This window comes from Schistocerca cancellata, chromosome 6 (assembly GCF_023864275.1).
Source record: "Schistocerca cancellata isolate TAMUIC-IGC-003103 chromosome 6, iqSchCanc2.1, whole genome shotgun sequence".
Lineage (NCBI taxonomy): Eukaryota > Metazoa > Arthropoda > Insecta > Orthoptera > Acrididae > Schistocerca > Schistocerca cancellata.
The window spans coordinates 481,249,785-481,321,873 of record NC_064631.1 but is presented as its reverse complement, the minus strand read 5'-3'; the positions used below and the strand labels follow the sequence as shown (position 1 = coordinate 481,321,873).

Sequence of the window (72,089 nt, the reverse complement as noted above, 5' to 3'; positions counted from 1 at the left end):
GTGTCTTCCATGTGCTGTACATTTTTGTGAAGCAGTGTGGTGTTAATTTAGATTGAGTTGTATAGAAATGGCGACAGCTGGGTTGCAAGTCTACAAAGAGAAATTAAACACACAGTCGAACTGATTCTGATATCATGGAAAGTGCTGTACTCGTAACAGAAATCCACAACAATCTCACAAAAGATACAAGCATTCGAAAAGATTTGAAGTCGCAGTAGAATGTACGAAAATCATCTTTGAACATACTCATTTACCTTTGTTTAATACTTTCTGCTTGAATCTTTTTTTCTTTCTTGATTATATTCTAACCGTTGTATTTCTGAAACCAACGAAAACCGGACATTTATATATGAAATGTTTAAAAATATCTATTATTCTTCCTAAAACACCTGTGAATTAGTTCATTCTACTTTACCCGGCTCCAGAACATGCCTCAGCGTCCTCTGCAGATCCAATGTTGTTGTGAGGTACTCGTATTTGCATAAAGCGGGCTTATTTGAGATGGTCTCCTTATCAATACCGTAGCTTTTACTGCAAAGAAATTAAACTGCGTTCCACTGAACTATTTATTTTCTTTCCATTCCATTTTCCCAAATTTATGTCTGTGTAATACAGGGCTATTACAAATGATTGAAGCGATTTCATAAATTCACTGTAGCTCCATTCATTGACATATGGTCACGACACACTACAGATACATAGATGACAAAGTTTTGTTCGGCTGAAGCCGCACTTCAGGTTTCTGCCGCCAGAGCGCTCGAGAGCGCAGTGAGACAAAATGGCGACAGGAGCCGAGAAAGCGTACGTCGTGCTTGAAATGCACTCACATCAGTCAGTCATAACAGTGCAACGACACTTCAGGACGAAGTTCAACAAAGATCCACCAACTGCTAACTCCATTCGGCGATGGTATGCGCAGTTTAAAGCTTCTGGATGCCTCTGTAAGGGGAAATCAACGGCTGCAGTGAGCGAAGAAACGGTTGAACGCGTGCGGGCAAGTTTCACGCGTAGCCTGTGGAAGTCGACGAATAAAGCAAGCAGGGAGCTAAACGTACCACAGCCGACGGTTTGGAAAATCTTACGGAAAAGGCTAAAGCAGAAGCCTTACCGTTTACAATTGCTACAAGCCCTGACACCCGATGACAAAGTCGAACGCTTTGAATTTTCGGCGCGGTTGCAACAGCTCATGGAGGAGGATGCGTTCAGTGATGAAGCAACATTTTTTCTTAATGGTGAAGTGAACAGACACAATATGCGAATCTGGGCGGTAGAGAATCCTCACACATTCGTGCAGCAAATTCGCAATTCACCAAAAGTTAATGTGTTTTGTGCAATCACACGGTTTAAAGTTTACGGCCTCTTTTTCTTCTGTGAAAAAAACGTTACAGGACACGTGTATCTGGACATGCTGGAAAATTGGCTCATGCCACAACTGGAGACCGACAGCGCCGACTTCATCTTTCAACAGGATGGTGCTCCAACGCAACTTCTATCATGATGTTCGGCATTTCTTAAACAGGAGATTGGAAAACCGATGGATCGGTCGTGGTGGAGATCATGATCAGCAATTCATGTCATGGCCTCCACGCTCTCCCGACTTAACCCCATGCGATTTCTTTCTGTGGGGTTATATGAAAGATTCAGTGTTTAAACCTCCTCTACCAAGAAACGTGCCAGAACTGCGAGCTCGCATCAACGATGCTTTCGAACTCATTGATGGGGACATGCTGCGCCGAGTGTGGGAGGAACTTGATTATCGGCTTGATGTCTGCCGAATCACTAAAGGGGCACATATCGAACATTTGTGAATGCATAAAAAAACTTTTTGAGCTTTTGTATGTGTGTGCAAAGCATTGTGAAAATATCTCAAATAATAAAGTTATTGTAGAGCTGTGAAATCGCTTCAGTCATTTGTAATAACCCTGTATTTTATTGTATGGTAAAACATCTACGAGAAGCGGCATCACAAAAGGTCCAAACAGAAAGAATCACATTCGGTCTAACGAACAGCTTTCATGTCTCCTCTGGCTGAACATCAGTTTTTGTGAATTAAGTGACAGAGAGCACAAGATTACAGGTCAGCCGAGTAAAAAATTGTCAACAGATAATACAGTAGGCGTACCATAGATGTATGTCTAAGATTGAACAAAAAATAGAAATTTAGGTGAGTCATTGTTAACAGTATATATATACAAAGAAGAGGAAAATTGATTAACTGTTTAACGTGGAACGACGGGAAGGAAAGAAGGGAGGAGTCATCTGGTACAGTTTACCACAGAACAGTGTTTAATTTGTGCTAATACTTGGTTTAAGAATCGTGAATTTTGGCTCTAGATGTAAACACATCTGGAGATACCATAAGTTTTCATGTAAATTATATAATGGTAAAACGAAGATTCTGAAATTGGATTTGGATAATTTGAAACTATGTTCAAGATTTATTGACTATAAAATGCATGTTTAAGCTGAAAGTGTTAAAGACAAACAGAAAATTAATAAGATAGGACCTGGATGATTTGAAATATCAAGAGGTTATTGAGATTTTTCACAGAAACAAGACTACAGTTATAAGAGCCAATGAACATTAAAGGGAGGCAGTAATAGAAAAATGGGTGAGACAGGGTTGAAGCCGATCCCTACACAGAGAGCAAGCTGTACAACAACCAAACAGAAGTTGTAAAAATGGGTTTAAATTTATGGAGAGTACTTCACAACTATAAGGTCTGCTGGCGACTATGTAATTCTGCCAATGACAGCCAAGGTCTTGGAAGATAGCTGAACTGAGTGGACAGTGTCTTGAAAAGAGGTTATAAGAAGGAAACAAATAACACTAAGACAAAGTTAATGAGATCTTGTGGCATTAGGTTAGGCGATGCTGAGAGAATTACATTAGATAATGGAATAATAGAGCAGTAGATGCATTTTTGAGTTTGGACAGCAAAATAACTCAGTTGCCGAAATAGAGATGACAGACCTATATAAAATGCAGGCTTGCAATAAAAAGAAACAGTTTTCTGAAAAAGAGAAACTTGTTAACAATCCATATAAATGTAAGTTTTTAGCCGAGCGGTCTAACGCACGGCTTTCCGGAGTGGGAAGTTGCGCCTGGTCCCCGGCACGAATCCGCCCGGCGGTCTTGTGTCGAGGTCTGGTGAACCGGCCAGTCTGTGCATGGCTTTTAGGCGGTTTTCCATCTGCCTTGGCGAATGCAGGCTGGTTCCCCCTATTCCGCCTCAGCTACACTATGTTGGCGATTGCTGCGCAAACAAGTTCTCGACGTACGCGTACACCATTATTACTCTACCACGTGTACGTACTCTACTCTACGTGTGGGGCGGTGGAGGGGTGAAGCGGACTGCAGTAGTCGTCGTGGGGTTATGGACCACTGCTGCTGCGGCGAGGTCGGAGCCTCTCCGTCGTTTCTCTGGTTAACATACAATACAATGTAAGTTTTTTTCTGAAGGCATTTGTCTTGAATGTAGCAACGTGCAGATGTAAGCGTGAAGGATAAACTGTTCGAGGAAAAAGAGGTTAGGAGTTTTTGAAATATAGTGCTGGAGAAGAATGTTCATGATTGATGGGAATATCGCATAACTAATTACGAAACGTATGGGATGACTTGACTAAAAGAAGGGGTAGATTGATAAGACATCCTACAGAACCAAAGATTTGAAAGCATTGTCAGATTGGTAACTGAGGACAGGGCGAGGTAGAAGATGCGGAGGGTGGAGGGGGCACAGGGAAAAAGTTGCAGAAGACGAAGGCTTGATTATAGTAAACAGATAAAAGTAGATGTGGGGTGCACGAACTACGCAGAGATGAAGAGGCATGTATAGGGTAGACAAGCGTCGCGAGCTGTACCAATTTAGTCTTCAGACTGAAGATCACAAACCAATCTGGCATAATTCAGAAGTGAAGGAATGTTTCATTGTCTTTTGAGAACTGTAGTGAGTAAGCGGGTGTACATGATGATTGGGCAGTGTCGCGTACCCCGTGCACTTTGATTTTATATACAGTTTATGTTGCCTAGCACTTTAAGTAAGCTACATGTTGATTATTGGATTATTGTTGCGGACACAAAAGATTAAATAAGGTTCTCGCTACTAATTTCTGTAGTTGAAAATTTTAACTTTGTGCCCTCTGATCTATTATGTGGGGATACGCACAGCACTAAAAGATTTCCTGCTGTGAATGTATGATCTTTAATTTGCACGACTATGTTCTCATAACTCTGATCTGGGTTGTTAGAAACGGAACACTGTATCATCACTGTAACTAATTACGAAATAAAACATGTGTTTCTCTACTTTCGTCTATAAAATGCACTGAAAATTACTGTTATTATACACATGGAAGTTACAGTATGCAGAGTTTTCCAAACATAGAAGCTGCAGTGGATTTTTTAATATTTGAACATTATTGATTGCCACGGCTAACACGAGAGCATGAAACTAAAAATGAAAATTGATTTTAATATTACTAGCCAGACCAGATTTCAACACAACAGTCTTTGACGTCACACAAGTAAGGTTTTAACGCTCTCATTTACGTAAATTATTTACGTCACTGATATTATACTAGCAGTTGCCCATGTCCATCTGAAAATAACGTAATAAAATCTACAATTCTTCTCTGGGGTCTCCGCGAAGCTGTAAGAAATAATTTTAATGTACCATTACCTGCCCGCCTAGTTGCGGGAAAATTGCTTTCATTCGCAGACGTTATTTGCAAAATGGTCATACACAATATTACACAAACATAAAAATGAAAAATAATTATTTCCTTTTTTACAGTATCCACATAATCGATAACTGTTCATACAGAAATGAAATATAATAACAAAGATAAATGTTCCTTTTTCACATATATTACACGGATTTTACAAATGTCTTGCCAGGAGACGTCACAGCAGTAAGGTCTCGTATCGCATGCTGGTAAGAGACAGGGTATCCATATCAGGTGCCAAGTTGCACCCCATATGAATAAAAATAGACTTGGAAATGTACAACGGATGACATTTCGGAACAGACGAAATTATCCAAGAAGAAAGAAAAGGAAAATTGGATTTCTGAGGCAGTTGCTTTAGATTCATGGACTGTGAAGAGTTATTGAAGAACACGATTGTTACAGCTGACAACAGGAACGAAGAGGAAACTTCAGTGGAATAATGTGCACGTTTACTTTTCATGATTTACACTGCATTAAAATAACACGAAAGAGAATATAAGCAGGTAAGACATAAATCGCAAATTAAAAAATAATAGACCATAATGAGTACCATAACTGATATGCTATCCCAATAGTGTATTTTTCTTGACAGTAAATAGCGTACAAAGCACGTTTGGTTGACATTTCTTCGGGTATTTCAAATCCCATAATAGAGTCATCAGACATCGTGATGTCATGTTTCGAAGTCTCCATTCATGAGTGTTGTGACACATTTAGAGGAATATATTATGAATGGCAACTAGTTAGTGGATTTCCGGATTTCAATACAGTTATAAATACTGACATGTTTTGAAATAAAAATGTAGATAAATATATAAGTTTGCCAGAGGTTTCAGATCTCTCATGGATTACATTATTATCAACAAAAACATAGAGGGAGAACCATGACGACTTGGAGGATATGAAGTTGCATCACATTATTACTTGGTAAATGTATACTAGAGGAACAGACAGAGTGATCTCAAGCGTGAAGCACAAAAAGACGTTTGAAACGTTTATTTATTCACTGAAGACAGCTGCTCTAGTAGAGACCAGACAACACATGAGTATGAATATGAAAAACAGGCGATGTTGATGAAAAATAAATAAACATAGAAATATCAGTCAAACGGAAACAGTTAAGAATTAAAGAGGGTTTTAAATTTTGGAATAAAGCAATAATATAGCTTACTTGGTGAATTTTGTCTTAAAAATCTCAGTATTTCGTAAGGGACCCCTACACTCATAAACAGAATATAAATGAGTCTAAGAAAATAGAAAGATAACCAGCGTAAACTTGAGAATACATTCGAAACTGACGCCACCACAAATCCGTGAATCATTTATCCAAGAATGTCACTTCGAAAAATTAGGCTCTCGCTTGGATGTTATTTTTTTACTCTTTAGGGGAATTGCGATGAACACTAGTATACTGAGAGCCAGACCGTGACACGAAGAAGGATTTATTTCTTTGGGGGGGGGGGGGACGCGGGGGGGGGGGGGGGGACGCGCTACCAGTTGCGATATCCGAGTAAATCTTAGGAACAAAACCAGGGCTCCATTTCTCTGTTATTTCTAATATCTTCTAAATTACGCAAAGTTTGTGCTTGTCAACAGGCTACCGATACATATTTCTGTTTCCGCGCTTTAATGTTTCTACTAGTATAAAATTCCAGATTTAATTTTAAGGAAAAAATTCAGACTGTGCGTTTTGAAATATGCGTGTTGAAAATTCGGGGGGGGGGGGCTTCCAAGATAAGGAATGAGGAGAGTCTCCACAGAAGCAGTGAAGAAATTAACGCATGGAAAACACTAACAAAGAAGAAGGAACGTGGTGAAAGAACACGTGTTACGAGAACAGGGAATAATTTCCACGGAACTAGAGGGAGTTGTGGAGGGTAAACACTGTAGGGGAAGACAGTGATTGGAATACGTCCAATGAATAAATAAGGGCTTTTGCATCGCCTTGATCCGATCTTGCTACATTTAGTTCGAGTGCTACTACCGTGGATATTACTTAAATAGAGGATATGACTAGAATCTAGACAGTCGTCATTTATAATGAAATTAGCATTTGTTAACTGTAAAGAATGCTTCTGAGATTATAGAAACAAAAAAGGGAGTTTAGTAGAATGAGAGTGGAGTAGACACGCTGGTCAGTGGGTTTTGTTTTCTTTGTGTTTGTCGTTTGTTTAATTTTAACAAGTAACCAAGACAAATATTTGCCATATATCATGGGCCTTGGTGTTGGAATACACTGTATGTCCTAATGAAAATATTTCTCCCACAGAAAGCAGGTCTGGTGGAATGGAGAGCTACATAAAGTACAGTTACTTTTAAAATTAAAACTAAAGTATTAATGTAAATAAGAACATCTACCTTAAAAGTCACTGTCTTCCATCCTCAATAGACAATCAATGTAATGTACGATGTTTATCTATACTTTAAAATCCATACACAAGGTATCGATGATTTAGACTGCGTGCATGGGTGGGTGCAGGTATTAAGGTGACCGAAACTATTGTGGCGAGCTGCTCGGGCTAACACTGGACAAAAGGAGTCAGCTGCTGGGGTGGCCGAACTGCTGGTGTGGACGCAAATGGTAAAACCGCTCCTGGCGAGCGTATCAAGGACAAAAGGTGACGGCACAGCGGACAGACGCCGCCAGGTATCAATTGGGCCCGCGCAGCTCGCTAATGACCTACAGACTTGTGGCATGTTCAACAAGGCTTCGACAGCAGATGACATGGCAGATAAACTGATAGGATCACAGGCGCCAGAGGCAGGCCTTACAAAGATGAGGTTTGTGTACTGCAGAAGAAGCCGTTATCGCTACTTTGTAGCATCATCAAAGCTTAAAGAGTGACATGCATGACGAACCCAATAGTTTCGTGTCTTCTGACAGCATCCAGCAGCAACCGACGCAACTACAAAAGCTCACGTTCGAAGCAAAACCTAAACCAATCCTAAAAGTCAAATTAACCTATAACGATCTATGTTCCTTCCTAATAACAATACTTTACAAGAGACAGAAGATCACGAAGCAAGAAGATTAGGAACAGTAAAATTAATGACTGAAGCTGAAATACATGGAGAGTGAAATGTTGACAGCTACACATACTCTTAGTCAACGGAGAAGAAGTATAGGTTTCCTAATATCCATTGCCTGCACCACTTAAAACCTGTGTACCTTCCTATCGAACAATTATTTGTCTCCGTGAAGAACACCAGATGAGACTGCCCATCAATCACTCTACCTTGCTGCGCACCTTGTGAACAGACATGCCATACACCAACGTCACTGTACCTCGGCGATCAGTGCCAATCGACGAGAAAGCTGAGCTCCCATGGATCTTATTGAAAACGCACTAGAGTTAATTCACACCAGAGACACGCACCAGTTCACAGCACATACCACCACACACAGATTACAGTGTTCTCCTGTAAATGAACTATCATCAATAGAGTCAGTGAAGTGTCAATCAGTGGACAATGTTAGGATCATACAACCAGTAGTGCCACATCTGATAGACTCTTATCAACACCCACAGACGTAATTAATCGATGCCTTTCTGAAACATTTTTTTTGTAAACTGAATCAATTTAAATGTATCATACTAATCTTGTTTCTACATATTTCTCGTCAGCGAACACACTGAATATCTGTGCGTTTCCCTTTGTTACTCTAACATCGGAAGGTAGATTCGAAAACGAACATTTGTAATTCTCTTTTAAATGCAGATCGTAAAAGTAAGCAATATGATTACAACCATGCCTCTAATGAATTTACAGGATGTACATTAAAAGTAAGCACTGGACTTACCCAGACCATTTATAAATTATGTAAAGCTAACTGACTCAGTCACTAGGGACAGAAACACTTCCAGATACAGTTACACCACAAAATTGTCATATGTAACGAATATTAATTTGTTAAAATGATAAAGTGACGAAGTCCTATTTCTTGAAATGATAAAGACGAAACTCCCATCTTCTAATATAAGAAATTTGAATGTTGGACGACCATATGTACCAAATATGTTTTTTTTAAAAATATGTTGTATTACTATACATTCATTTAGGGAATGACGAGAGATTGCATGAAAGGAGCTTAAATTAAACAGAGCGACTACAGTTTGTCATAATTAAGTAGATAAATTATATTGTTTCTTTACATTTTTCTTTGACTGACGGGCGTTATTTTGCACATGAACATAAAAATAAATTAAAGTTGGTTGCATCCCAGGAGAGAATGTTGGGTGAATGGATAAAGGCATATTGGTGTTTATCTGTCCCTCTGCTCTCGATAGATATGATAAATTGATAAGGGCATAATATAAGATGCCACTACAAAAGTCATCCCATACTAGTAAAAAATTGCTGGGAACGGGTGGGTGTTGTAAGGCGGCGTTATATTACAAGTTAGAAACTGTACTTACATCCAATACGACTATGTAAGCCGATTCAATGATAGAAAAGACAGGTTTGTGCCCGTTCCTCAAAAATATGTATGTGCCTGCCATTATCTAGTACACTTTATTTATTGTATAATATCTGTATGTTGGGTGACTGGGGAACAAGCAGAGCTGAGAAACCCGTGGTAGAACGGAAGGACGCAGGAAGTTCACACATTTCTTCGGACAACAGGACAGCACAGTTTCTTCCGGCTCGAATCCCGGGACCCGCCCGTGAACTGGACCACCTGTAAAAAGGGAACGCGTGTCCGCGTGTCCGGCGGGAAGGCGTGAGAAGGCGGCCTGGTCGGCCAAAAACACATGGCAGCGGGTATTCGCGTCCTTACCTACAGACATAGAAAGAACTTGCAGAAACTTCGATCTGGATTCTAAACTGCGACTGGTAGGCGTTCAGAAACTAGCGCCTTCCGGAAAGATGATTCGCCACCCAAATTTAAGCGGGAGAGAAGACTTTGAGCAGCGAAAAGAGGAGAGAAGAAAAAAAGAGAGAGTCGATGGAGGGTCGTGGAGCAGGAGGGTCGTCTTGGAGTTCCACGGCAGTCGACGAACGTCTTCGACTGTAATTTTGGCGAAGTACAGTTTTGCTATTGTCTCGCTGAGACGAGAAGTCCTGCGGTTAGAGCTTCTCATCATTACGGTGATCTTGGTTATGCACCGGCGTGTGGGAAAGTGAATTTACATTGGTGAAGCATGTGTTCTTCTCCGTTCTGCACTGAGGTTTCACACTGCTCATTGAGATAGTAGTTCCTTCTTGCTATTTAGTACACGGGGGATTTCAGTTACTCTGCACCTAATCACAGATCGCGGGTACATTTTACGGCAGAGTCAGACAGTTTAAGGGCCAGTATTAATACAGGGAGAACCTGAGATTTGTAATACTTACTTAGTTTCTTTCAATTGTTTTTTATGATGAATAAATGTATTAAAATCACGGCATTTATCCTACAGCACATAGTATTTTCCTGTCTGCATAGTATTTTGTTGTCTCTTGTGAAAATTTTATAACTTATTCGTTAAAGGGGGACTGGATTTTGTCGGCTTATCCTGACATTCTAGCGTATCCACAGGATAAGGTTACGAAACGGGTAAGTTATCACATGACAATTTACATAATTGATGAGAATAACGTACTCCTGCTGGGGGACGTGTAAGTGGCAGGGCGACTTCAGTAGCGTTAAAATATCCAATGCGCAAATTATCACTTGTATGTACTCATGGCAAGCCTCCGTGCTCAATAGCCAGTAAAAGAAGTGGAGGTACGTTAGAAGTTTTCCATATTTTCCAGCGACAGATATTTCTGTATTTTCATTCTTCAAAACGAATAGGAAATTGAAAAATAAAGCTGATATAATGGTGTAAATTTCACCAAAATGATGAATTTCAGTACCCATTTTCTAGTCGTATATTTCAATGTAAGCTTGGTCAATAAGCAAATGCAAAGATGATTTTGCTGAGCTTCAAGTGGTGGCTAAAATTACTTGCGTTATTAGATTCTATTTTCTTTAATAGTTTCCGTCAGGGAAGGTTTGCACTATACGCAGGAAGTGGCTGCTAGGGTAACAGAGTACGTGTGGCGTTCACATATTTTAACCTCCATTTCTCCATATTTCATACTGATTTCACTTACATAAATATCTTCGCAACTGTTTGTTATGTAAGTTGTTCTCGATGTATACTGTGCACTGAAAATAGTGAGTGATGTTTCACTCTGCGCGAATGGACCGTAAGAAAAGTTAAAGTTAACTAAACAAAGCAGAATCTCACACATCGAAAACATTACTCAAAAATAGCATAGTACAAAGAAATACACACTTGAAAATGGGAATCACTTCCCGCAACGTCTCGTGTAAGATATGAATAAAAGAAAATCGTGACTGGTAGCACAAAAGTTATATATAAACAAATCCCTTGTTTTCACAGTCACAGACTTTCGAAAAAACCACTTGTAATGGACAAAATTAGATTATAACTGCAGTATTAGCAGGAGCATCCATGAAAAAGTCGCAGAACTATTGTACTCGCTTCTAAACGCCAAATGCCCCCATAGAACGAGGAACAGAAAGCTGGCAGAGAAAAGATGTAAATTGCAGTGAAATTCGAATTCTTGTTAGAATGTATGTCGCAAGCATGTACTGACTGCCAGTGTTAGAGATGTGATTACAGCTACAAAAATACGATAACATCTAGTGAGGTTAGTGCGCATTTCGAATGCGAAATACACTCCTGGAAATTGAAATAAGAACACCGTGAATTCATTGTCCCAGGAAGGGGAAACTTTATTGACACATTCCTGGGGTCAGATACATCACATGATCACACTGACAGAACCACAGGCACATAGACACAGGCAACAGAGCATGCACAATGTCGGCACTAGTACAGTGTATATCCACCTTTCGCAGCAATGCAGGCTGCTATTCTCCCATGGAGACGATCGTAGAGATGCTGGATGTAGTCCTGTGGAACGGCTTGCCATGCCATTTCCACCTGGCGCCTCAGTTGGACCAGCGTTCGTGCTGGACGTGCAGACCGCGTGAGACGACGCTTCATCCAGTCCCAAACATGCTCAATGGGGGACAGATCCGGAGATCTTGCTGGCCAGGGTAGTTGACTTACACCTTCTAGAGCACGTTGGGTGGCACGGGATACATGCGGACGTGCATTGTCCTGTTGGAACAGCAAGTTCCCTTGCCGGTCTAGGAATGGTAGAACGATGGGTTCGATGACGGTTTGGATGTACCGTGCACTATTCAGTGTCCCCTCGACGATCACCAGTGGTGTACGGCCAGTGTAGGAGATCGCTCCCCACACCATGATGCCGGGTGTTGGCCCTGTGTGCCTCGGTCGTATGCAGTCCTGATTGTGGCGCTCACCTGCACGGCGCCAAACACGCATACGACCATCATTGGCACCAAGGCAGAAGCGACTCTCATCGCTGAAGACGACACGTCTCCATTCGTCCCTCCATTCACGCCTGTCGCGACACCACTGGAGGCGGGCTGCACGATGTTGGGGCGTGAGCGGAAGACGGCCTAACGGTGTGCGGGACCGTAGCCCAGCTTCATGGAGACGGTTGCGAATGGTCCTCGCCGATACCCCAGGAGCAACAGTGTCCCTAATTTGCTGGGAAGTGGCGGTGCGGTCCCCTACGGCACTGCGTAGGATCCTACGGTCTTGGCGTGCATCCGTGCGTCGCTGCGGTCCGGTCCCAGGTCGACGGGCACGTGCACCTTCCGCCGACCACTGGCGACAACATCGATGTACTGTGGAGACCTCACGCCCCACGTGTTGAGCAATTCGGCGATACGTCCACCCGGCCTCCCGCATGCCCACTATACGCCCTCGCTCAAAGTCCGTCAACTGCACATACGGTTCACGTCCACGCTGTCGCGGCATGCTACCAGTGTTAAAGACTGCGATGGAGCTCCGTATGCCACGGCAAGCTGGCTGACACTGACGGCGGCGGTGCACAAATGCTGCGCAGCTAGCGCCATTCGACGGCCAACACCGCGGTTCCTGGTGTGTCCGCTGTGCCGTGCGTGTGATCATTGCTTGTACAGCCCTCTCGCAGTGTCCGGAGCAAGTATGGTGGGTCTGACACACCGGTGTCAATGTGTTCTTTTTTCCATTTCCAGGAGTGTAATTTGAGTGGAGTGTAAAACGAGGAGCAAACATGGTCATCGCATGCTTTTATAAGCCCCATGCCTCAGGAGCAGTAGCGCCAGAACATTCGAGGGAAAACTTGGACAAGGTTTCGCGTGAACTTCCTGGTCTGCTATAGTAATAGTTGGAGATTTAAGCTTCCCAGCTATAGACTGGCATAATCATATGTTTAAGGCACGTAGTACGGACAGTAGATTATGTGAAATTGTTTTAAATGCTTTATCTGAAAATTGCGTTGACCAGATAATCACTAGGAGTGACTCGTGAATTCGACTTACACTATGTAATCAAAAGTATCCGGACACCCCCAAAAACATACGTATTCCAGTGATCATAAGGCTTATATACCATCACAGAATACGGTTCTACATAGGAGTGTAAAGAAGAGTCCGAAGATATTTCTACTTTACAAGAACAATGAAAAACAGATTTTACTAACAAGGAACCCCTTGAGTGCTCTTCAACAGTGGGAAGCAAGAAGGTGCTCAAAACATTAATGTAGGCCTGTGCTGTGACAGTGCCTCGCAAAACAACAAGGGGTGCGAGCCCCCTCAATGCAAAACACGACCACACCATAACACCACAGTCTCCGAATTTTACTTTTGGCACTACACACACTGGTAGATGACGTTCACCGGGTATTCGCCTTACCCACATCCTGCTATCGGATCACCATATTGCGTACCGTGATTCGTCACTCCACACGACGTTTTACCACTGTTCAATCGTCCAATGTTTACGCTCCTTACACCAAGTGAGGCGTCGTTTGGCATTTACCGGGGTGATGTGTGGCTTATGAGCAACCACTCGACCACGAAATCCAAATTTTCTGACCTCCCGCCCAACTGTCATAGTACTTGCAGTGGATCCTTATGCAGTGTGATGGTCTGGATTGATGTCTAGCTATTACACATTACGACCCTCTTCGACTGTCGGCCTTCTCTGTCAGTCAACAGACGAGATCGGCTTTGTGCTGTACGTTTACACTTCAGTATCACATCGGAAACAGTGGACCTAGGGATGTTTAGGAGTGTGGAAATCTCGCGTACAGACGTATGACACAAGTGACACCCAATCACCTGACCACGTTCGAAGTCCGTGAGTTTCGCGGAGCGCCCCATTCTGCCCTTTGACGATGTCTACCTACTACTGAGGTCGCTGATATGGAGTACGTGGCAGCAGGTGGCAGAACGATGCACCTAATATGAAAAACGTATGTTTTGGGGGGTGTCTGGATACTTTTGATCACATAGAATATTAGATCTCCTGGTTATCAACAGGCCAGAACTCAGCGTCAGTAAACGTAGGAAAGAGAATCAGTGATCATAAGGCTAATATACCATCACAAAATACGGCTGTCCATAGGAGTGTAAAGAAGGGTCCGAAGATATTTCTACTTTACAAGAACGAAAAAAACAGATTTTACTAACAAGAAACCCCTTGAGTGCGTGGTCGCAAGTTCAATCTTTTGTAGGTATCATTTGAAAGTGTTCACAATTATGACAGGAAAAATATTTGTTGCTAATGACTGACCATGTTCATCAGAGGGTAACAGAAAATAAGTGTCCGGGAGTTGCAGAGCTCAACCTTTTGTAGGATGTGTGTATTACACTTCGCAACATAGTCATTTAGGATGCATTCTAAACAAACCATTAACTTGTGCCATGAACACCCGATGAAATACCGAACGGTTGCAGCTACATAATTTTCCACACAAACAATTGATGATGTCTGGAGTAGCATTGATCGTTAGCATGACGTTTATTGTTGGAAGCTTTTCTTGACTCGTGAACGTGGAGAGGTGCACCAGCAGTGGTTGGTACAACGGCAGTGGTGGTTACATCATCTCTTCAGTCGAGTCTTGGTTCTGTGTATAACATCACGACACACGTATACGTGTGTGTAGGCTCCAAAAAGAATAATCGTTACCAGACTGCATACATCATCGTCAGACTAGTCCAGCACTTGATTTAATGATATGGGTTTACCGTTGGGTACAAAGCACGATCACCTGTGATTGGCTTGGCCAATAAATTGGACAGCAGGCTTTACATTTGTGACGTGTTAATGTTGTGTTCTGTCTTTGAGATCTCCTTGAATTTTCGCACGACAGTGGAAACTGCATGTTTCCCGTGCTGTCCTGACCTACATCAATGCCGAGGGTGTTAGGTAGTTGCCCTGGCCAGTCTGTTTTTTTTCTTTTTTAATCCTTCCTGGTGTTGGAAATTAATGACCAGCATTGTTCTGTGAAGTGTACTTTGACCTCGACCAAACAAACTACGCTGAAATGACACTGTGTACTAGAGGAGAATCGTGCTCTGCACATAGACTTAAATATCACCATAAAGATAACTGTTCGCGCTTATTGTGACAGGTAGCTGCTCCACTCATGCGATCACAGTCACGTGTTTACCTGAAGTTGGTAAGAGGTGAACATATAGCGTGGGCAGACTAATGTCCGATTTTCTTTCAGAAAGATGTTGATTTAGGATTAGGTACTCTTTCATTCATGAATTGCTCGAATATTGAAGATGCCTACGTGCCCGTGTCCTTGGGTACGAGCAAGCAAGTTAATACAGACGACGCTAGTGGCAGGTTACATGCGTATACTAACACAGAAATTTATTCTATCCTAACAGCAGTTTCATGCATGTTTGTTTAGATATTTATGCTTTCCATACAACTTTTCTTAATGTTTGAGTGATGGTCCGACTGAAAATTAAGGTGAAGTATGTAGAAGCCCCATAACAACTGGTCCACAAGGGAAGTCATGGTCGTCCTTAAGATGAATGTAGTAGTTGATGCTGCTCTGAAGAAGGATTTTGGGCCGTTTTCCTTAGACGGCTGCTCAAATTCTGGGGCTGAAGGCAATAAAACGCCGACTGACGAGACATGTTTATACTACCTCGTCATTGTAACGTGCTGTGGAAAGAAGAAGAAAAATGAAAAATGATAATCGCTATTTTAAGCCGTAAATCCAAAAATTTTCAGAGCTAGAGTAATAAAAAATAAAGAAAAGTTAAGATGGTGACTTTAATGCTCCAGGTATTCTACATTGTCACCTCCCCCCCCCCTTACACACACACACACACACACACACACACACACACACACACATACACACACAGCACAGAACGTTCTATAACCATGTGCAGCTGTAGGAAAAGTCCTGCTTCGGGACGTCGCTCAATTTATTCGACGCCTTCGCACTTTCCTGGTCCTACCAAACCATCAGAGACCCTTTCTGCGCTTTGTCGTTTCCTGTCAGGTTCCTACTAGTAAGACCAAATCTCGTCATCTGTAACGATTTTTCCACAGAATAACAGCCCGCATGTATTATTTAAATCAAATAGCGACAGGCGACCGCGTGTTCAGAAGTAAAGGTGTGCAGGAAAACTTTGCACACACTTTTCTCTTCTACAAAAATTCTGTAGAATTTGAAGATCACCTTTGCGATTTGTGGCACAACAACGTTGACACTATACGGCTGCAAGTCAATTACATGTTCATAACTGACTGGTCGAATGTACAGCTGTTGTTTACAGTTGTTAATTCAAGTTGCTGCCATAGCTACTGCGCTGATATCGCTCGTACGCCAGGAATAAAATATCTCTCGAAACATTCTGGACGCACGGTGTATGTTGAGGTATGTTGCTGGAAAATTATGTAGTCCTTACACATGTATTTATAACTATCCATTTATTTCTCAGCTTTATATGTACACAGTAACTGGAATACACTTACGCAGAATCATCAGTAGTCAGACTGTTGTATTGTAAAGAATCATAACTGGTGAAATGGAAACAAAATAAAATGATTTAATGTATTTGAGCAACACCATCCTTAGTAAGATTTAAGTATTGTACTGAGTCATGTTTTCTGGAAAGAATTTTTTCACAGATAAGATATAATGTAATAAACTAACATAGAGCCATAATAAGTAACCGACCGATTCCTACTTCCTTACAATGTATATTGCCACTGACTATAAAACTAACCTTTGTTTAGGTTCGTGGGATGTAACACTGCCATGGCCTGTTTCTGGTAAAGGATATTCTCTTTTATTATTATATCGCTGGTTTTACATCATTTACCACCTCCTAAGCGAAACACCAAAAGCTAAAAGTGGCTTCACTTGATGATGTTTGCTCCTTGAGAGAAGAATGCGGACAAGTTATCCTGATGGGACGCTAATGTGCTATATTGTGAAGTGTATTTAAAGCACAAATAAACACAATTTAAGTAAAGTTTATGTAGTAGTGTGTTCCACTTTTATTTCAACAAATAATCGATATCGAGTTTCGTTATCGTTCGATGCTACATGGGTTCAGAAATATACCAATCGGAAGTTCCAGTGATTTCAGTAATCTTGTGAGACTTATTTTACTCGCGAAATATTTGTGACAAGGAAGAATATGAATGCTATTGCTCGTCGTTTCACTCTCAGGAATTTAAGCTGTCCTCTTAGTTTCCTGCCTAACCACACACTCAGAAATCACCTCATATTCGGTAATAAACAGCCAAATATTTACTTATTCCGTTCTCTTATCAGAGGCAACCGTTAAATAACATCGAATATTGCAGAACATGCCCGTATTTCATTCATAAATAAGTCCCGCTATGTATTAATAACACTAAAATGAAATAAATAAATAAACTAAAATAAAATTAGGATGTAGCATCCTGGAACTCCACAAGTCACGACATTATCCATTACGATAGCGTAATGATGTGTTTGTTATGTATTTTCAATGGACCGTTACCATGCAACGGCATACTGCGAGTTATAATGCCAAGTATACCAAAATGTATACGGCGCCTGCAGCATCGATTGTCATTGTTGCGTGTGACGTCAAAATTATGTCACGTTTTCAGGAAGTCTTGTGAGAGGAGTGTTATCCAGTCGTAACAAACAAGGTAAACGGATTTAGTCAAGGAATATTATTATCACTGATTTTATTGTCTTCCGATAATATGTCCCAGTTATCCTCCTTTTTCCCTGTAATGGAAAACAAAGTATTATATTTGTATCTGAGTGTCATGGAGCTTTGCCTCTGGCATTATTTGTTTCCAGTCCAAAGGTGATGAAGGAATGCCAAAGATAAGACTTATTGGTTGTACTGCTATCCCCACTGGAAGTGAGTGCAAATTACAGGACTTGCTGATTGCAATGACCAGCGTACTAAGCCTACTAAGCACACGTTATAGACTGACAGAAAACTTCAGAAAATTGAAAGGTACAGAAATTAAATTTCTGACCAATTTAAAAACGAAACTGGATGCCATGTAGCAGACGAAGAGAAGGAATTCTTCTTTCTCAGAAGCTAAATAATAGAACATTATTCAACGAAATATGTCTACTAATAGCAAAAATAGGCCTGAATTTGAGACATAATTTATGAGAATATATGAGGTGGTTCGTATAAGCTATCACCTTTGATATTTCCTCAACTGTTTTAGATATAGGAATTATGTTTTCACCCAGATGAATGGAGATAAAGGTCTCATTAAACTACACTCCTGGAAATGGAAAAAAGAACACATTGACACCGGTGTGTCAGACCCACCATACTTGCTCCGGACACTGCGAGAGGGCTGTACAAGCAATGATCACACGCACGGCACAGCGGACACACCAGGAACCGCGGTGTTGGCCGTCGAATGGCGCTAGCTGCGCAGCATTTGTGCACCGCCGCCGTCAGTGTCAGCCAGTTTGCCGTGGCATACGGAGCTCCATCGCAGTCTTTAACACTGGTAGCATGCCGCGACAGCGTGGACGTGAACCGTATGTGCAGTTGACGGACTTTGAGCGAGGGCGTATAGTGGGCATGCGGGAGGCCGGGTGGACGTACCGCCGAATTGCTCAACACGTGGGGCGTGAGGTCTCCACAGTACATCGATGTTGTCGCCAGTGGTCGGCGGAAGGTGCACGTGCCCGTCGACCTGGGACCGGACCGCAGCGACGCACGGATGCACGCCAAGACCGTAGGATCCTACGCAGTGCCGTAGGGGACCGCACCGCCACTTCCCAGCAAATTACGGACACTGTTGCTCCTGGGGTATCGGCGAGGACCATTCGCAACCGTCTCCATGAAGCTGGGCTACGGTCCCGCACACCGTTAGGCCGTCTTCCGCTCACGCCCCAACATCGTGCAGCCCGCCTCCAGTGGTGTCGCGACAGGCGTGAATGGAGGGACGAATGGAGACGTGTCGTCTTCAGCGATGAGAGTCGCTTCTGCCTTGGTGCCAATGATGGTCGTATGCGTGTTTGGCGCCGTGCAGGTGAGCGCCACAATCAGGACTGCATACGACCGAGGCACAGAGGGCCAACACCCGGCATCATGGTGTGGGGAGCGATCTCCTACACTGGCCGTACACCACTGGTGATCGTCGAGGGGACACTGAATAGTGCACGGTACATCCAAACCGTCATCGAACCCATCGTTCTACCATTCCTAGACCGGCAAGGGAACTTGCTGTTCCAACAGGACAATGCACGTCCGCATGTATCCCGTGCCACCCAACGTGCTCTAGAAGGTGTAAGTCAACTACCCTGGCCAGGAGTGTATATATAACCTCTTTTCATAGATACACTCCTGGAAATTGAAATAAGAACACCGTGAATTCATTGTCCCAGGAAGGGGAAACTTTATTGACACATTCCTGGGGTCAGATACATCACATGATCACACTGACAGAACCACAGGCACATAGACACAGGCAACAGAGCATGCCCAATTTCGGCACTAGTACAGTGTATATCCACCTTTCGCAGCAATGCAGGCTGCTATTCTCCCATGGAGACGATCGTAGATATGCTGGATGTAGTCCTGTGGAACGGCTTGCCATGCCATTTCCACCTGGCGCCTCAGTTGGACCAGCGTTCGTGCTGGACGTGCAGACCGCGTGAGACGACGCTTCATCCAGTCCCAAACATGCTCAATGGGGGACAGATCCGGAGATCTTGCTGGCCAGGGTAGTTGACTTACACCTTCTAGAGAACGTTGGGTGGCACGGGATACATGCGGACGTGCATTGTCCTGTTGGAACAGCAAGTTCCCTTGCCGGTCTAGGAATGGTAGAACGATGGGTTCAATGACGGTTTGGATGTACCGTGCACTATTCAGTGTCCCCTCGACGATCACCAGTGGTGTACGGCCAGTGTAGGAGATCACTCCCCACACCATGATGCCGGGTGTTGGCCATGTGTGCCTCGGTCGTATGCAGTCCTGATTGTGGCGCTCACCTGCATGGCGCTAAACACGCATACGACCATGATTGGCACCAAGGCAGAAGCGACTCTCATCGCTGAAGACGACACGTCTCCATTCGTCCCTCCATTCACGCCTGTCGCGACACCATTGGAGGCGGGCTGCACGATGTTGGGGCGTGAGCGGAAGACGGCCTAACGGTGTGCGGGACCGTAGCCCAGCTTCATGGAGACGGTTGCGAATGGTCCTCGCCGATACCCCAGGAGCAACAGTGTCCGTAATTTGCTGGGAAGTGGCGGTGCGGTCCCCTACGGCACTGCGTAGGATCCTACGGTCTTGGCGTGCATCCGTGCGTCGCTGCGGATCGGTCCCAGGTCGACGGGCACGTGCACCTTCCGCCGACCACTGGCGACAACATCGATGTACTGTGGAGACCTCACGCCCCACGTGTTGAGCAATTCGGCGGTACGTCCACCCGGCCTCCCGCATGCCCACTATACGCCCTCGCTCAAAGTCCGTCAACTGCACATACGGTTCACGTCCACGCTGTCGCGGCATGCTACCAGTGTTAAAGACTGCGATGGAGCTCCGTATGCCAGGGCAAACTGGCTGACACTGACGGCGGCGGTGCACAAATGCTGCGCAGCTAGCGCCATTCGACGGCCAACACCGCGGTTCCTGGTGTGTCCGCTGTGCCGTGCGTGTGATCATTGCTTGTACAGCCCTCTCGCAGTGTCCGGAGCAAGTATGGTGGGTGTTACACACCGGTGTCAATGTGTTCTTTTTTCCATTTCCAGGAGTGTATATTAATTACAGAGATGTCGGTATCAACTTTCCTTTTCAAATGGAACCACAGTAATTTTTGCTGAAAGTAGTGTAGTATCGGAAGGGACATATTTTTCAAGATCCGATTACTAGTTCCGTATAAGTTTGAATATTTAGAACTTAGGATTTATCTGTTCTGAATGTTAAACTGATTGCTGTGTTATAAGGAAGTTCATGTTATTGTACACAACTGTTGGCGTCAGGATGTCGCGGTGCTTCAACTTGGGGGATCTACTTAGAAACCTGGTACAGCCGAGAAACGTTTCACGTATAAACTGATACTACTCACACTTGTATACATGTCTTTGGACCAACACGTCAACCGAATGGAATTCGGCATGAACTCTAAGAACGATTGACCATTACAACACGGTAATAGCTCTTCTCTTGCTTCTGTTACACACTTTGAAGAAATGTGCATGTTAAAAGTTGAATAGATTTGAAAACAGGAGAACTGAAGTGTAAATATTATTAAATAGTAACTTCATGTCATGAGTTTGTCATAATGCGCTGTAACATTACAATATTATATCAGAAAGGGAAACAAAACGGAAACCATAAAAGAATGTGTTGTGGTTGTTAGCACTTTGTTAACATTCCGTTTGTGTCAGCAAATGTTCTAAATCCCCACTGTCTGCTACATCACACAGTTGCTGTCGCTGGTGTTAGGACTTCGAGACAGATTTCGTCGACATGATTGCGCATCTTCTTTGGTGTTCAGAATTCGTGCACAGACTTTATCTTTGACTTTACACCGGAGAAAAAAGATCGGTGGTGTGAAATCAGGCGAACGTCCTACCTAGAGACGAGGGAACAGCTTGGTGAGTGCTTTCCTAGCTACAAGCGAGTAGTGAGCTAGCCATCTATCATGCTGTTACCACATACATCTATGTATTTCAAGTAATACTTCCTCTACGAGAGCTGGTTGCATGAGAATAAAAAATTCTGCATGTATTCTGACCATTGAGGTTTCTCCAATGAAGAAAGGACCAATCACATAGACTCCGATAATCTCAAACCAAACTTTCTCACGTCACAGCCTCAGCTGTTCTATCTGATTCAGCCACTGCAGATTCTCAACAGCCCAATAATGCATTTTTTTAAAATTCACCCTTCCATGATTTGTAATGGTAGTTTCATGGGTAAAGAGAATTTCTTGAAGAGAGACCCTTTTGTCCTGATGTCACATCAGAACCAAGCATCGGTACTACATGTGTCTGCTACCGTCTCGCTGGTTAATTTGCTAATGAAGTGATATAAGATGAGGATGGAAGCAGTTTGCACGTAAAATGCAGACAATACCGGCCCGATTCGTTCCAGAGGCACTCGCAGTTTATCTGGAGCTAACATGTGGATAACGAGCGGCAGCTATCTGATCATCTACTTCGTTCACAGAACTCGTCGGAGACTTGCCCCTTACTCACTCCATATTATTCGACTGCTGTTCTAATAAAATTTTTTTGTACATTCGCTAGAGTGCTGTTCCTGCTGGACACCATCTTTGGGATACCGTTGTATAAACAACTAAATTATTTTCTTTCCTTTAATTCTGCATTCTCTGTAAAGAAATGGCATATGTAGTTTCTCTTGGTTTGTGACAGCCATTTATTTGTTCAGACTGACTGTAATACAATTTTTTTTTGTCAAACTGTTTGAATTTCTGTATGATCTGATCAGATTGCAAGAGAAATTCTTAGTGAATGATTCTGCGATATGTAGTATTTACCTGTACGTGAGCACTGACTCCCGTAGTTCATGTGTTAAAACTGTGTTGTGAACCGTTCAAATGGCTCTGAGCACTATGGGACTTAACGTCTGTAGTCATCAGTCCCCTAGAACTTAGAACTACTTAAACCTAACTAACCTAAGGACGTCACACCACACCCAGTCATCACGTTGTGAACCGTCCTCTACGCTTGTGGAGATGGATTCCAGCACATATGTATAACGTACTTCGTTTTACTTTCACGATTGGTGCCAGCCCTGGCTCAAGACATTGTTTCTTGTGTGAGACATTTAGTGGAAAAAGTAATCAAAGGAAAGAAGGAACACACAGTTATTCCTTTTTGAGTTGTAAATTCTTATTTTTAACTTTGTTTGGCTGCACTAACTATTAATACATATAACGAGAAACCATTGTAACACTTTGATTAATTTCGTGAGACACTTTATCAAATAAAATTATTCCTGAATCTCACTTGTAATACTCGCCTCTTTTTTGCACCCTCGAATTTCCATCCAAAAAGTTACTTATGTCAGTATTTGTGCGCACATCTCCACGTCACCCGTCGCCGATACCTTCGCTGCTATGGTCCGTCTCACACTGAGTTGGCATCGCTTCCCTCGGGTGCGCCAGCCTGCGTCGCACACCGTAATCATATGAACAACCCACAGGAGTTGACAGTGACGTAGCAACAAAACAAATGTCTTTCACGCGATCGTCACAGGAGCGAAACGATAAAATACCTGACGGCTTACCAGAGAGGACATTATCATCGTTGATAAAGAACGTCCGTCCTCAGAGACCAAAAACAGGAAAAGTTAACGTAATATTGGTAAACTGCAGGAGTATCCAGGGCAAGGTTCCTGAATTAGTATCTCTTATTGAAGGAAATAGTGCGCATATAGTATTAGGAACGGAAAGTTGGTTAAAACCGGAAGTGAACAGTAACGAAATCCTAGACACAGAATGGAATATATACCGCAAGGATAGGATAAACGCCAATGGTGGAGGAGTATTTATAGCAGTAAAGAATTCAATAATATCCAGTGAAGTTATTAGCGAATGCGAATGTGAAATAATCTGGGTTAAGCTAAGTATCAAAGGTGGGTCAGATATGATAGTCGGATGCTTCTATAGACCACCTGCATCAGCAACCGTAGTAGTTGAGCGCCTCAGAGAGAACCTGCAGAACGTCGTGAAGAAGTTTCGTGATCATACTATTGTAATAGGGGGAGACTTCAATCTACCAGGTATAGAATGGGATAGTCACACAATCAGAACTGGAGCCAGGGACAGAGACTCTTGTGACATTATCCTGACTGCCTTGTCCGAGAATTACTTCGAGCAGATAGTTAGAGAACCAACTCGTGAAGCTAACGTTTTAGACCTCATAGCAACAAATAGACCGGAACTTTTCGACTCCGTGAATGTAGAAGAGGGTATCAGTGATCATAAGTCAGTGGTTGCATCAATGACTACAAGTGTAATAAGAAATACCAAGAAAGGAAGGAAAATATATTTGCTTAACAAGAGTGATAGGGCACAAATCGCAGAATATCTGAGTGACCACCATCAAACGTTCATTTCTGAGGAAGAGGATGTGGAGCAAAAATGGAAAAAATTCAGAAACATCGTCCAGTACGCCTTAGATAAGTTCGTACCGACTAAGGTCCAAAGCGAGGGGAAAGATCCACCGTGGTATAACAATCATGTACGAAAGGTACTACGGAAACAAAGAAAGCTTCATCATAGGTTTAAGAGTAGTCGAATCATAGCTGATAAGGAAAAGCTGAACGAAGCGAAAAAGAGCGTAAAGAGAGCAATGAGAGAAGCATTCAACGAATTCGAACATAAAACATTGGCAAACAATCTAAACAAGAACCCTAAAAAGTTTTGGTCATATGTAAAATCGGTAAGCGGATCTAAATCCCCTATTCAGTCACTCGTTGACCACGATGGCACCGAAACAGAGAACGACCGAAGAAAGGCAGAAATACTGAATTCAGTGTTCCGAAACTGTTTCACTGCGGAAAATCGTAACACGGTCCCTGACTTCAGCCGTCGCACGGACGCCAAAATGGAAAATATTGAATAAACGATATCGGAATTGAAAAACAACTGCTATCACTTAGTAGCGGAAAAGCATCCGGACCAGACGAGATACCCCTAAGATTCTACAGTGATTATGCTAAAGAACTTGCCCCCTTTCTATCAGCAATTTATCGTAGATCGCTGGAAGAACGTAAAGTACCTAGCGACTGGAAGAAAGCGCAGGTCGTTCCCATTTTCAAGAAGGGTCATAAATCAGATGCGAATAATTATAGGCCTATTTCGCTTACGTCAATCTGTTGTAGAATAATGGAACATGTTTTGTGTTCTCGTATTATGACGTTCTTAGATAATACAAATCTCCTTCATCATAACCAACATGGATTCCGCAAACAGAGATCATGTGAAACTCAGCTCGCCCTATTTGCCCAAGAAATTCACAGTGCCTTAGACACTGGTGAGCAGATTGATGCCGTATTCCTGGACTTCAGGAAGGCATTTGATACGGTTCCGCACTTACGTTTAGTGAAAAAAATACGAGCTTACGGAATATCGGACCAGGTTTGTGATTGGATTCAGGATTTCCTAGAAGAAAGAACACAACATGTCATTCTTAACGGTTCAAAATCTGCAGATGTAGAGGTAATTTCGGGAGTACCGCAAGGAAGCGTGATAGGACCTTTATTGTTTACAATATACATAAATGACTTAGTTGACAACATCGGTAGCTCCGTGAGGCTATTTGCAGATGACACGGTTGTCTACAAGAAAGTAGCAACATCAGAAGACTCGTACGTACTCCAGGAAGACCTGCAGAGGATTAATGCATGGTGCGACAGCTGGCAGCTTTCCCTAAACGTAGATAAATGTAATATAATGCGCATACATAGGGGCAGAAATCCATTCCAGTACGATTATGCCATAGGTGGTAAATCATTGGAAGCGGTAACGACCGTAAAATACTTAGGAGTTACTATCCGGAGCGATCTGAAGTGGAATGATCACATAAAACAAATAGTGGGAAAAGCAGGCGCCAGGTTGAGATTCATAGGAAGAATTCTAAGAAAATGTGACTCATCGACGAAAGAAGTAGCTTACAAAACGCTTGTTCGTCCGATTCTTGAGTATTGCTCATCAGTATGGGACCCTTACCAGGTTGGATTAATAGAAGAGATAGACATGATCCAGCGAAAAGCAGCGCGATTCGTCATGGGGACATTTAGTCAGCGCGAGAGCGTTACGGAGATGCTGAACAAGCTCCAGTGGCGGACACTTCAAGAAAGGCGTTACGCAATACGGAGAGGTTTATTATCGAAATTACGAGAGAGCACATTCCGGGAAGAGATGGGCAACATATTACTACCGCCCACATATATCTCGCGTAATGATCACAACGAAAAGATCCGAGAAATTAGAGCAAATACGGAGACTTACAAGCAGTCGTTCTTCCCACACACAATTCGTGAATGGAACAGGGAAGGGGGGATCAGATAGTGGTACAATAAGTACCCTCCGCCACACACCGTAAGGTGGCTCGCGGAGTATAGATGTAGATGTAGATGTAGATGTAATGAATCGTTTCTTTTCTTTACGAGACTTTCATAATCAAGAAGCTGCATCAAAGAAGTTTTGAATTCAAGGGCAAATTTAGATATTTATTTATACAAAAACATTTCTTATCACCTCTACGTTAAATAAAATTTGAATTGACATCTGAGGTCTCCGAGGACATAGTCACGGTATATAACAGGCATTCGTTATGCGAGAAACTACATTATTTTCTGTGCCCCTTTTATACTGGTATTGTGAAGGTGCAACACTGTTTCCTTCTTATCTGGCACGACGTATCCCATAATTATTCTATGAAATCACGAACTGTCTGCGTAAGTCAGCGATCGGTTTTACTTTAAAAACATATAAATTCCAAGTTATAAATATTGTAATTGCTTCTAAACTACTAATTTTGAAGAGCGGAAAGCTATCGAATTCATCCGTTTTGAGACTACGATACTACAGAAAAAATTACTGTACTGCCATTTCAAAAAAGTTAATATTTACATGTCTGTAACTAATATGGCTATGAAAAGAAGCTATAAATCGTTTATTAAGAATGTTCACACAATTCACCTGAACGGGCACAGAATTACGGTATATTAAGTGATTCTGGAAATATCTGTGGTGAGCAGAATCTCTGAATCATTTATTGTAACGTTTACTCAATCAAGGATTGCAGTGGCTACTGGTGGAGGAAATAGTAACATTTAGCACTCTGAATCATTTATTGTAATGTCTACTGAATCATGAAAATATGAGCATCTAAGAAGGGGATGCGGTGTTATAGAGGTATACTGAGAATGTGGTGTATGATAAGGAGGTCCTCCGCAGAATAAGCGGGGGAAGGAATATATGGAAAACACTCCCTTGAAGGCAATGGGGAATAGCTGGTACTAAAGGAAGACGTAGAGGGTAAAAATTGTGCAGGAAGAGAGAGACTGGACTGTATACGAAACATAACTGAAGACGTAGGATGTATGTGATAGTCTGAGATGAAATTCTTGCTACAACAAAGGAAACCGTGGTGGCTCGCACCGAACCTATCCGTATAACTATGGAAAAATATGGTAATACTTGGCACTCTGAATCATTTATTATAATGACTGGTCACTGCTGGAACTTAATTTAATATATGCAACATGTACAGGTTAACAATAAACTTTCTATACAGTTTCAAATACATTTTTATAAGATTTATACTACGCACTCTGTGGTTAGCAAACTTTTAACAAGTTGTATTTGCGTCTTTCATGTATCCTGTAGACTGATTAGAAATTTTGAAGCAAACTCTACACAAAATGGCGACTCCTCAAGAAAAGTCACAGTGCGTATCACGCTTTCCTGAAACAAAATCGGAGATACAGACTCAGCCAAAGTTCATAATAACGAAAGAGATCTATCGTCACGTCCATCACTTCGGGCGTGACGCACAAAATTTGTGGAGACAGAGAAAGTGTTCGATAAAAGAAGAGAGTGAGATCAAGAACATTTGAAAAAATTATTGATCGTTTAAGACCAGATTTAGATCGTTCTCCGAGAAAGTCGATCTGCAGTGGAGGCAGGTAAGTGTAGCTACCGCTTTCGACATTGCACAAAGTCTTACATGAAAATTTGCTATGCTAAGCGTACAAAGAGCAATTCTTACAGACACAGAGAACAAATTGTGAGATGGCAGTTGACAAGCTGGGACGAATATCTGCGAATGAAACAATCCCCACTCGAGTGTCTTTCAGTGATGAGGCAACCCTTTAAGGGACACGTAACACATATAAAAATTTGGGGATTAGATTACTCCAACGAAATCAGGGAACATCAGAGAGATTGCCTAAAGGAGAATCTGTGGTATGACATCATGAGTAATTGTTTCTGTGGCCTGTTTTCCTTCGGCTAGACGTTGATAACTCAAAATGTTTACCTGGGCCTTGTGATGGAATATGTGGCAACACAAATACAAGACCTTCAATCAATCATCATTTTCCAGCAAGGCGGTGCACCATCACGTTAAGAAAACTGCATATTCCTGAATTCCTAAATGAAATAATTTCGGATCGGTGGATAGGAATGGGCGATCCGTTTCCCCAGCTGCATTGTTCGCCAGATTATAGCTCCCTTCGACTTCGTTCTATTGGACTTTGTTCAAGATATCGTATATTAAACAAAAACATAGTTACCCGTGGTCTAGGCCAGCCGGCACGGTAGCTCAGCGTGTTCGGTCAGAGGGTTAGCAGCCCTCTGTAATAAAAAAACTGAGCTAATCGATCAACAACGAACTTAAACGGATGTCTTACGACGTCCGCCACGAGCAGATGCAACGAACAATAACTAACAAAATGAGATTACACAAAAAAAGGGGGTAGCGTCTTTGATTCATAACCAAAACGTCTTCGGTCCAGGGTTCGATCCCCGCCACTGCCTAAATTTTGATAAATAATCAGCATTGGCAGCCGAAGACTTCCGGCATAAGAAGTCAGTCTCATTCTGCCAACGGCTTTGTCAAAGAGGGCGGAAGAGCGGATAGAGGTTCAGGGCACTCTCTTGTCCTAGGGGTGGGAAATTGCCCCTAAAGGCGGAAGAATCAGCAATGATCAACGACATGAGGATGCAGAAGGCAATGGAAACCACTACATTAAAGACACGTAACGTGTATCCACAGGACATGTGGCCTGTAATTGAAGAAGTGTCATGATGATCTCTCCATTGGCAAAAGATTCCGGAATAGTCCCCCATTCGGATCTCCGGGAGGGGACTGTCAAGGGGAGGTTACCATGAGAAAAAGATTGAATAATCTACGAAAGGATAACGTTCTACGAGTCGGGGCGTGGAATGTCAGAAGCCTGAACGCGGTAGGGAAACTAGAAAATCTGAAAAGGGAAATGCAAAGGCTCAATCTAGATATAGTAGGGGTCAGTGAAGTGAAGTGGAAGGAAGACACGGATTTCTGGTCAGATGAGTATCGAGTAATATCAACAGCAGCAGAAAATGGTATAACAGGTGTAGGATTCGTTATGAATAGGAAGGTAGGGCAGAGGGTGTGTTACTGTGAACAGTTCAGTGACCGGATTGTTCTAATCAGAATCGACAGCAGACCAACACCGACAACGATAGTTCAGGTATACATGCCGACGTCGCAAGCTGAAGATGAACAGACAGAGAAAGTGTATGAGGATATTGAAAGGGTAATGCAGTATGTAAAGGGGGACGAAAATCTAATAGTCATGGGCGACTGGAATGCAGTTGTAGCGGAAGGAGTAGAAGAAAAGGTTACAGGAGAATATGGGCTTGGGACAAGGAATGAAAGAGGAGAAAGACTAATTGAGTTTTGTAACAAGTTTCAGCTACTAATAGCGAATACCCTGTTCAAGAATCACAAGAGGAGGAGATATACTTGGAAAAGGCCGGGAGATACGGGAAGATTTCAATTAGATTACATCATGGTCAGACAGAGATTCCGAAATCAGATACTGGATTGTAAGGCGTACCCAGGAGCAGATATAGATTCAGATCACAATATAGTAGTGATGAAGAGTAGGCTGAAGTTCAAGACATTAGTCAGGAAGAATCAATACGCAAAGAAGTTGGATACGGAAGTACTAAGGAATGACGAGATACGATTGAAGTTCTCTAACGCTGTAGATACAGCAATAAGGAATAGCGCAGTAGGCAGTGCAGTTGAAGAGGAATCGACATCTCTAAAAAGGGCCATCACAGAAGTTGGGAAGGAAAACATAGGTACAAAGAAGGTAGCTGCGAAGAAACCATGGGTAACAGAAGAAAGATATGATTGTCAGAAGGACAGACTCAGCATGCAGGAAAGTCAAAACAACCTTTGGTGACATTAAAAGCAACGGTGGTAACTTTAAGAGTGCAACGGGAATTCCACTGTTAAATGCAGAGGAGAGAGAAGATAGGTGGAAAGAATACATTCAAAGCCTCTATGAGGGTGAAGATTTGTCTGATGTGATAGAAGAAGAAACAGGAGTCGATTTAGAAGAGATAGGGGATCCAGTATTAGAATCGGAATTTAAAAGAACTTTGGAGGACTTACGGTCAAATAAGGCAGAGGGATGGATAACATTTCATCAGAATTTCTAAAATCATTGGGGGAAGTGGCAACAAAACGACTATTCACGTTGGTGTGTAGAATATATGAGTCTGGCGATATACCATCTGACTTTCGGAAAAGCATCATCCACACAATTCCGAAGACGGCAAGAGCTGACAAGTGCGAGAATTATCGCACAATCAGCTTAACAGGTCATGCATCGAAGCTGCTTACAAGAATAATATACAGAAGAATGGAAAAGAAAATTGAGAATGCGCTAGGTGACGATCAGTTTGGCTTCAGGAAAAGTAAAGGGACGAGAGAGGCAATTCTGACGTTACGGCTAATAATGGAAGCAAGGCTAAAGAAAAATCAAGACACTTTCATAGGATTTGTCGACCTGGAAAAAGCGTTCGACAATATAAAATGGTGCAAGCTGTTCGAGATTCTGAAAAAAGTAGGGGTAAGCTATAGGGAGAGACGGGTCACATACAATATGTACAACAACCAAGAGGGAATAATAAGAGTGGACGATCAAGAACGAAGTGCTCGTATTAAGAAGGGTGTAAGACAAGGCTGTAGCCTTTCGCCCCTACTCTTCAATCTGTACATCGAGGAAGCAATGATGGAAATAAAAGAAAGGTTCAGGAGTGGAATTAAAATACAAGGTGAAAGGATATCAATGATACGATTCGCTGATGACATTGCTATCCTGAGTGAAAGTGAAGAAGAATTAAATCATCTGCTGAATGGAATGAACAGTCTAATGAGTACACAGTATGGTTTGAGAGTAAATCTCAGAAAGACGAAGGTAATGAGAAGTAGTAGAAATGAGAACAGCGAGAATCTTTACATCAGCATTGATGGTCACGAAGTCAATGAAGTTAAGGAATTCTGCTACCTAGGCTGTAAAATAACCAATGACGGACGGAGCAAGGAGGACATCAAAAGAAGACTCGCTATGGCAAAAAAGGCATTTCTGGCCAAGAGAAATCTACTAATATCAAATACCGGCCTTAATTTGAGGAAGAAATTTCTGAGGATGTACGTCTGGAGAGGAATTTGTGGCGGGCGGCATCAAACCAGTGAGTAAACTGATGAAAAAAAAAATTGGGACATCAATGATCTCAAATAAAAGGTTACTAATGCAGTTGCCGCCATTAATGAGGATCTGCTGCAAAGAACATGGCCAGAAATCTGGAGCTTCGTGCAACTAATGCTGTTCGTATATATAACGTGTATGTGTGAGCGTGTGCTTGTATCGCATTTCGTAATAAGTTTCACTTACCTCTATTTTCATTTCCGTGTGTGATATATTTTTTTAAATTTCTGACAAGGCTTTCTAGTCATCTTGTACATTTGAGTCATAACAATGAAAAACAGATTTTAAAAACTGCCGTATATCTTGGTATCCAACACTTTATCAATGGCAGGTGAAGTATGCTGATTCAAAATATGCAAGCCATTTGCCTCTGTCACCCACAGCTTTTTGTTGTATTAAGTATTAATGAACACGGCACTAGCTAAGGAAATAGTGGGGTTTAGTGACATGACACATACAATGTATGGCAATAAGTAGTTCAACATATAATACACAAAAAAACAAATACGCAATGAAAATACTTCCTGAATCTAAGGTGTGTTTGGTTTGAATTTGTTGGCTGTTGCCTTACATTTGTGCTGAGTATTTGGCATTTCACGCTGAAATGTTCAACAATAGTCACCTAAAGCGGTTGCACTCCATCGACCTGATACCGTGACTCCGTCACCGAGATGATGAAAACGTTGACCATGTTCGTCACTAACAGAGCATAGGTTTCCTCGGATGAAGTTTGGATGTGAGCCGGTGGGATGAATTTTGAGGGACACCCAGCTGTTTGTAGACACTGATGCACTTCTCCACAACATTTAGACAGTCAGCATATTTATAATTTCGAAGGAAATTGACTACAACTGATTTGAATGCCATCCATGAGTTTTGTTCAGTATCATTCAGTAAGTCTTGCAAGTGGGTCTCAGCGATTACCTTCAATATTTACGAAACTATGAACACACCCTCTTTGAATTTCGCGTAACTCAACTCTGGTTACTTGTTGCACAGGTGCCGAAAAAGTATCTGAGTCGCTATGTAGCGCCTTCATGAAGTTCTTCATGAGCCCCAGCTTGATGTGAAGCGGTGACATGATAACTTAGTCAAGATCAGTTAACAGAATATGAAGGGCAGTTTTATTTTATGGCTGCATTATGTTTCTGATTGGTCAGTTTTTCCTTATGTAGTGTTTGTATTTATCTCTATTGTCCCACTCGCAGGTAAAACAGCAGTATTTTGTGTACCAGATAAAACAAACGTACTTGATGTGTCCTGTTTTTCCCACGAGAATGGTGATAACTAATAAATCACAACCAATACAGCATTTACTATTTACTATTTTTTCAAGAATTATCGACGTAGTTTGATATGTCTCTTTCAGGTGTGTAGGTATCCAGCTGTTATTGATGCATATTTGTTTCCACTGTGTATTAATACTGCTTTGTTGTTGGGTTGGGTTGTTTTAGGGGGAAGAGACCAAACTGCGATGTCATCGGTCTCATCGGTTTTTTAGGGAAGAACGGGGAACGAAGTCGGCCGTGCCCTTTCAAAGGAACCATCCCGGCATTTGCCTGGAGTGATTTAGGGAAATCACGGAAAACCTAATACTGCTTTCAAAGTAGTTTCAGGTGAGTCGATGAACAATCGCCATACTTCAATATTGTGTTCCACCCCTGAGGCTTGGCATGAAACCTTGAGCGTCCATACAGTACCAACGAATTTCACAAGTTCTTTTTATCTGTGGCGAAAATGTGAAGTTGTTGCACCCGATGCAAGCAAATTAAATACTTTATGCGTAAACAAAGCAGTTCAGGTTTACCTTTTGTTACTGGCAGGTCCCATACGAGGTCGCAAAGATCGACATTGTTCATTAAATGGGTATTTTTCCAGGGTGGTAGTCAAGGTCTGGTACGTTGCTGGAAGATGAAACAGAACTTTCATCTTGCGTTCCTTCGTCAACTATATATTCTGTAGGTGTTGTTGGTGTGGGACAAACGAGGGATCATGTGGAACTGGTTTAGGAACTGAGGGACCATCTGGATAATTTACGGATGCACGAGTTTTGTAGGAAAATCCGGTGGCATTTTCTAAAGAGCAAAAATGCCTGTGGAATGGTTGCTTGAACTCTGAATCCCACATGGTTGTTCTTCTTCGCCTCCTTATCCAACGACGCAAGTTGCATGAACATGTCAAACAGATGAACTGTGGTGCTTACGATTTACCGGTGTGCACCTCTGAATCGAAATACAGTTCATATGCTATCCTGAGAAACAATGTAAAAGTCTTCCGATGGAATTTGTTTATTCGATAGCCTCAAACATACAGAAACAGATCTGGTGAATTCATACAGCCACTGCACGCTATAATGTTGCTTCTAACTGAAAATAAAAAGGAACCAAATGTATGATTAGTAGTGGAATAACGAAACATTACATACAGGGTGTTCTAGGTAGAGGTATATACAAACAAATTCTTATAACGAAAGAACTCGACATTTCATTTTGTTGGATAAATACGCAATCGACAGAGACACTCTTCAAGTTGTGATGTTCATCATCTCATGAACAGCGCTGAGTCGCTTGGCTCATGCGCGCCAGTGACACGACACACCTGTATCGACATATTCGCGAACTATGCAGCTCCACTGATGCCTCCTGACTCATTTTCCAGCAGCATGGTGCACCACCCCACTACATTAGGGATGTTACCACATTTCCCATTGCCCCCCCCCCCCTTCAGTCCCACGGTGTGTTCCTCTGGATTTCAATGCATGAGGGTTTATTATGAAGGGCGTTTTTCACAGAACAAGTAGTAGATTTGCGGTAATGGATCTACGCCACAGCAGAGACCATAACGCCTGTCATGCTTATGAAGATGTGGCGAGCAGTGGAGTACCGTTTCGATATTTGTAGAGCTACTAACGGTGTAATAACTCAGCTGCTGGATACAATGTTGGACGAATAAAGTTATAAATCTTTATACGTGTTGAAATATAAACAAAATTTTTTTATATACCTCTAGCCTTGACACCTTGTATAACTGTTCTCACAGATAAAATTGTATGAAGTTGATTGAAATAGTACTAAAAACGTTTGATTAAAATTAACAGATGAACGGTCTACGTTGAAAATCAATTTTGGCCGATATATTCAAAACCTGAGGTAATGTGCCAAACTGGTTTTCAGATTTGAAATCAGCATAAAAAAGCTACTTTAGAAAAAGTAAATACCATGCCACATATCTGCAGCTTTTTTATCAATGTAATTATCAGATTAAAAATGCAGCGTCTTTGCTCGTACGCTTTGCCCTTGAGACGGTAGCCTCCCAGCCGTGTCACACTTCGGTCGTGCATCGCCTGACCCGAAAATTAGTCGGACGCCCCAGAAAGCCGCAGGTAGCGGTAGCTGAGCCGGGCGCGCGCCTGCCGATAATTGAATTAGTTTCGGCAATTAATGGGGCCTTGTGTGGGCGGCGCGGTCCGCTTCGCCACACGCACCGCGGTGGCGCGGTCGCCGTCGTGACGCAACGCAGGAGAGAGAGTGGGCGTCCCACGGGGGAGTGTGTGCGCGGCCGGGGGTACTTAAGCCCGCGACCGCACTCAGACCGTCAGTGCCTTCTGGTCGCCACACCGTTCAGCTTCAGCAGCAATGGCGTTCGTCAAGGTAACCAACTCCAACACTCGTCCACTGTCAATATAAAAACAAAAAGTCATGCTAAAGTCATATCCTGCTTGAAAGACGTTTTGTGCTTCACAAATATTTGAAACGAATAAGTGATCGTAATTTTTAAACTAGAGTTCTTCAACACTATCGTAATTGCAACATTTTAGAATTACTGAAGTTAAAATCTTCTAGGTTATTAGGCCGCGTCATGTTTCTTCTAAAATGTTCGACGTTTCGATCCCTTTGCTGGGATCTTTCTCAGGATCTTTTGGTGTCCACTACTGCTAGCAGCAGTAGCCTGCAGATTTACATTTTAGAATTAGTGTGATCATTTTTTTAAAGATTTTCAATTGAGCCTCTGACAACTGCATGTTAACAACCAATCTCATATTCAGTTTCCAGTCTTGTCCGTCAGCCCACTTCGACACGTTACCAGCACTTCTTGAACCCATCAATGAACGCTTTCTTTCGTTCGCCTCCGTCTACTGGATTCTTATTCCATCATAAAACAGTGAATGTTTTTCACCATCCTTTTGAAACTATCCCTGTTATTTACTTTATCTTCAGCAGTGGGCGTATCTTGTAGATTTCTCTCAGACTCTAAGAACTATCTGACGTGAAATGACTTTGGTTTTTGGAAATTCCAGATTTTTTTGTGTACGACGGTCAGTATCCATAGGGACAATGTCCCCACAAAACAGAAATCTCCTCTTTTTATACGTTTGTTAGTGGTTCCATCTTGATGTATACTTGTTATTGAATCTGAATCGAACCTTCTCCTCACCCCACTTCATACTACCCTGCTTTGTGTTTTCTAGCCGGCCACGGTGGTCATGCGGTTCTAGGCGCTTCAGTCCGGAACCGCGCTGCTGCTACGGTCGCAGGTTCGAATCCTGCCTCGGCTATGGATTTGTGTGATGTCCTTAGGTTACTTAGGTTTAAGTAGTTCTAAGTTCTAGGGGACTGATGACCTCAGATGTTGAGTCCCATAGTGCTCAGAACCATTTGAACCATTTTGTCTTTTCTATAAATCATCAATTCGTACAATGGGTGTACAAAGCTTCTGGTCCTACGGCACTGTCGTAATATCTTAGTTTGGTTCCTAGACTTATCAGCTTTTCAATATGGAAGTTCGTAGTCAGTTGGTAAGTTCACTCTAATTTTCACTAAACACTAAGAGTTCCAGTTTCAGTAGCTGCGGACCGTTCATTTATGGCTTGTGGACTATATTACCCACCCAACAATTGCTTATAAACCACTGTCCACAGTTCACATTACAATTACAGCATTTCACATGCGAAGTTCGTAGTCAGTTGGTAAGTTCACTCTAATTTTCACTAAACACTAAGAGTTCCAGTTTCAGTAGCTGCGGACCGTTCATTTATGGCTTGTGGACTATATTACCCACCCAACAATTGCTTATAAACCACTGTCCACAGTTCACATTACAATTACAGCATTTCACATGCGAAGTTCGTAGTCAGTTGGTAAGTTCACTCTAATTTTCACTAAACACTAAGAGTTCCAGTTTCAGTAGCTGCGGACCGTTCATTTATGGCTTGTGGACTATATTACCCACCCAACAATTGCTTATAAACCACTGTCCACAGTTCACATTACAATTACAGCATTTCACATGCGTTCAGCTAAATTGAGTGGCTTGTGATATTTACGAATCGAGTGGTAGTGGACTCTAATTTTAGAACAATAGATTTCAGATCAGCAAGACTGATGTTTTCCGCGTTTTCTTTCAATCGTTTCAGTTGAAGGCGGATGATTCAAGACCACAGCCTATTTCCTTCCCCACTTTTGTCCAGTTCGAGCTAATTCTCAGTCTTTGGTAGATTCTGAACACACTATTTTGAATTGTGGTCAGTCGCGCGACGTTATAGTTTACTGTCCCTGCCTTCCCAGAACGTAAAAACATACAGACTTTGCGCGCAAAAACTAAAAGACGTATTCTACTTTAATTAGTTATGACTGTCTCAAAACTCTCAGTTCCCGCAAATTTCTGACGATTAGGAAGGGTGTCGAAGATATTTACGACTACTGACGGAAGATAGCAAAAAAGCAAATAAATAGGAGAAAATGCAAACCGTGCAGATACTTCAGAGGTTATCAAAACTTCCTCTAAGTAGTTTCCGAACGATATACAGGTCGCATTCGTCACGAACATATCTTCGTTTCTGGTTTTCCTTTGTTCTGCAGTAGCAGGAGACGTCGCATCTCTCTCACAGCTATCGTACGCCACCAGAGTTCCGTGGCGTACTCGTATAAAGTGAAAAGCCGTTCCTACCGGGGCGGACAATGGTCCGGTTATTCCTGGAGATGCCCTCAGCGCCCTCTGGCTCACGACAAAGAAGTGACCATCCAGATAAACTGGCCTGAGGAGCCGCCTGACCAGTTCGTGGAAGCTGTCCGCAGTCCGTGTCTTACGACCTGGCGAAAGCAGCAGGAAATGTACGATTGTCGAGACGTAGCTAGTTTCAGTGGGCTGTGAAGAAAGTGCCCCGTTACTGAAATATTTTCAGGTACTTCCTGAAGTTGTGGTCATTTTTAGCAGCTATTCCTCTGTCCACCGTACAACATGTTGAACAATATACCAGAGGGGTCCATGAACGTAAAGTTACGAAAAAAATACTTCGCAGCAAACTATTAATGACGCATCATTATCTGACGGACGCTTGAATAAGCACTAACGAACGTTTGGACTGTAGATAACCGTAGCAGAAGATCACGACAAGGAAAAAATATTACGGAATTAAGAACTTTTTCACAAAAAATAATAGTTGATTTTCTAGCGAATTTGTTTAAGCGGTAGTAGGGAGAAGGTAAACTGTTTAGTGGTGTAGCTGTAGTTGTCTACACTGTACAAGCAATATCGATAGGGGTTTCCACCAAGTAGAAACGCCCCACAGTGTCAAAAGAAGCGAAAAATTGCCCATAAGTCGCCTCTAATCTTGGAATGTAACATTCAAAGTCACCAGTAGCGACCGGATTTGCAGAGCGGCGACATTTGTCGTACGCTGGATGGGAATGTTTTAAAATTTTTTAGTTCGTTTAACAGCTACCAGTCACAAAAGCGCTGTCTACCTTACGTGCCAAGTACGCAATTCGAGCAGTGATTCAAATGGTTCAAATGGCTCTAAGCACTATGGGACTTAACATTTGAGGTCATCAGTACCCTAGACTTAGAACTACTTAAACCTAACCAACCTAAGGACATCACGCACATCCATGCCCGAGGTAGGATTCGAACCTGCGACCGTAGCAGCAGCGCGGTTCAGGACTGAAGCGCGTAGAACAGCTCGGCCACAGCTCGAGCACTGAGATATTCAGTTATAGCATACAGTTAGCTGAAACAATCAGAATTTATAGCATGAAAAGCCTTCAATAATTGTTAATAAATTTTTACCAGCGGTGTTCAATAGATGTTGTTGTTTTGGCCGACATGGATACTGATTTGATGCACTTCTCTACTCTAGTCTACGGTGTACAAGTCTCTTCATCTAATAGTAGCTACTGCCACCTATACGTGATGGACAAAACTATGAAAACGCGACAACACAACACATTACCATGCCTAATGCGATGTAGGAAATCCGTCGAAATTCGAAACAGCTTCCAGTCGTCTCGGAATGAATAATTACGGGTCCTATACATACGGGTCCTATACCGTAATGAAGGGAAACTTATACCACTCATCCTGCAAATCAGTGCCAAGTTCAGCTAACGTTGATGGAATGAATAGCGACCACGCACGCTTTTCTCCCAACTAAACCACAAAGGCTCAATAGTACTGAGATCTGGCGACTTTGGCGGCCAGGGAAGATGCGACAATTCATCCTCGTGCTCAAAAAACCAGTCCTGGGCGATATTATATGTGTGAGCAGAGGCCGTGTCGTCTTGAAACATAGCTTCACCAACCAGAAAAATCATGGGATGGACCTGATCAACCAAAATGGTCACATAATTCTTGACAGTAATGCGACCTTGGAAAGCAGCCCTCGGCCAAAAGTTGGAAACGGTATGAAACAAGACTAAGCTGACTAAATGACAGTCTTCCATTGCCTCATAGTCTAGGTTTTATTGCTTCGACACCACGTTTCGCCCTTTTGGATATTTGCGCCACAAATGAGTGGTTTTGGAATTCCAGACCACCCTCTATTTCCCAAGTTACGTAGCTCCCTTCGTTTTGTTTTGGTGCTGACAGAGGTCAGTGACCTTTACAGTGGTCGCCCTCTTATTTTCCGTCACGATCCTCTTCACTGAAGGAAGATCACGCTCACTCATGACACTCCTTTGTTCGCGTTGTAACTTAGCAGATGACGGTTTTCCTCTTTCCCTGAATGCTGTATAAAGCTTCGATATCGTACCTCTTGAAATGCCATACACTTCGGCTACTATGGTTACGGAAGCACTCAACATGGGAGCACCAACATTTTGCCCACGTTCGAATCCGCTGAGTTTCGACATAAAACTCTCACGCCTACACGGAACACTGTTTGACCGCGAATGACACTTACGACGTATTGAAGACGTTGCACAGGTGAAATACGATAGCGCAACCTGCAGGCTTGGTTAGCATCTGCTTTGATATTCAAGAACGCATTTCTGGGGGAGTTTCCATATTTTTTTTCAACCCCTGTACATCCACTTCTACCTGCTAGTTGTAATCAAATCCTGTTTTACCAGTACAGATCTTAGCTCCCACACTTCCCTCGATTAGAAAATTAACTATTATTTGATGTCTCTGGACGTGTCCTATCAACCTATCCCTACGCTCCGTAAGATTCTACCATAAAACTCCTTTCTCTCCGATTCTATTGCGTCGTCATTGGTTAGTCGATCTACGTTCAACGTTCTTCTGCAATAAATCATTTCTAAAGCTTCTACATTCCTCATCTCTTTACTGTTCATTGTTCTCATTTCACTTCCATGTAATGCCACAATCGAGATAAATACTTTTAGAAAGAAGGTCCAAATGTAAATTTATATTCTATGCTAACATACCTCTCTTTCAGATAAGCTTTTCTTCCAAACGCCTATCTACACTTCATATCTTCTTTTCTTTGCTGTCGTCAATTGTAACAGTTACCCAGAAAGCAAAAATTGTCCACTACCTGTCTTAATTCGAGTACTCTCAATTGCCCTTGTTTTACCGTCATCGATGTCCTTCTTATAATCTCTTTCGCCATATAAACCGCGTGTACTTTCTCTACTTCTAACACACTGATTCAGGTGAAGGAAATAATTTGTGTGTACTGTAGCTGTAAAATTATGGAATATTGAGTTAAAATATTCGCAAAAACAACAGGCTTAAGAAAACGAAGGTGAAAAGTGGAAATGTGCCTCTCTTTTTCTCGTATCTGTATGAATACCCGCACAATGTAGACCCGTAACACGGCCTTCTAGATCGAGTGAACTCCCATTTGAGCTACTAAAAGAAAATAAATTGCTGTCGTATTGTATCACTCGTTTTACGGAAGAGCAGAGTAATAATCGCCCCGCAACGACTCGTATTTACTTTTTCCTTAATTTCAGAAATAATGCGGTGCGAATGCCAAGTTAGTTCCTTTCAAAAAAACATTGTCAACATATTTCCACATCCTTATTCAGCTTAACTTGCACACCTTGTTGAACAGGGTTGGTTTCAGCGGGACGTTGATCGATAATTTCCATTAATTACATGTTTCTGCCAAATTAAAAATATGTGCCGGGTGTCAAACTTCTCACTCTGTATTTCGTAGACAATGCGTCATACGAATGTTTGTCGTCGCACATATCTCCTTAGCAGAATTAAAGGTAAAAGAGACAAATAACACTTTCTATTTGTTTCAGTAAAAGCGCCAGCATCATTTGTGTTGATGGAGAGCGGTATGAGAATTGTGCAAATGTGCAAAGGGGCTCCGAAATACAGCTGGTCAATTACACAGTCGCTGATCGTTACATATTCAAACATTCATACAAGAAGACTGATCGAGGTGGCGTAATGTTTAAGACACTAGACTCGCGTGCGATAGGACAGCGGTTCAGATCTACGTCAAAACATTCAGATTAATTTTTCTGAAGTTTTCCTAAACTACATAACGCAAATGATGGCATGATTCCTTTCGAAAGGAAACTGCAGGCTTCCTTCCCCAAACCCGGATTGTGTGTCCCCTCTAAGGACTTCGTCGTGGTTGGGAAACCCTGATCTTTCTGCCTTGAACTAACGATAATGTTGTGTAGGTCCATCTTTTTACTTCACATCGACCACCAATTCAAAAACGCCATTTGCTATATAACATTATTCGTTCTTTGCTGTAATGATCAAGCAAACATCTTCTACGCGATAGTAAAGCAGTTAGTGTGGTGTGACGAATGCGTGCTGCTTGTCCGATGCATTCATTTAAGATACGATAGCTAGTCTCTGACTGACGAGTTTTGCTGTTTTGTTAAGCACGAAAGCTCCTTACTATGTTGCCGTTTTAAATTGTGTGAATAGATGGGAAGAGGAGCTTCGCAGTTCACAAGACCTTAATTAGACTTCCGTTTTCTCAGAACGCTATAAACAATGCTGCAGCAATGTAGCATTGTAAGGGGCATCATTGCGGTAGCTAAGGTTCTCAGTATATCAGCTTCAGTGCAGAGTAATACATTTTATGCCTCATGTATCTCCCAATTTGGAGGATAAAAACAGAAACGGACGCCATAGGAAAAGTGCTTAGCATTATAGTAAAAATGGAATGAAGGGAAGGAATCTGTCGCGCACGTAATGAAAGCAGGGTTTTCCGCCTTTAGTCACTAGGTACGAAGTGCACCAAATTATCTTCTGAGGACGATCGTCACTTGGACAAAGTTAAGGTACCTTACTAGCATTGCAAATGAAACGTTATCTTTGGATGCGAAATACTGTTTAACCAAATGTAGTATTTTTGGTGTCCTGAGAAAGTAAATAAAATCAAGCAATACATATTTAAGAGGGAATTCTTAGAACATGCAGTTCTGCAGTGATGATCTACAGAATCGTAATTTTTACGTTCGTGGATGTGACTGTTGTTGCGCGATATGAAGTGCTTCAGAACTGCTGCTGGTTATGGAAATGCAGTCCGATTGCCCACATTCCACAGATAATCCAGAGAGAGTACATAGATACAGACTATGTTACAGGCTACAATATCGTGATACACATAGCACGTAGCCCAGGTTATTGATTTTTTTACTAGGCCGGATCCTCACCAAATGCGCTGTTTTATAAATATTTGAAGATAGCAAGATTGAATTTTATTGGCTGACTTATGATATACTTGATGTGGTCACTTATTAGCTGCTCATTCTTAGAAGATTCCCTGAAGTCGTCTGGTATTATGTTCTCGACGGTGGTGGTAATGTGCGTTTTCACTTCCCCCAGCGTCACTGCAGGTTCAGGGGCGTCATTGCAGGTTCAGGGTCGTGAACTTGGTACTTGCCGAATTATTACAGAGAAACGCCCAAGAAATTCAGCACATTTGGCTACGATGAAACTACCAAACGACTTTGTGGATGTCTAATTGCTGTTAGAACTCCCGGCCTTTCGTACGCTTGTGTGGTACGTATCATATTGTTGGGAATTAGATCCTGTTTCTCGTCCTACAGTGTGCGTTGATCCATTATCTAACGTCACAGTTATCGAGACACAAGTATGCTATGGTGTCCCGGAGGAGAACACTTAGTGGCGGATATATCGTTAAGAACGGCACAAAACATCGTTATTTATTTCTGTGGGCCGCCAGACGAAACGTCATGCTATTCGTCAAACATATCTATACTGTCAATACGTCCCTTTCATCCAACGCAAAACTGTTCGTATGGTTTCGGATTGGCGTCGATGGTGGATCAGGGTCTAAATACTGGTAGAAACCCAGAACATTCCATATCCTCACATGCCATATTTGATCGATCAGTAATGCCGCTATGCTGTTTACGGTGTCTTAAGTACACGTATGCGTAGCTCTGAATCTGCCTGTGTCTCTATTTAGATTTGACGGTTCGTGCTTGTCACCAGTTAACCAGAAATCTGTTCAAATGTTCAAATGTGTGTGAAGTCTTATGGGACTTGGCTGCTAAGGTCATCAGTCCCTAAGCTTACACACTACTTAACCTAAATTATTCTAAGGACAACACACAATCCATGCCCGACGGAGGACTCGAACCTCCGCCGGGACCAGCCGCACAGTCCATGACTGCAACGCCTTAGACCGCTCGGCTAATCCAGGAATCTGTGTGTGATACACAAACACGTTGGATTCAAGGAGAGACCGAAACTTCCCTTTTACCACTGGCATGGCTTCCTCTCGGTAAAACCAAGTTGTCTTCTTCTTGCTAAATAGCGAGTCAGCTTCTATGAGGTATCTCAACTTTTGTCTAATATTCTACCATCCCAGCCTCGCGTCCTTTCCTTTTTATCTTCTGTCTCCATTGCCTGTCTTTCACCTCTTTCCCAACTGAGTTCGAAAGAAAATTTTGCCTTTTCTAATACGACTGATATTAGTGTCATTATTGCTGCTGTTAATGTATGTAACCTAAAAGTAGGGTCAAAATACAGTATTATGAAATCGTCCAGTGATTTGTAAACGGACTATGGAACCATCTACTCTACAAAATTGTTGGTAGAAACTTTTTTTTTTTCATTTGTGTAGCTTTATAAACGGCTCACTAGTTTATGAGGTAGAAGTCTCAGTCATCAGTTTGGAAGCAGTTCAAATACGGCATTTAAAGAGCACGTATTTAATGTCAGCTCTTTTGAAATCCGGACACATATCCCATGCATGACTCGGGACACTACACACAACCCAGGAGGCATCATGAGCGTCTGCTGATACACTGATCCAAATTACTTGTCAGCTGACACTTCACAACCTGCAGCTGGTTCCCGCAATCAAAGCTCTCTCCGTCACTCGCGAACCGTCTGCCGGTGCCAACGTGCGTCAGTAGACCGTTAGTCAACGCCCGGTGTGTGTTGTTTCCCACCTGGGTACCTGCGCCGTCAGCGCGGCGGAATGCTACTCGAACGGGTCAGGTTTCGATTCCCGGTCGAGTCGGGGGACTGACTGTTGGGCTGCGCTCACGTTCGTATCGTCATAATTGGAACGTCATATTACAATAACAAAATAAAAAATTCTCTCAGCATTTGGCTCTGCCCTGGTCACTGTCTCGTTGACCGCCTAACTGTCGCCAAGCGTAGTGGACTACAGAGCGTTCCATCACCATGGACAGCATGCTGCAGCTTCTTCAAACAATGAAGATTTAAACGCGGTGTTTTATCCAGGCGTTTGCCCCGCTGAAGTGAGAGAACCCGGCTGTCGATCTCTGTAGCAAAAGCAGTCTGTTGAAATCGTCCAGTAATTTGTAAATAGCAGATAGAATCATCCATTCTATAGAACAGGCGCAGAAACTTATTTTTCATTTGCGTAGACTTATAACCAGCTCAGTTACGATATGGATTCTGGCGAACTGCTGCCTTCAGCCATACTAAAAGTAAAGCCTGCGGCGGATAAACCATGTCGGGCTTCTAGCCTGACTGCAGGTACAGTGCAGAGTTTCCTTCACCGCGGCACTAGAAGAAGAAGCGTCTTTTACCTGCGGGAAAGATCCTCTATAGACATTTGACAGGAGGCTGAGAGGGTTTGGTGCTATCCTGGAGGGACTGGAACGAAGAGAGGTCCCGTACCCTGTCTCGAACTGAACCCGGAACCTCCAGGACCGCAGTCTAGCATTCTATCCGCTATAGCATCAGCTGTAGCTGAAAATGAAATACAGAAGCCGGGCTGTATGCACCAGTGCCCCAACGCTTGATGAACACGAATATTTTTTCACAATTTGTAGTCAATTAAAGGAATACTCACAAAATTTTGTTAATTACTTTGAAGTGTCAGTGTAGCTTCCTGATGACGTATGTGTTATTTTTTACACAGTTTTCCCAAAGCATTATATTGCAATAGTTCTTCTTTCCCGAATTTAGAAAAAATGGTTCAAATAGTTCTGAGCACTATGGGACTTAACTTCTGAGGTCATCACTCCCCTAGAACTTAGAACTACTTAAACCTAGCTAACCTAAGGACATCACACACATCCATGCCCGAGGCAGGATTCGAACCTGCGACCGTAGCGGTTGCGCGGTTCCAGACTGTAGAGCCTAGAAGCGCTCGGCCACACCGGACGGCCCGAATTTAGAACTGTAAGACGATCTTCCATTTCAATTACGAGACTTCTACATCGCATAGAAAACACACGTGACCAACAATCAAACATTTAGCGAGACAAGAACTGGCCACTGTAGCGATATGGAAGTGCCTTCCTCCATGTGGACGTAGCCGTGCAGCTGCATCTCCCACTGTGTATAGTCAAATGAGGCAGCACCGTCTAGCTTAACTGCAGGGATCGGAGGGTTCACAGCTGCCTGAGCGGCTGAATGTCCAGTGCTTCTCAATGAGCCTTATGGGAGCTGCTTGTTCCCCAAGTGTGAAAGCAACTGTGTGATCGAGCTCCAGTTGAGAGGCCGTCAGACTGCAGAGCATGGAGTGCACTGCACAGCTAGTAGCAGCGGGTGGGACTGAGAGCTGTGTGTTTGTGTTGCAGGTACTTTCGGCGATGCTTGTGGCCGTGCTGGCGGCAGGAGTGCGGGCACAGGACGCGTACGGAGCGCCCCCGCAGCAGCCGCAGGCGTACCCTGGGGGCGCGGGGGTGGCCGCCGCGCTGGCCGGGCAGTACCAGGGGCAGGGCCAGGGGCAGGACCAGCCGGGCGCGGTGAGTACATAGGCAGACCAGCTCCACGCAACATTAAGCAACATCGTGCATGTCGAAAAGAACTTTGCATCGTAATCAGAGTAACATAGGCTCTCCAATATCGTATTTAACTTATCTGCCGATACTGACACAGTGACTTTCAAGTACAACGGCTCAACTGTACGGGAATATACATAAAGGATGTACGAGTACAGGTCATAGACGCGTGGTTGAAAACATTGAAGTTTGGATCCCGCCATGAGTCGTGCACGGATAGCCAAATGGTAAAACGACCGCTCGCGATAAGCGGGAAATCGGGTCCAACTCCCGGTGCGGCACAAATCTTCTTGTCACCATTCCACACTACAGCTGGTTGTTGTCCTTATTCGCATTGCGAATTCATTTAATGAGGCCAGGCAGACACGACTGTCTCTAATCTTGCAATGACTTCGGCTCGCAAGAGAGTCGACACGTTTTTTCAGGTATGGTATATCCAACTGACTCTACTGTTTGATGACCGGATCCTCTAATGCTATCTAATTACGGGAATGTCGACTGCTGTGTTTCAACTACTGTGCCAAACAGTGCCAGCCATTTTCTATGGGATTAACACCACTGAACGGACCTGTCAGGGTGCGAAGAGTGCCTGTGTGTTCCTCAAACCAGGAACTTATGCCTGCAGTCCCTTGAACACGCCTGTTGTTATCTTCGAAGACGGGGGTATACGATCCTGAAGATATAGAAGAAGGGGCAATACTTGATCACCAAGAATGGTGAAATAAACGTCCTGACAGATGTTTATAGGGACCTGAACGATTGGTCCTTTGCGATGGTACGAAAAACACCCCCAAGACATTACAGTTTGATTTCCACCGAAAAGATTTGTTTGTTGCTTTTCTGTGATGCACTGTTTGTAAAAGTAGGATTGCACCTGCGTTTCATTATAGATCGTTACTGTAATCTTGCAGTAGTGAACTGAAGGAGAATATACCTTCATGTGCTTCTGTATCAGGGTTATGTACTTCAAAACGCATCGAACATTGCAATGGAAAGACTGTGAACGCTGAATTTTGAAACAGTTTCTTATCCACCACTTTCCTCAGGTTTAGGCTTCTGTGTAGTATACCGATATCATATAGCGTCATAAATTGTGCAGAATTTTAAACTAATTAGTCAGAGATAAGGAACTAAAAGTCAGTGATAAATATTTAGGGTGTTTATGAACATATACAACTCGCACCTTATAGCAACTATTCATATGACATGATCGGAAGGAAGACCACTGGTCACAGTGCACACATTACAATGGTAGCAGAACTCAATCTGAATGCAAAATAATTTGGTCCCACTGCGTCCATAGCACAATCATCCGACCGCGAGTTTCAGACGGGTATTTGTTCGTGAATCGTCTCCCATACTATTCAAATCAATCTCAGATAATGCTGTGCGACTAATCTTAGCCACGTTATTGTGCCTTGAATAACCCAATGTCTTTCAACTTCCTGTCTATCGTGCAAAAACTTCTGTTGCAGAGGTTTTTTCTAATAACAATGTATACTGCTGCTCTGCAAATTCATTCTTAATATTCTTGAAGTTCTTATTCGTTTCATACGACTGAGTATACTATTTGTTATCCATGGTTTCTTTGTTTCAGCCCTCCCCATCGCTATCTTGTTGTCTCCTACCGTAGCTACGACCTTGTTTAATATATCCCACGTCTGCAGTAAAGCATTCACAATTTCTTAAACTTTGGTCAGTGGCTCAGAGACTTTCCACTTTGTCTCAGTATCTCCTAAATTTTCAGTATTCCATTTCATCGATACCCCTTTTTCCTACTCACCTTAAATTTCAATTTGCTGTTCGTCTGTAGTAGATTATTGTCTTAGCCAATGTTCACATTCGGGTATGTTTAGAAGCAAAGAATTTGATTTCTTAAACTTTGTCTGACCACAATGTACGTTATCTCCTAGTGTCTTGTAATCTTTTCGAAATACACATAAACATTTGTCATTTTGGAAGAATGTTTTCGTTACAAATAGCTGAAACATAAGGTAGAACTGTTGAGGATATTTTTCCATCCTTGCAACAGCCTTCCTATCTCCTATAGCCATCAGTTTTATCCGCATCACATTTATCAGTTCGTCTATTTCTTCATACATCCTGTCTGTTTAATCATCATCAGGTTTTCCTGTAAGCATGCAAACCAGTACAACGGTAGTTGATATTGGGTTAGTTTTCATCGTCAGAAGAGTAATTTGATCTCTGTGTCGATACGTGATACGTGTCTCTACCCCAACGATGCCAACATCTATTACATTTTTCTCCGGTGCTTTCTATATCCGTCTTTGTAGAAGATGGTGGCTGGGATGTCGGCTGGTCAGTCTGAAGTAAACAGCAGTACACCTTCATCCATAAATTTTGAACTCTTTATTAAGCTACCGGTTTCGATGTTATAATACATCGTCATCAGGACCTTGACATAAGTAGACCAGACAAAATCCAAATGTGTTTAGTCATTTTAGGAGCCACAATAAGATAACCACTGTCCGCAGATCTCTGACATAAACGACATTATCACTCCGTACATCTACCGACAACGCCATTTCTTTGTTGCTGTTGTTATTATGCTATAATCATCTGAAGAGATCACTAAACCGTGTTTCGATATCTATTTTCAGTTCCTTTTCAACATTCTAAGCTTCGATTCATAGGACTTTGTCTCTGTTGTTTGTAATCCTGATAACAACCTTGGTGCGGACTCAAATTTCTCTGATTTCTTCACCACTACCATTTCACGAGTTGCAGACTACTGGCCATTGAAACTGCTACACCAAGAAGAAATGCAGATCATAAACGGGTATTCATTGGACAAATATATTATACTAGAACTGACATGTGATTACATTTTCACGCGATTTGGGTGCATAGATCCTGAGAAATCAGTACCGAGAACAACCACCTCTGGCCGTAATAACGGCCTTGATACGCCTGGGCATTGAGTCAAACAGAGCTTGGATGGCGTGTACATGTACAGCTTCCCATGCAGCTTCAACACGATACCACTTTCATCAAGAGTAGTGACTGGCGTATTGTGACGAACCAGTTACTCGGCCACCATTGACCAGACGTTTTCAATTGGTGAGAGATCTGGAGAATGTGCTGGCCAGGGCAGCAGTCGAACATTTTCTGTATCCCGAAAGGCCCGTACAGGACCTGCAACATGCAGTCGTGCATTATCTTGCTGAAATGTTGGGTTTCGCAGGGATCGAATGAAGGGTAGAGCCACGGGTCGTAAGACATCTGAAATGTAACGTCCACTGTTCAAAGTGCCGTCAATGCGCCTGTAGCACGTCATCTTCGTGGTGTAGCAATTTTAATGGCCAGTAGTGTATTTGGGAGGGTATAATGAGCTGCCTGTGTGTTGTCTGAACTGTGACGGTGAGCCTGGTGTGTGTGTGTGTCGCAGCCGCAGCCGTACAGCTTCCACTACGAGGTGAAGGACCCGCCCAGCGGCAACGACTACAGCCACCAGGAGAGCAGCGACGGGCAGTCTGTGACTGGCCAGTACGAGGTGCTGCTGCCCGACGGCCGCCACCAGATGGTGCGCTACTCGGCCAACGACGCCACGGGCTACGTGGCCGACGTGCAGTACTCCGGGGGCGGCGACTCGGCGCCCGCCTACTCCGGCCAGCAGCCGCAGTACAGCGCGGACGCGGGGGCGGCCTACCCCGGCCAAGGGCAGCAGCAGCAGCAGCAGCCGCAGTACGGCTCAGACGCCTACCCCGCCCAACAGCCGCAGCAGTACGGCTTCCGCAAGTAGGCCCGGCCGACTGGAACGACGCGGAAAGTAGCCCGGCTGCAAGAATACTCTACGGTCACGGAAACCGGCTGCTCAATCACTGTCCTCTCCTGCTCATTCTATGTGTGTGTTTTAGTCAGTAGCCACGTGTAAATACGAACAGCTGTTCATGAATTTTGTACAATGTGTGATCGCTTTATGTGTGCTCGTAGCTTGTAGACGCGCATTTGTTTGTATGTTTTTTTATACTTTTGTACTTTTATACTGGAATAAAATTTTTTATTGAGATATTCTAAGTCTTTAAGTTCAATTCGAGGCAAAATAATGCTTGCTATAATAATTTTCGCTATTTTACACTTCCAATTATTCATTATACACCCGAAGAAAGGGGGATATACAGCTCTCAGTTCGCCCATCGGATCAGGTAGTGTAAATTCCACGATATTTCCTCTAGACAATTGCTCATCTTTTTAGGTGGTTATTTCTGGTAAGAAACAATTATCACTGTCTGTATTTTTCTTTCTTATTTGTTTCACTCTCCACTATCAGCGGATGGTAACCGATTTTCAGTCATTTATAATTCCACAATGGCAAAGTACAACTGTAAGTGAATCACGTACTTTTTAAAAAAATGCACAAACCGGCAATTTGACCAACAGTTACAAAATATAGAGACAATGACATTCTTAATGTTATGCAACGATGTTGGTAACACTGTATGAAAACAATTATGTTTGTGTTGGAGATGAATGGACGATTGCACTAACACAGCCCAGAAAATTCACGTAGGTACTCTACCTTCCCACGACATATTCGTAGCTGCTTGTAAGATAAACATGTACAGATACACGTACAGGTACATATCATCCACTAACAGGTACATATCATCGACTAAACTAAACAACTATAAATTCCACATTGTAATGGAAAGCTTTCTGTAGGATATGGGGAAAAGAACCTTCTTCCACATAACCCATCCTACAGAACAGATTCTTCTCTGACAAGTGCACAAAGCCAAGTACTTCGCATCCTGCCTGAAAAATGCTTTCACCATGCTAACTAGCCATAACTTCAATAACTCCGCGGATCCCTATTTTCATGAATGCCCAAAGGTAGGTATTCCACCTATCACACCAATCGCTCAGTGCTTATTGAGCAATCCACGAACAGAAATAAGGACACCAATAAAGCTGAAGACACTCGCTAAAAAGCGAAAGCTCTCAGTCACTATACAATTACCTACAAGCACCTCAAGGAATGTCCCAATGTCTGTAACGAAACCCTTAGCGCCGGCCGTAGTGGCCGAGCGGTTCTAGGCGCTTCAGTCTGGAACCGCGCGACCGCTACGGTGGCAGGTTCGAATCCTGCTTCGGGCATGGATGTGTGGGATGTCCTTATGTTAGTTAGGTTTAAGTAGTTCTAAGTTCTAGGGGACTGATGACCTCAGATGTTAAGTCCCATAGTGCTCAGAGCCATTTGACCCATTTTTTTGAAACCCTTAGCATCCTTTACAATAGCATCTTCTAAATAACTTTCTGCCCAGCCGAATGCCAAACATACAAAACCATACCCTTTCTAAAACATGATAAACATTCCTCACAGGAGTCATCCTATTGTATCTATCAACCTGACACCAGTCCTTAATAAAATCCTTCATCTTATCCTTAAATCATCGAATGCAACAGTACCTTGCAACAAACATACTATTTTCAACACTCAATGTGGCTTTTCACCCAACAACTCCATTGATATCCAACTTCTTTATCTTACTCATCTTATCTCCATCAACGAAATATACGAAAATCTGCTATATACTCTTTGATCGGATATGGAATTCTGAATTGCTCCTCAGGCTTCAAACCTATACAGTCCCAGTTAGTTATCCTTCGTCTACCATAGTTCTGCGCATGTCATCATCAACTACACCTGGTCAATCATCTTTCACCCAACTCCTCGTGTGCCTTGAGACTCTTTGCTGTCTTCCCTCATTAACATTTCGTAACCCCCCCCCCACACCACCAACTGCCTCCAACCTAGCTATCCACTACAATCTCCAACTCCCCTATCATGCCTCGCCGCCCCCCTCCCAGAGTTATTTGAATCTCCTAGTCGATGCATAAACTACCAGTAACCACTCAGACAAGTAAAGCCACCATCTACGATCGGCGCTTCCAGATTACTACCTCTCAGTTTATAAACATTTCATTCCTCGACTAACATAGTAAAGTATTTAGGACTAATCCTTGATAGAAAACTAACATTGGAGGTACACCTGCTTACGACCTAGCAGAAAGCCAGAAACAGGCTAAAACAACCAACAAGCTACCCATGGGGTCTACATTCTTTTACCATTATTCTCACCTATAAACCTCTGATAGATTCCAAAATCATCATCATCATCAGTTTTCTGCTATATTTGCAGGTCCTTTGCCTCTCCATTTTCTGCGATCCATTGCTTCCTTCTTAAGTTGCTGTATGTTGTGCCGTCCATCACATCATGCAGTATCTGAAATCTCTTGCTTCCACACTTCCTTATCCCTTCTACATAACCTTCTAATATTGTTTTTATCAGTCCGTCATTCTTTCTTAATATATGGCCAGTCCAATTTCTTTTTTCTTCTTTTTCTTACATCTAGTAATTGCCTTTTCTATCCCACTTTTCTCAGTACCTCTTAATTTTTTACTCTGTCCATCCAACTTATTCTTTCCAACCTCCGCCATGTCCACATCTCAAAAGCCTACAGCCTTTCTCTGTCTTTCTTCCTCAGAGTCCATGTTTCAGCGCCATACAGAATAACACTCCATACAAAACATAAAATGTCTCTGTCCAGACTGCTGCAGAAAATTCTCCTTTTCTTATAAAATGCCTCTTTTGCCATTGCTATCCTTGTTTTAATTTCTGTGCCTCACTTTCAGTAGGTGTCTATCCTGCATGCAATATACTTAAAACTTTGCACCTGTGCTAATATTTCTCCATTCAGCATAATTTTTATTTCTTAATTTCCTCTTAGTGCCAATACTTTTGTTTCCTTTTGTTAATTTTCATTCCATATTTTTTCTGTTAGCATCAATGGTGTCCATCAAATCTTGTAATTCTTTTTCCCCTGTGGCTAGAAGAATCATGTCATCAGCAAACCTCAAACACCCTACTCTTCGTCCTCCAGTTTCTACTCCTTTGTCATCTAACGAGCATTGGTCAACAATATTTTCCAAGTTGAGTTTGAGAAGGGTAGGTGATAGACAGCATCATTGTCTTACTCCTTTTTCTAGTCTGATCCAGTTTGTACTTACTCCTCTCACTTTAACTGAGGCTTTTTCATTCAGATATAATGAGCTTACAAGGTTTCCGATTTTTCAGTCCACTCCATTTTCCCCCATTATAATCGCCAGCTTGTCCCAAGCCACATTGTCAAATGTCTTTTCTAGATCGATGAACCACATATAGAGGTCTCTTCCGTTTTCAATAAACCTTTCTCCCAAGATTCATAGGAGCCCTATTGCATCTCTGGTGCCTGTATTACATCTAAAGCCAAACTGCTCCTCGGCAACATTCTCCTGTATTACTTTTTCAAGTCTCTTATTAATTATTCTTAACATCACTATGGCTGCATGTGAAATGAGGCTGATGGTCCTGTGCTCCCTGAATTTCTAGGTTTTCCAAAATAATTTATCCTAATAATGAATTTTATATGTTTTGATGTGTTTTAGTGAGTGAAAGTGAATCTGAATCTGTAGGTAGAGTCCGCACTGAATACTGAGGCCAGTAGATGCGCAGATGGCAGGACAGGTGTGGGGAGGGAGGTAGTGGTGGGGGCTGTGGACAGGCGCCTTAGGGGAAATGCTGAGCGTTGGAGGGGAAGTGCCATACTAACCTGAAGCCTACTATTGCTTGAGCCTAGTATCGCAGTTACGCAGGGTGAGCCATCATTAATCGGATTTGACATGTTAATGGTTAAGGGGTGGCCGGATGCCCTTCCTGCCTCCACCCCGTACCCCCTAGGGATGGAATTAGTGTACCCCAGCTGTCTGCATCGAGTGTAATCCATGGAATAGAGCGCATGTGTTCAGATGTCTGCGAGCCGTGTAACTGAGGTGGAACATGGGGACCAGCTCGGTATTCATCTAGCGGGATGTGGAAAACCACCCAAAAACCACATCCAGGCTGGCCGGCACATGGGCCCTCGTCGTTAATCCGCCAGGCGGATTCGATCTGGGGCCGGCGCGCCTACCTGAGTCCAGGAAGCAGTACGTTAGCGCTCTCAGCTACCCTGGCAGGTCATACTAACCCGAAGCCAACACTCACATATTTTGTAAATGGGGAGTGGGGCCCCTCCATGCCGACACTTACATCGTGATCATTAAAAAAGATCTGTCACCACTTATTTGGCTAGTATCTAAAACGAATTCCGCCGAAAATGTAGCGATTTATTTTCATCCAGCTTGTTAACCATTTGTACCTTTCAGAGAAGTGTCACGAGTGGCGAACGTTGAGTAAACCTACACGTTTCTCTTGTTTCCATGTTAAAATTTGAGTCTCTGATCTGGGTGTCTAATGAAACAAAAATGGCACATTATCAAACCGCTGCTGCAATTGTAACAAACTTGATAATTATCTGTAATCCATTCTTCACAAATATTATCTCACCATGTAAAAAAATCAATTCTTTTTCTCTCCAGAATAAGTCTTCTACTGTTTCATAATGTTGTTGTTGTGGTCTTCAGTCCTGAGACTGGTTTGATGCAGCTCTCCATGCTACTCTATCCTGTGCAAGCTTCTTCATCTCCCACTGCCTACTGCAGTCTACATCCTTCTGAATCTGCTTAGTGTATCCATCTCTTGGTCTCCCTCCACGATTTTTACCCTTCACGCTGCACTCCAATACTAAATTGGTGATCCCTCGATGTCTCAGAACATGTCCTACCAACCGATCCCTTCTTCTAGTCAAGTTGTGCCACAAACTCCTCTCATCCCCAATTCTATTCAGTACCTCCCCATTAGTTATGTGATCTACCCATCTAATCTTCAGCATTCTTCTGTAACACCACATTTCGAAAGGTTCTATTCTCTTCTTGTCTAAGCTATTTATCGTCCACGTTTCACTTCCATACATGGCTACACTCCATACAAATACTTTCAGGAACGACTTCCTGACATTTAAATCTATACTCGACGTAAATAAATTTTTCTTCTTCAGAAACGCTTTTCTTGCCATTGCCAGTCTACATTTTATATCCTCTCTACTTCGACCATCGTCAGTTATTTTGCTCCCCAAATAGCAAAACTCTTTTACTACTTTAAGTGTCTCATTTCCTAATCTAATTCCCTCAGCATCACCCTACTTAATTCGACTACATTCCATTATCCTCGTTTTGCTTTTGTTGATGTTCATCTTATGCCCTCCTTTCAAGACACTGTCCATTCCGTTCAACTGCTCTTCCAAGTCCTTTGCTGTCTCTGACAGAATTACAATGTCATCGGCGAACCTCAAAGTTTTTATTTCTTCTCCATGGGTTTTAATATCTACTGCGAACTTTTCTTTTGTTTCCTTTATTGCTTGCTCAATATACAGATTGAATAACATCGGGGATAGGCTACAACCCTGTTTCATAATATAATTCCAAAAATCTCCATCGTTTGTCCCTTGCTGCTGCTAAACCAAAACTCGACTGTGCACATCTAAAACCAAAGATCAACTGACTGTCTCCACTCCTTTCCTTGCGATCAACAGATAAATCTAGCGCTTATCGTCACAGAGCGAAGATCACCTCTGTGTGGTGCAGTATCTCTGTCGAGGCTGTGTGTACATGTCTAAGCAATTCAAATTTTGGGAGCCTGATTTCAGATACCCAAAGCCAGAGAAATTCCAACAAAAACTAACATACACGCCTTTCATTATCCCTTGACTATCCGGTCAGAATTTTGCATCATTAGATTTGAACTTCACAAAAAGTAGACTGCAAAATTAACTAAAGAAATTAAAACGAAAAATGAATAGGTATATATAAAGAAATGATAACTGTAAATTGTATAAATCGATAACAGGATTCATAATTTACAAATTGTTTTCCATTGTCACGTGTAGGTGCACAAATAGTCCGTGACAAATTGTTTTAAGTCACTATGAACAGGCGATAAGCATTATGTGACAAATTTGTTTAAATCATCATGCACAGGTGCACCAACAGTCCATAAACATCTATGTAGTCAAAGCATCAGTAAGAAAACAAATGTGGTAAAGACACAGTATTTTACAGCATTACAAAATCTATGATGCCATCGTTGAATTATATGTATTCAGTGAAAATCGTCGTGAACTTGAATGTACCCAGCATAACACTGAAGAAAATTCGTCGATATGTGTCTATATTTAAACACGTTTTGTCAAACACTCCGCGCAAAAACGTTTACATCACTGTAGGCCTACTGGTTTATTTGCGAGAAGGATAATAGCAGACTCATAGGACGCAGTATTGACTCATAAGTATTCCGCTAACTCAGAATCAAATAGTCCGTGACAAATTGTTTTAAGTCACTATGAACAGGCGATAAGCATTATGTGACAAATTTGTTTAAATCATCATGCACAGGTGCACCAACAGTGTAAGAAAACAAATGTGGTAAAGACACAGTATTTTACAGCATTACAAAATCTATGATGCCATCGTTGAATTATATGTATTCAGTGAAAATCGTCGTGAACTTGAATGTACCCAGCATAACACTGAAGAAAATTCGTCGATATGTGTCTATATTTAAACACGTTTTGTCAAACACTCCGCGCAAAAACGTTTACATCACTGTAGGCCTACTGGTTTATTTGCGAGAAGGATAATAGCAGACTCATAGGACGCAGTATTGACTCATAAGTATTCCGCTAACTCAGAATCAAATAGTCCGTGACAAATTGTTTTAAGTCACTATGAACAGGCGATAAGCATTATGTGACAAATTTGTTTAAATCATCATGCACAGGTGCACCAACAGTCCATAAACATCAATGTAGTCAAAGCATCAGTAAGAAAACAAATGTGGTAAAGACACAGTATTTTACAGCATTACAAAATCTATGATGCCATCGTTGAATTATATGTATTCAGTGAAAATCGTCGTGAACTTGAATGTACCCAGCATAACACTGAAGAAAATTCGTCGATATGTGTCTATATTTAAACACGTTTTGTCAAACACTCCGCGCAAAAACGTTTACATCACTGTAGGCCTACTGGTTTATTTGCGAGAAGGATAATAGCAGACTCATAGGACGCAGTATTGACTCATAAGTATTCCGCTAACTCAGAATCAAAGTCTCTCACAAAAGTACTGTAAAGTGCCATAGTCAATCCGGAACCGTAGCATTTCTCCAGCCTCACAAAAATGCCTTTTTTCATTCCTCCATACACAGAGCTGTTTCTACACCCTTATCTGTTGAAAACCTCAATGCTGAGATAAATTTGATTAAAACTATCGCAGTTAATAATGGATACAAAACCACTATAGTAGATGATATCTTGAAGCAGAAAACTAACAACAGAGTTACTACTTTCGGTTCCTCCAATACCGAACAGCAAGAAAAGAAATATTTTTCCATTCCGTTTTTAGGGCCTATCTCTTACAGAATCCAGCGCCTCCTTAAAAACAGATATAACTGCAATGTTACATTCTCCACTAATAATAACCTGAAAACCAATCTCCTTCACAGTTTAGAATCAGTACGTTCCCCTTTGTTACATTCAGGAGTCTATAAAATCATTTGCGACACATGTCCTTCATATTATATAGGACAAACAGTGCGAGCTTTTTCAGTCAGATATAAAGAGCATCTATTGGGGAAAACAGGTACTAACATTTATAATTCTTCTTTCGCTGATCATTTGCTGATCACAGGCCACAAACCTAAGGAAATTAATGAAATTAATATTCTGCACACAGAGAGAAAAGGTCGTAGACTTCATGTTCTTGAAGAAATGGAAATATTCAAACACTTCTCTCTCAATGATAACCTTATTCTTAATGAACAGTTACAATTACGTAACAAGAATTTTTTCAATGGCTTCAAACCTGTACTGAAGGATCCTCATTTTTTTTTCTTTATTGTAATTTTAGCACCTCATACAGGCGGGCTGTCAGCAGCATAGTACGCCTCTCTTCAGCCTTAAGAGGTACAATCATGCGACAAAGAGGCGACATAGACAATACAATGAAAATGGCGGGCAAAAAAAGTAGAGACAAAAACAATAAACATGAAGCCGTTCACGCTGGATGATAAAAACACTAACACTTGTTGACACGGCGCACAGAACACGGAGGACGGCGACGGCACATGCGAACAGTGGAGTTGTAACTGCGAAAGAACGCGAAACACAAAACGAAGCACACACACGAGACACTGATGGCGATGATCTCCGGCGCGCGAATGTTCACCATGCGTGTGCGAGTCCGGGGACCTGCCAAGAGAGGTGGAGGAGGAAGGGGAGTGGGAGAGCGAGAGGGGAGAGCAGAGATGCCACGGGCAGGGGAGATAGGGGGGAGAGAGGAAGGTGGAGGGGAAGCCCGGGGGAAGAGGGGTGGAGGGAGGGGACAGGGGAAAAGGAAAGAGAAGGGAAGGGAAGAGAAGGGAGGAAGGGTGCCGAAAGGAAAGGACACCGGAAGTGGGGCGTGGGGCAGGGTCAAAGTTGATAGGAGGGGTAGATGGAGGGGAGGAGGACATCATCAGGGAGGGGGAGCTGGCGGAAGCCACCTTGGGAGAGGGTAAGGAGGGTGGAGAGATGGAGACCGGGTGGGATGTGGGAATACAGACACAGCAGCAGGCGGGGGTGGGAGAGGATCAGGGAGACGAGCGGGTGAGGAGGATCGAGTTTACGGGAGGTGTACAGGATCCGTATCCTTTCAAGGAAAAGGAGAACGTGGGGGAAGGGGATGAGATTGTAGAGGATTCGCGTGGGAGAGGGGAGACAGATGAGATAGGTGAGGCGGAGAGCATGGTGTTCAAGGATTTGGAGGGATTTGTAAAAGGTAGGGGGGGGGGGCGGAGATCCAAGCCGGATGGGCATAACAAAGGATAGGGCGGATGAGGGATTTATAGGTGTGGAGGATGGTGAAGGGGTCCAGACCCCATGTACGGCCGGAGAGAAGCTTGAGGAGACTGAGGCGGGAGCGTGCCTTGGCTTGGATTGTCCGGAGGTGGGGAGTCCAGGAGAGGCGACGGTCGAGGGTGACGCCAAGGTACTTAAGGGTGGGAGCGAGGGCGATAGGACGGCCATAGATGGTGAGATAGAAATCAAGGAGACGGAAGGAAGGTGTGGTTTTGCTACAGTGATCGCCTGGGTTTTGGAGGGATTGACCTTGAGCAACCACTGGTTGCACCAAGCGGTGAACCGGTCAAGATGGGATTGGAGAAGGTGTTAGGAGCGCTGCAGCGTGGGGGCAAGGGCAAGGAAGGCGGTGTCATCGGCAAACTGGAGAAGGTGGATGGGGGGTGACGGCTGCGACATGTCTGCCGTGTACAAAAGGTACAGAAGGGGGGAGAGGACAGAGCCTTGGGGCACACCGGCAGAGGGGAAAAAGGTGTAGGAATCTGTGTTATGGATGGTGACATAGGAAGGACGGCGGGAGAGAAAGGAGCCGATCAGATGGACGTAGTTGATGGGAAGGGCGAAGGTTTGGAGCTTGAAGAGGAGACCGGAATGCCATACACGGTCATAAGCTTGTTCGAGGTCCAGGGAGAGGAAGACTGTGGAGCGACGGGAATTAAGCTGGTCGGAAAGGAGATGAATGAGGTGAAGGAGAAGGTCGTCAGAAGAGAAGGACGGCCGAAAGCCACACTGGGTAACGGGAAGTAGGCGGTGCTGGCGGAGATGCTGGTGGATGTGTCGGGTGAGGATAGATTCCAGGACCTTGCTGAAGACGGATGTGAGATGGGACGGTAGGAGGAGACGGCGGACGGCGGTTTGCCAGGTTTTAGGAACATGAGGATACGGGAGGTTTTCCACAGGTCGGGGTAGTAACCGGTGGACAGGACTACATTGTAGAGCCTGGCCAGGGTGGAGAGGAAAGAAACAGGAGCTTCACGAAGGTGACGGTAGGTGACACGATCGTGACCAGGAGCGGTGGTGCGTTTTGTGCGGAGTGTAGCAATGAGATCCTGTGTAGTGATAGGGGCATTGAGTTCCGTGTGTGCAATGTTGTCCAAGTGCTGGAAACCAGGAGCGAGGGGAGGGACAGAGGTGTCAGTTCGATCGCGGACATCCGGGAAGAGGGAGTAATCGAACTAGGGATCATCGGGGATGGAAAATACATCGGAGAGGTAGGATGCAAAGTGATTGGCCTTACTGAGGGAAGGGGTGATCATCATGGAGAAGAGGATAGTAGGGGGAGGGTTTAGTTCCGGTAAGGCGACGGAAGGCTGACCAGAACTTGGACGAGTTGATAGGTAGGGTAGTATTTAAACGGGTGCATGTCTGTCGCCAGTCCCGGCGTTTCTTAGCCGCGAGCAAGTTACAAATGTGTCGCTGGAGTTGCCGGTGGCGTCGTAGTGTGTCCGGGTCACGCGTGTGGAGGAAGGCACAGTAGAGACGGCGGGAGTCACGGAGGAGGAGGACGCCGTGTGGGGGTAAAGTAGGACGGTGGGGGTGGATGGCGACAGTAGGGACATTGGCCTCCATGGCCTCAGACAAGGTCTGCTGGAGAAAGGAGGCAGCATGGGTGACATCATTGGGGTGGTGGTAGGTGAAAGGGTGGCTATCGACCTGGGTGGAGAGGGTATCCCGGTAGGCATTCCAGTTGGCACAGGAATAGTCATGGACGTACTTAGGGGGAGGGTCATTACAAGTGTCGGGTCTGGGGCGACGTCTGTCTGAATCGGTGAGGAGGACAGGGAGATGGTCACTACCAATAGGCTCCAGGACATCCACCGTTATGCAACCAAGGAGGTAGGGGGAGGAGAGAATAACATCGGGAGTGGAGTTGGATTCGGGACGGGTGTGCTGGGGGATGGGGATGAGGTCGCCTTGAAGGGTGGAGAGGGCAGCGGAACGACTATGGATGTTGAGGTCGGCGGCGATCACGTAGGAGGAGAAGGTACAGTCGATGTGGGAGAGGAAGGTGAAGGGAATAGGAGCGCTGGGGCGGACATAGATGGTGGCGCAGGGGAAGAAGAGACTAAGGATCAGGTGTTCGGTGGGGTCGGGAAGGAGAGGTTGGAGCCGAATGGGGATCTGGCGGTGGTGCCCAATGGTAACTCCGCCACGCGCAATCGGGAGGGTATTATTGGAGCAGTGGAGGAGGTAGGGCGAAGTGTGGACTGTGTGGTGGGTTTGCAGGAAGGTTTCATTGAGGAGGAAGGCATCCACGCGGTGGGTGACAAGGGTGTGCAGGAAGATGTTCTTGTTGGCGGGAAGGGAGCGTATGTTGTTGAAAAGGATACAGTGCTGTCGCGCCATGATAGGGATTTAAACGAGGGTGTCAAGACGGAAGAAGGTGAAATGGGCCTGGTTGTTGGAGTAGGTGGCGTACATTTTGAGCTGGAAAATGGAACGGGCGGCGAGGGAGATCTGTTGGAGGGTGTGCGGGCGCTGAAAAGGATGGACATTCTGAAGGACGATGGTGAGGAATCTGATGGTGTCTTCAGCGATAGGGGGTGGGCGAAGGGAGTTGCGGGAGGGGTGGGGGCGTCCAGAGGGCGGACGGGAACGGTGAGTTCGGGTGTGGTAGGAGGGGGTCGGGACTTACACTTCTGGGAGTAGGTGGGATGAGGGAGGTTACAGGTATTACAGGAGGGGGGGACTGGAGATTGGGGCACTGCCGTAAAAAGTGGGCTTGCCTACAGGGCGGGCAGGTGGGGGCCTCGTGGCACTCAGATGTTGGGTGCGCATTATACCGCAAGCACCTTTGGCAGCGGAGGGATTGAGGAGGGGAACGGGAGGGGCCGACTTTGTAACGTTGGTTAAAAAGGAGGGCACCCTCCTTCAGGAGATGGTCTATGGAGGGGGCGTGCTCAGAAAAAACCCGCATAAGGCGGGTTGGGCCGGCAGCGTTGCGGATGCGACGAACCGCACACACCTCCAGATGGGGATGGGCCTGAAGCTCCGCCAACCTCCTCCGTGATCGCCAGACTGAGCCGAGTGATCACGACGGTGAGGGTCGGCGGGCGACGCGGGGGTTGGGGGTGAGGGGGCATGATGGCCAAAGCAGGTGACAGGGATGCGGGAAAGGAGGTCTGTGTGGAGGGTAGTGCTGGGGGAGGAAATGAGCACCGAATCACGGCAAGGAGTGAGGAGGGAGATGGGAGCACCAGGACAATGCTGGCGAAGGAAGAGGGTGAGGTTCCGGGCTTCAAGGAGGGAGGGATCAGGATGGGAGAGGAGGTAGCGGTAGGAGGAGGGGGTAGAGGAGGAGGATGAGGGGGCAGGGACGGGCGGGGAGCCATCCATGGCATCATGGGTGGTGGAAGGCGGATGAGGCGGAGCCTTTTTGGGAGCAGAGGAGGCAGGGGTGCCACTGGGACGCTTGACGGCGGCGGAGGAGGTGTGGGGGTGGGAACAACTGGAATGTGGCGGGGAGTGGCAGGTCCCGGAGCTGGAGGCGGCGCCAGAGACGGTGAGGGCGATGGCGAAGGTGACGGTGAAGACGATGACGATGACAATGATGATGAAGGTGAAGGGGAGAGTGGAGCGTGGGCCGTGGCCCGCCGGGCGACCACCCTGGCGGGGGCCGCAGAAATAGCAGGAGCAGAGGGAGGGAGTGGAGGGAAGGGATCAGAGGAGGCGCGGGAGGGAGGAGCCGGGGACGGGGCAACAAATAGGGAGGGAGATGAGAGAGTGAGGAGTGGTGGGATTGACTGAGGGGGGAGTGAAGCGGCACACCACGTGATAGTGGTGGCAGCAGTGGAGGGGGAGGTGTGGACAACGGCGGTGGTGGTGGCTGTAGAAGGGGTGGTGGGGGTTGACGTTATGAGAAGGGGAAAAAAACCACAGTACGAGAGAAAGGAGCAAACGAGAGACGGGCAGGGCGACGAGAGACACAGAGGAGAAAGGGACGGAGAAAGACGAAGGAGGCCGGGGCCTAAGGCCCACTCTGCTGCCGCTGGCTGGCTGGCTGGCTGGCTGGTTGGCTGGCTGGCTGGCTGTTTGGCTGGCTGGCTGGCTGGCTGGCTGACTGGCTGGTGGGGACGCCTCTGCTGCTGCTGCTGCTGCTGCTGGCGGCTGGTGAGGGCAGCTAGGACCACTGCTGGCCGCTGGCTGCGACCGGTGGCGGCAGGGACAGGTGGCGGCAGGGACCGCTGGCGGCGGGGACAGCTGGTAGCCGCTGGATGCTGGTCGGTGCCGGCGAAGACCACTGCGTATCGCTGGCGGGGACGCCGCTGGCTGCTAGCGGAGACCTTTTTTTTTTTTTTTTTTTGTGGTTTTAGGGCGCAAAACTTCTATGGTCATTAGCGCCCAACTGGCGGAGACCGCTGCTGGCTGCTGGCGGTGACCGCTGCTGGCGAGGACCAACACTGGCTGGACTGCTGCATGTTGACGGACTGGCTGGCTGGCTGGCTGGCTGGCACCTGGAACACCTATCACTTCGATTGGAACCGTGAAAGCACAAATCGAAGGGCGGTATTCCAACGAATTACCGCCGGAGATGAAAGGATCCTCAAAAGATATTTTGATATTTTTCATCTATGTTAATTTTTCCTCGTGTTTTTTCTGAGATGTTGTTTTCCTCCCCATACTCTCATTGCAGTTTAATCACTTACTGTATTTTACTGTAACAAATTACTGAAAAAATTTTTTCTTACTGCTTTTAAATTATAATATGTCTTTATACTATAAAATATTTAAAAGTTGTAGACACATCTGCTATAAAAACTGATGTAACATTTCTATCATGTAAAGCAGATGTTACCAGTTTTCATCACTATATGGCGTGACACCTCATGTCCACATGGTAGTATAGCCGGCGCACGCGCCACCCAGTTCGATGCCACCTGTTTCAGTATACACAAGCAGCCCTTAGCGGCAATCTTTAATTTTTAACTAGAAATGACAGTAAAACTTTTACGTAGGATGTTTTATTATGTGACGCTGCCTTTTCGGCGTTAAAATTGTATGACGAGAGCTGTTATGCTCAACTTCTTACGTATGTAAGTACATCTTTATATACGAATATTATTACTGTCACCATTCGAGGGTTGGATTCCCTCACTTCTTCATCGAAGACTTTCGCTGCCTGGGCTACTCTCAGGGTGCGTCTTCGACGTGGAAGATCCCCATCATTTCCTTGCCGTGTCGTCTGCTCGCCGTCCGGTCCTCATCCTCGCCGCCGCCGCCGCCGCCGCCGCCGCCTGCCGGTGCTCGCCGCCGCCGCCACCGCCGCCGCCGCCGCCGACGTCGCCGACGTCGCCTGCTCGCCGCCGCCGCCGCCGCCTCGTGCCGGTGCTCGCCGCCGCCGCCATCTGGTCGCCGCCGCCGCCCTTCTCGCGCGCCGCCACCATGTGCCAACCCACCACCACTATCATTTTCACCTCTCCCTCCGCTGCTCCAACCACCATCACATGGAGCTCATCCTCCACCCCCCTTCCCGTCCTTCCTTCTCTCCCTGTCCACCCCACCCCTGCGCCAATTTTGGCTGTAACCACCCCCAACTCGTCCCCTATCACTGTCGCCCCATCGACAGCTACTGACTTTCCGCCGCTCCCTGCACAGCCTCCGACGGGCTCCAAGCCAGCACGGATCTCTGCTCGACGTTCCACAGTCTCTGTGACACCCACGCCCCCTCCGTCTGCGTCATCCGCTGCTCAGGGTGGTCCTGCCCCCCGCCATCTCCCCCTGCAACCCGTACCCCTGCCCCCTCTCCACCCGGTCGTGCCCACGAAACCTTCAAAGCGCCCGAATGTTGACCCTTCCCGCGAAGTCTCCTCCAAAAGAACCCCCAATCCCCGTGACCCACCCACCCCCATGGACGCGGCCCCGACCCCCGCCCCCGCCACGCCTGCCACCCACACCTTCGTCCTCTCCAATCCTGACCCTCAATTCCTTGATGCCCGCTCCCTCACCCTCACCATCCGGAAATACTACCCCAATGCCCCCATCTCCCAACAGATTCCTCGCAAGGACTCGGTCCTCATAAAATCCCCCAATGCTTCCTTCCACACCGATCTCCTCTCCCGCATCCCCCATTTCCAGTTTGGCCAACGTGCAACCCTCACCCCCTACCACACCCCGTCCTCTCCCCGTCAGCCTCAAGCTTAGCTCCGTGATCATGGAGGCTGAGGTGTTGGCGGAACTCAACTCCCGGCCCGACATTGAAATCCACTCGGCCCGTCGCATCTTCAATGATGCCACGCCGACTTTTCTCATGCGGATATACACCGAATCCTCCTCCTCCATTGACCGCCTCCTCACCGAGGCAGCCCTCATCTACAATCGGCGCCATAAGGTGGACCCCTCCCGTTCCCCAGTCCAATCCTACCGCTGTCAACGCTGTCTCACCTACAACGACCACGTTACCCCTGCCTGCAAGAACCCCCCTACTTGTCCCCACTGCAAAGCTTCACACTTCCTCAAGCATTGCCCCAACCTCACCTCTCCCCCCTCCTGCAACACTTGCAACGAACCCTATCCTACCTACTCCTCGAAGTGTAAAGCGAAACCTCCACTGGTAACCCCTGAGCTCACCATCCCACAACCAGGCCCACTTCACCTTCACCCCCCTCACCACCCTCGTCTAACTCTCCCCTCCCATGGTACAACAACCCTACCGTATCCTGTACCACGACATTCGCTCCCTGCCCACCCACAAACTCCTCTTCCTCCACACCCTCCGTCAGCACCGCGTGGATGCCTTCGTCCTAAATGAAACCTTCCTTCAACCCCATATCTCTGTCTCCATGGCTCCTTACACCCTACACCGTACCGATAACCTGTATCCTCTGGCGCGTGGCGGAGTTGCTATAGGCCACCTCAAACACCTCCCTGTCCGGCCCCAACCCTTACCATCACCTGTGCCACCATTTATGTCCGCCCTCGCACCCCCATCCCATACGATTTCCTGGCCCACATTGACCGCACCTTCTCCACCTACATGATTGCCGCCGACCTCAATATCCACAGCCATGATCCTGCCGACCTCCAGCGGTGGCATCAGTTTCTCATCACTCTCGAGGGAGATCTGGTTCCCCTGCCTCAGCACACCCGACCCGAATCCAATAACACTCCTGATGTGGTCCTTGCCTCTCCCAACCTCCTTGGGCGCATCACCGCAGATGTCCTTGACCTCATTGGCAGTGACCATGCTCCTGTTCTCCTCACTATCTCTAATGGTCGCCATCCCCGCAACGCTCCTCACCCTGACGTCCCTCCTAAACTTGTCCATGATTACTCCCGTGCCAACTGGGATGCCTACCAGGACTCCATTCACACCCATGTTGACGGCCACGACCTTACCCTCCAATCTCCTGATGACATCTCTCGCACTGCTGCCTTCCTGCACCAGACCTTGTCTGACGCCGTCGCCACCCATATCCCCACCAAAGCCATCCACCCTCACCGCCCCGCCCTGCCTCCATAGGCCATCCTTCTCCTTCGAGAGTCCCGCCGCCTCTACCGCTCTTTTCTCCGCACTCGTGACCGGGATACACTTACCCGCCACCGGCAATTACAACGACACATCCGCAACCTGCTTATTGCGAAGAAACGCCGTGCCTGGCGCCAGACATGTACACAACTCAACACCACGCTCCCCATAAACTCTTCCAAGTATTGGTCTGCTTTCCACCACCTTACTGGGAACTGCCCCACCCCCCAGTACCCTCTCCTCCTTAATGACCGACCCTTTCCTGACAACCTCAGTAAGGCCAACCACTTTGCCTCCCACCTCTCTGATGTTTTTTCCATCCCAGATGATCCCCACTTTGATTATTCCCTCTTCCCTGATGTCATAGACCATACGAATACGTCTGTTCCTCCCCTTGCTCCTAGCTACCAGTACTTGGGCCACACCCCACCATCTGCACTTAACACGCCCATCACAACACAGGACATCAGCCTCACACTCCGCACTAAACGCAACACTGCTCCCGGCCACGACTGCATTACCTACCGCCACCTCAAACACTGCCCTCCCACCTTCCTTTCCCTCCTTGCCACCCTCTACAATGTCATCCTTGCCACTGGCTTCTATCCCGACCTGTGGAAAACCTCCCCTATCCTGATGTTCTCCAAACCCAACAAGCCTCCATCTGATGCCTTTTCCTATCGTCCTATCTGTCTCACATCGGTGTTCAGCAAGCTCTTGGAATCCATCCTTTCCTGGTGCATCCATCTCCACTTCCACCAAAACCACCTCCTCCCAAACACCCAATGTGGCTTTCGACCTTCCTTCTCTGCTGATGACCAACTCCTCCGCCTCACTTATCTCCTCTCCCTCCAGCTTAACTCCCGTTGCTCCGCCATTTTTTTCTCACTTGACCTCACTTGACCATGTCTGGCATCCCGGTCTCCTGTTTAAACTCCAAACCTACGCCCTTCCTATCAACTACATCCGTCTGATGGCCTCCTTCCTCTCCCACCGCCCCTCCTATGTTACCATCCATAATGCCAATTCCCACACCTTCTACCCCTCTGCAGGTGTGCCCCAGGGCTCTGTCCTCTCCCCTCTCCTCTACCTCCTGTACACGGCAGATATGCCCCAGCCCCCCCCCCCCAGTACACCTCTTGCAATATGCTGATGACACCACATTCCTCGCCCTCGCTCCTACCCTCCAACGGTCCCAACACCATCTCCAGAATCACCTTGACCTTTTTGCTGCATGGTGTAACCAGTAGCTCCTGAAACTCAATCCTTCCAAGACCCAGGCAATCATTGTAGGTCGTACCACTCGCTCCTTCTGGCTCCTCGATTTCTCCCTTACTGTCTGCGCACGTCCTGTCTGCCTCACCTCCACCCTCACCATTGACCGTCACCTCACCTGGATCCCTCATCTCCGCTCCATCCAATCCAAAGCCAACAACCGCTTCCGACTCCTCAAACTCCTCTCTGGCTGGACGTGGGGGTTGCACCCCTCTACCATCCTCCACACCTACAAATCCTTAATCCGTCCCATCCTCTGTTATGCCAGTCCTGCCTGGATATCTGCCCCCCCCCCCAAATTCTATAAGTCCCTCCAAATCCTTGAGCGTCATGCACTCTGCCTCGCCTTCCGTATACGCCTCCCGTCCCCCACGCGGATCCTCTATGATCTCATTCCTTTCCCCCATCTGCTCCTATTCCTCGAACATATCCGCATCCTCTACACCTCCCGCCGTCTTGAACCCCCTCACCCCCTAGTTGCTCCTCTACTCTCCCATCCCCGCCCCCTGCCACGTCTTCACCGTTGTGTCCCCCCTACCCTCCATCTCTACACCCTACATCTCCTTTCCCAAGGTGGCTTCCATCAGCTCCCCCTCCCAGATGATGCCCTCTCTCCCTCCATTTATCCTTCCTATCAACTCTGATCCTCAACCCCCCCCTCCTTTCCTCCGTCCTTTCCCTGGGCTCCTTCTTCCTCCCCCCTTCCATCCTGTGTTTTCTCCCCACCTATCATCTCCTTTCTCTCCCCCCCCCCCCCGAGTCCTTTTGTACTCCCCTCCTCCCCTCCTCTGCCTTCCCCAATCCCTGGCCCATCTGCTCAGCACCCCCCACCCCTCTTATGAATCCTCCTCTTCCATTGGCTCCTTTCCCCCTCCCCCTTCACTTTTCCTTCCCCCCCTTTTTCCCGTCATCTGACCAGTTTCCTCCCACCTGCTCTCGGGTGTGGTATGTCGTATTTGTGCCAACTTTTAGCGCAGTGTTTAAGTGAGTGTTTGATGTTGTGCGTCCTTCCACAGTGTTGCGAACAGAAATCATGCTGTCGCTGGGTGTGCTTTTTATATCTCTTGCGAACAGAACCCAGACTGTCGCCGTGTTTTTTTTAATTGTCTGTTTATTGTTTTTCTGCTTCCCGTGTGTTTTATTAGCTTCATCCACCCTGTGTTTTATGTTTTACACTCCAGAATTTTCTGCCATTTTTACCTTTAAGTCACTGATTTTATCGCCAACTATTATTATTTTTTATTATCTTCATCTTTTTAAAACAAATTCTGTAGGCTGAATAGGCTGAAGAGCGGCGTAATCAGCTGCTGCCAGCTCGCCCCCTTTAGGGGGAATCGAAACCCAATAAAGGAAAAAAAATACTGTCACCATACTCCACACCTATAAATCCCTCATCTGCCCTATCCTCTGTTACGCCCATCCTGCCTGGATCTCCAGCCCCCCCTACCGTCTCACCCATCCTCTCCCACCCCCGCCTGCTGCCGCACCTGTATCTCCACGTCCCACCTGCTCTTCATCTCTCCACCCCCCTTACCCTTTCCCAAGGTGGCTTCCGCCTGCTCTCCCTCCCTGATGATGCCCTCCTCCCCTCCATCTACCCCTCCTACCAACTTTGATCCTCCCCTCCCCCTTCCTGTGTTTTTTCCTTTGGGCACCCTCCCTCCATTCTCTCTCCTTTTCCCTCCATCCCCCCTTCCTCCACCCCTCTTCTCCCGGGCTTCCCCTACCCCCCTCCTCCCTCCCTTCCTTCCTCCCTCTATCTCCCCTGCCCTTGGCGTCTCTGCTCTCCCCTCTCCCTCTCCCACCGCCCTCCTGCTCACTAGGCAGGTCCCCGGACTGGACTCGTACACACTCAGTGGACATTCCCGCACCGGAGATCATCGTCTCGTGTTTCTGTGTGTGATGTCGTTCGTGCTGAAGTGTTCCAGTGTTATTCGTTTTGTGCTCCAATGTTCGCATGTGACAATTATCGTCTTTGTGTGTGTCCATGTGTCTGCACAATTTTATCTTGGACTCTACGCTCGTGAACGACTCCGTGTATTTTAAAAGTGTCTGTCTCTGTCTATGTATCCACCCTGTTTACTCTTTGCTTGTCTTCATTGTATCTTTTGTTTTCTCTGTTTTCTCTGTGGCCGAAGAGCGGCGTACTGTGCCGCTGATGGCCCACCTGTAGCAGGTATAAAAATAACAATAAAGAAAAAAAATATTACTGTCTTGTATTTTTCTTATTCATGACTAATTTTGTATCCCCCTTATTTACGTAATATAAATTCTGATGAAGACTCTCTTAGTTTAGGAGTCGAAACCATGGTCAATTCGACTATAAAATCCATTACAACCAGTGGGCTGTCTTTGATATAAAAAATATTTTCACGGTTGCTGCACACAGCTATGTTTATAGTTATAACCAAAGCAATTACTTTTGATGAACGTATAGTTTACACACACAAACATAAAAATATATGTAATTATTGTTGTTATTTTATACTCAGTAGCAAGTTATTCATCATGATCAAAGCCAAGAATTTCTTGTTATAATCGAAAAACACGAAAGTTGTTTATGAATGACAGAAACAAGTTTTATATAAGTTCGATGAAGTATTGAAGGTATGTCTGAAATATTCTTGTTTTGCGATTTTTTATTTTACATTTTTGTCGATGAAATTGCGTTTTCTAGCGCTGTATGATAAATATGCACTATTTATTTTTGCTACAACATCCTTCTCTTTCAAATACCCCTTAACTCACAAAAGCTACTAGGAAAACGACCTTAGTCTACAAGAGCGCCCATATGACTGTTTGGGGAGGGGGTGGTGCAAGACCTCGGCTGTGAAGTATTTTTAATAGTTTCGAAGGTGAATGGTGACTTTAAGTACCCACAGAAAAGTTCTGTTATAAGCCTTCCCTTGTCTTCTGGCTTTCTCCGAGTATACCTCCTCTTAACATGAATTGTGAACAGTGTATTTGCCATTACTAGCTGAAAGTCACTGCAGAACGCAATCAGCTTTTCTCCTCTCTCATTCCTACTACCGTTCCAAAATTTGCGTAACTAGTCTTCTATTCCTTTCACTACTATGGTGTCGCAATCTCTTATAATTGTTTGATTATCATCTCCCTTTACGCACTGATTTAATCGTTCATTATCCTCATACTCTTTCTCTACCTCTTTAATTTCTGTTAGTGACATCGGTATGTGTAGCTGGTTGTTGTTGCTGGCTTCGATTTCCTGCCGGTCTGATTAGAACAGCTCTATTACTTAACTTCTCACAGTAACTCACTCTCAGCCCTACCTTCTTATTCAGAAAGAATCCTATTACAGTTGTACAGATGTAGTCTTCATATATTTTAAAAACAGAATTATTTAATCTGCTTCAATTGATTAAATTGTTTTATTTACTATACCCGCTTGCAGCTTGTTCCCTTTCCAGGAACGGAAAAACAGTAATAATGAAAACATAGGCGGATGTTACTGACCGGGAGTAACAAACAGCATCACCTGAAGAGGTTGAGCCCTAACTTCGATGATTGATTGTGGATTTTTCACAACGTGATTCGGCGGCAGACCCGAGAGCCATGAGCCCCTGCCAAAGTCTGAGCTGTCACGTCAAGTACAGTGTCCTCTGGAGCACGAAATTGCGTATCAATCAAAACACTCACGTCATGGTCGCCACCATCTCCAAAAACAGAGCTACCGACGGGGCGATCCTGCCTCGTCAGCGGGCGACAGAAACGTCGCATTAGAGAGTATCCATCGACTTCCCATCCAAGGTGATGCAGCACCCCGGGCAGCCGTGGTTCCTCTACTGGAGTCAGAGGATTCCTCTCCGGATTATGCATCTGCAGAATGGCGCAGAAGAAGCAGCAATTACTTGTTTTTACAGTAATAAATGGCATGATTTTGAATACTGTTTTATTGAATCTAACGACTAAGCACAGGTTGTCAGTCTGCATTCTGAGGAATTAGTACAGGTTTCCAGCCTGGCAGAGGGTAGCCCATACACTGCTTTGTTCTATACACTATAAGCCCAGTCTCTCCTCTTCTTAAGTACGGTTCCATACAACTGTTTCATGTAACAGAACGGCTGTGTGCTCCAGAAAATACGGGAAACAGCCAACATAGAAGAGTGGCTAGCTGCAAACGGCTCAGCCGCAATACAGTTAACAACACACTCCAGAGAGGGTGTACAGAATAAGGATTATGTTGCGCTTCGGCCTTACGTCACACAAATAGCTCTCAAGTGGACATCAACCGCCAAAAGTGAATACAAGCAGAATCACACTTCCACTCAGCAGTTAGTACCCCACAATATTTTCACAGGGAGTGTCTCAGGACTCATCTACAGTCGCTGCAAAAGTAGAGAATATCTAACTCTTCCCCTAACAGAACCACTTACCCCTGACACGGGAAAAGCCACGTATAGCACTACCGGCTAAGATCTTGATCATGCTTAACGGAAAGGTATTGGAATATTTTCATTTCTCTAAAGATGCCTGTGGAAAGTAAGTAGTAGCAGAACAAACCACAGACTGACTCGTGCCACAAAGAAGCTTTGCAATTCGACACCTTTTCTAATCTAAGCCAGTTTTGTTGCAGAGGGGCTTGCCCCCATGTTTTTCATGATTGCAAACCTACGTGCCCTATGCATGAACCAGCATTACAAGTAAAGTTTTAACTTTTTCAGTCTTTTACGGGACATTACTTCTGAAATT

General features: G+C 44.7%; 1 protein-coding gene across 1 annotated transcript; it reads left to right on the top strand.

The window, feature by feature from the left end:
• The first annotated feature begins 34,968 nt into the window (after positions 1-34,968).
• On the top strand, positions 34,969-49,804 carry LOC126191496 (pro-resilin-like). Its single transcript, XM_049932388.1, has 3 exons — positions 34,969-35,001; positions 45,601-45,768; positions 49,214-49,804. Exons 1-3 carry the CDS (start codon positions 34,987-34,989, stop codon positions 49,565-49,567), a joined length of 537 nt encoding a protein of 178 aa, XP_049788345.1. The 5' UTR covers positions 34,969-34,986; the 3' UTR covers positions 49,568-49,804.
• Positions 49,805-72,089: the final 22,285 nt, after the last annotated feature.

Excerpts from the sequence above, each read along its gene's own strand:
- LOC126191496 (XM_049932388.1), top strand. Across the intron at positions 45,769-49,213 it reads GGCAGGACCAGCCGGGCGCG|CCGCAGCCGTACAGCTTCCA; the intron begins GTGAGTACATAG and ends TGTGTGTCGCAG.